The sequence below is a fragment of the Cherax quadricarinatus genome, chromosome 90 (genome assembly GCF_038502225.1).
Source record: "Cherax quadricarinatus isolate ZL_2023a chromosome 90, ASM3850222v1, whole genome shotgun sequence".
NCBI classification, from domain to species: domain Eukaryota; kingdom Metazoa; phylum Arthropoda; class Malacostraca; order Decapoda; family Parastacidae; genus Cherax; species Cherax quadricarinatus.
Genome location: NC_091381.1, coordinates 2,509,991 through 2,582,079, shown reverse-complemented (window position 1 = coordinate 2,582,079; position 72,089 = coordinate 2,509,991). Strand labels below are relative to the sequence as shown.

The window sequence follows — 72,089 nt, the reverse complement described above, 5'->3', positions numbered from 1 at the left end:
TGATGCTGAGAAGTGTATGGAGTGAATGATGCTGAGAAGTGTATGGAGTGGATGATGCTGAGAAGTGTATGGAGTGGATGATGCTGAGAAGTGTATGGAGTGGATGATGCTGAGAAGTGGATGGAGTGGATGATGCTGAGAAGTGTATGGAGTGGATGATGCTGAGAAGTGTATGGAGTGGATGATGCTGAGAAGTGTATGGAGTGGATGATGGTGAGAGGGTGGATGGAGTGGATGATGGTGAGAAGTGGATGGAGTGGATGATGGTGAGAAGTGGATGGAGTGGATGATGGTGAGAAGTGGATGGAGTGGATGATGGTGAGAAGTGGATGGAGTGGATGATGCTGAGAAGTGGATGATGGTGAGAAGTTTATTGAGTGGATGATGCTGAGAAGTGGATGGAGTGGATGATGGTGAGAAGTGTATGGAGTGGATGATGGTGAGAAGTGGATGCTGACTGCTGCTTCTACTCGACTATTGCTGCCCAAAGAACCTGTGTCCCAATACCACCTTATCCTCTCTCACATTTTAGCAATATATATAATTCACTATTATGCTTCTTATTGAGCTGTTCTCGAGAGGCACAGCTCCTGGTCTACGCCCTTTATTTAAGTATCAAGTACCAGGTTGCTGGCAGCATTCAAGAACCCTTAGACTCTTAAACTTTTACTCTATTCACTCTGTTAAAATTTTTATCATTAAACCTAATGGCGGATGTAGGCTGGGTGATGTATTTCAAATGTTTCTTCTCTCTAGGCTGGAATACTGCTGTACACTAACTGCCTCCTTCAAGGCAGGCGATATTGCTGACCTGGACAGTGTACAAAGAACTTTCACGGCACACATAAGTACGATAAGGTACCTAAATTACTGGGAACGGTTGAAGGTCCTTGATTTGTATTCCCTGGAGCGCAGGCGAAAGAGATACATGATAATATACACTTGGGAAATCCTAGAGGGATTGGTACCAGATTTGTGTACGAATATCACTCTCAATGAAAGCAAAAGACTCGGCAGGAGATGCAAGTAGGGGCGCCACGAGTACAGTGAGAGACAACGCAATAAGTGTCAGGGGCCCAAGACTGTTCAACTGCCTCCCAGCATGCATAAGGGAGATTGCTAATAGACCCTTGGCTGTCTTCCAAAAGGCGCTGGACAAGCACTTAAAGTCAGTACCTGGCCAGCCGGGCTGTGGTTCATACATCAGTTTACGTGCGGCCAGCAGTAACAACCTGGATGATCAGACCCTGATCCACCACAAGGCCTGGTCTCAGACCAAGCCGCGGGGGCATTGTCCCCTGAAACCCTCTCCAGGTAAACTCCAGGTAAACCCATAGTCCAGTTATTAATAATACATTCCCAGTCGAACTTCGTCACGCTAGTGGCAGAGTCGAGATATCCATTGTCTTATCTTCTTATACGTACATGGGTCTTAAAACTTATTTATGTAAATATTGTCCATTCACCTATATATTTGTTTAAAAGACTGATTTTTTTCTTTGGTCCCGCTATAATGCATAAAATATACGATGTGACTCTCGTAATGAAAAATATGGCGACCTGGGTTGTAAAATGGACAACGAGTTTAGCTTGGTGACAGTAACTACAGCTGATAAATAACTCTAACAATACAATATCTAACCAAACATTTATATCATATGTAAAGTTTGATACTGAAGCATCGTAAAGGTAATTAATATATGTTGTAGTAACACAGGACAACACTGGAGATCTGAACCATTAAGAGGAAGAACCATTCAACATTTAATAAACAAAAGTCAAGTCGTGTATACACAACTTGACACAGTTTATTCCCTACAAGCTTCTTTATCCTCTAAGAGTGAAAAAAAAGTCTACAAAAGACTTAAAAAAAAGTTGTCTAATGTTTAAAACAATTACCCCTGAGGTTCAATAGAGATGTAATTTAAGAAAATTATCTTACAAAATATTCCAGGAATATTCTTTAATAAATTATATGAATTTTAAACGCAGGTGTGAGCACAGTCTGGAGTGTAATAAGTTGGTTAAGATATAATTTATTATAACGACGGGAACATGAAGATAAAAGCTATGCAGATTATACCTATATTCCATCAGTGATTAATGTAAATTTTCTCCGGAGATGAAATTGGAATGGTGAAAGTAGAACCTAGTGTGTAACTGGTGCACTCTCCCCCCCCCCCCCCCGGCCTGTCCAATGGTGCACTCTTCCGTCCCCAGCCTGTACACTGGTACACTCCTATCCCCCTCGGACTGTATTCTGGTGCACTCTCCCCCCTGACCTGTACACTGGTGCAGTCGATCGACCTGTACACTGGTGCACTCGTTCGACCTGTACACTGGTTCACTCCTTCGGCCTGTACACTCGTGCACTCTTTCCACCCGGATTGTACACTGGTGCACTCTTTCCCTCGGCCTGTACATTGAAGCATTTTCCCCAGACCTGTACACTGGTGCACTCTTTTTTCTGGCCTGTACGCTGGTGCACCCTTTCTTACTGCCTGTACACTGGTGAACTCTCCTTCCCCCGTACTGTACACTGGTGCGCTCTTTACTCTGGACTGTACATTGGTGCACTCTTTCTCCCGGACTATACACTGGTGCACTCTCCCTCCCCCCGGACTGCACACTGGTGCACTTTCCCTCCCTCGGACTGTATACTGGTGCACTCTTTACTCTGGACTGTACACTGGTGCACTCTTTCCCCCGGACTGCACACTGGTGCACTCTTTACTCTGAACTGTACATTGGTGCACTCTTTACTCTGGACTATATACTGGTGCACTCTTTCCTACTGCCGCCTGTACACCGGTGCACTCTCCCCGGACTGTACACTGGTGCACTCTCTCTCCCTCGGACTGTACACTGGTGCACTCTTTCTCCCGGACTGTACACTGGTGCACTCTTTCCCCCTGGCTGTACACTGGTGCACTCTCCCCCGGACTGTACACTGGTGCACTCTTTGGACTGTACACTGGCGCCCTCTTTACTCTGGAGTGTACATTGATGCACTCTACTCTGGACTGTACACTGGTGCACTCTTTCCTACTGCCTGTACACTGGTGCACTCTTTCCTACTGCCTGTACACTGGTGCACTCTCCCCGGACTGTACACTGGTGCACTCTTTCTCCCGGACTGTACACTGGTGCACTCTTTCCCCCGGGCTGTACACTGGTGCACTCTTTCCCCCGGACTGTACACTGGTGCACTCTTTACTCTGGACTGTACACTGGTGCACTCTTTACTCTGGACTGTACACTGGTGCACTCTTTACTCTGGACTGTACACTGGTGCACTCTTTACTCTGGACTGTACACTGGTGCACTCTTTACTCTGGACTGTACACTGGTGCACTCTTTACTCTGGACTGTACACTGGTGCACTCTTTACTCTGGACTGTACACTGGTGCACTCTATTAACCCGGTCAGTAGTGGACTTTTCGTCTCTCCAAACAACACGAGTCTCATACTTATGTTCTAAAGGTTTTTGCTGAAGTAGATATTTAAGGTGACCCTGAAAGCCTTCAGGAAGACCTGTATTGCTTAAGAACATGAATTAAAACATCGGGTGATGAATTATCAACGTGGAAAAAGTGTCGTGTGGATGAGATTGGTGAAAGTGGAAAGAAGATCTGATGCTATAAGCTGAATTATGAAATTATAAAACGCCAGGAGAGAGAAAGATCTTTGAGAGGCCATAATAAGTATGTCATTGTTAGTAGTTCACTTAAATGAACTTATTATAGAGTCACCTGCAACATAAGCAATTTTTTTTAGAGCGTCTCTAAGTATACGGAGGAGGTTATGTGATTACAGAGTCACTCTTAAATCTATGTTGAGTTTCGTCAAGTCTTGATAAAAGTATACGTGTTGGACCGTCTCTATTTACCCGAGTCCCAGGTACCATTCTGCAGCCAAACGACGTTAAAAACATTTTTGAGGACGTATGTTAGACCCAAACTGGTGTTGCAGCACTCGTATGAATCACATTCTTAAGAACACTCATAAACAAAATAGATAAAACAAAAGATACATACAAAAAGAGTGTTTTCCAGAAATAAGAAATCTCAGTAATGAAGAAAGATAATACGCGAGGGGAACGTGATAACCATTTATATGTTGGGAACAGACAACGAGAAGGTAGAAAGTGCAAATATCTTGGAATTAGAACGAAGGGGACAAGAAGATACAACGAGAAGGTAGAAAGTGCAAATATCTTGGAATTAGAACGAAGGGGACAACAAGATACAACGAGAAGGTAGAAAGTGCAAATATCTTGGAATTAGAACGATGGAGACAACAAGATACAACGAGAAGGTAGAAAGTGCAAATATCTTGGAATTAGAACGATGGAGACAACAAGATACAACGAGAAGGTAGAAAGTGCAAATATCTTGGAATTAGAACGAAGGAGACAACGAGATACAACGAGAAGGTAGAAAGTGCAAATATCTTGGAATTAGAACGAAGGAGACAACGAGATACAACGAGAAGGTAGAAAGTGCAAATATCTTGGAATTAGAACGAAGGGAACAAGAAGATACAGCTTCAGGTTGAGAAAGAAATAATACATAAAAGATTGCAGGAAATAATTCATTTATAATAGGGTGATTGACCAATAAACTTCTCTAGAAAGACTGCAACATTAGTAACAATAGCAAAATGGAGCAAATAAAAAGTTATAATGCATTAGTGCGAATAATTTAATTCTCAATGTTGTTATTCAGTAATTAATTAGGGGTGTTCCGTAGCTCGATTGTTAGCGCACAGCTCACACATTGAGGTCCGGGGTTCGATCCCCAATACGGGTGGGAAACATTAGGACGTGTTTCCTTAAGACACCTGCTGCCCCTCTTCACCTAGCAGTAAAATAGATACCTGGGTGCTAGTCGACTGGTGTGGGTCACATTCTGGGAACAAAACTGACCTAATTTGCCAGATATGTTCTGCAAAACAAGAAACTTTCTATATACTATGTAACTGATGTTAACTATGGTCTGTACACCTAATATATATACTTGTAGAAATTAAGATTTATTTATCCCCAAGAGGTACCTTTAAGAGGTTACCATATTTGTGTTTTCTTCAGAGAGAAGCTATAAGAAGGCTGACAAGTGGCCAGACAAGTGGCCAGACAAGTAGCTACCGGTGTTTACTCCAGGCAAGTACAAGGCCATTCAAATCACAGAGAGAGAGTGATGGAATACCTATCACATCGCCAGAGGCGCGAATAAATCGCATACCATCAGCAACTTCAATAAGGAAACCTTTAGGACTTTCTATGTGCTATATGTTAAACTTATCCTAGAATGGGTAGCACCACCAACGAACTAGGAATTCGAGGAAGACCAATCAGAAGCTGGAGAGTGTGGAGAAGTCTGCAGCTAAGTTGGTTTCAGAAGTGAAGGGGGTTGAACTGAGAAGACTGGCTTAAATTATTCAATCTAACAACCTTGAACAGGACGAGGGAAGACGTGAGACACTAGCGACCCACAAGGTACTCGGAAGATTTGATAGAGAAGACTTAGACCGATATGAGAGTCTCTTAGGCAAGAAGACGTAGATGGAATCTGAGATATAATAATAATAATAATAAATATTATTATTATTATTATTATTATTATTATTAATTCTAATAGCAACAACAGCAACATCAGCAACAACAATAGTAATAATAATATTATTATAACCAATTTAAGCGCTAAACCGGTATGGGTCATAAAGAGAAGAGTCATAGAGACGACTGGTAATGCTTCTTCATTGATTAGAAGTTTCTGGAAGCACACACCATACACACTTTTAGCAGAAGATGTACTAGGTAAGAGGACACACACATTTACACACACACACACACACACACACACACACACACACACACACACACACACACACACACACACACACACACACACACACACACACACACAGGGAGAGTGACCTAGTAGCGATCAGTGAAGAGGCGGGGCCAGGAGCTCGGACTCGACCCCCGCAACCTCAACTAGGTGAGTACAACTAGGTGAGTACACACACGCACACGCACACGCACACGCACACGCACAGTTGACAAGATGAACAGAGAGGGACAGAATATTCCTGAGATGGAAAACAGGAACATGAAGACACAACTTGAAGTTGAACATTCAGATGAGTCAGAGGGATGTCAGAAGTATTTTTTCAGCCTTAGGGCTGTCAGGAAGTGAAATACTCTGAAGAGTGAAGTCGTAGAGGCGGGATTCATACATAGCTTTAAGAAGAGGCACGGCAAGGGTCTTTTAGCCGGGAGAGAGTGGACTTAGTAATGACCAGTCTAAGGCAGGACTAGGAGTTTCTATTCGACCCCTGCAACCCCTTACAGGTGACTACATATAGGCAAATACACACCCACCCACACACACACACACACACACGCGCACAGACACACACACACACACACACACACACACACTATATTTTTGGACTGAAGAAAAGGCATTAGATGCAATATAAGTCTGGAAAAAAGCTAGAGTAGCAGGCGGGAATAACAGAGAAAGCACAACAGTGGATTAAGGAATACTTAACAGGGAGGATACATCGCGTTACTGTCCAGAAGATTTCGGAATGGGCAAGTGTGACGAGTGGGGTTCCTCAAGGGTCGGTACTTGGGCCAGTATTTTTTTGTGTATAAACAATATGACAGAAGAAATCGAGTTGGAGGTGTTCCTGTTTGCAGATAACATGTAAGTAATGAGAAAAGTGTTCAGAGGAGCAGACCAGGAAATACTACTATCGAATCAGGACATGTTGCAGGATTATTAAACCATACCACGGACGGGGATAGAACCCGCGATCAGAGAGTCTCAAAACTCCAGACCGTCGCATTCTATCCCCGTCCGTGGTATGGTTTGTTTGCAATCGTGTCATTACGATTTCGCGAGTCTTGCAGGATTATTGTCATTAGTTGCTATTAGAATTAAACCCCAGAAAATGAAAAGTTATGAAGATCGAGAAATGGCAAAGAAGGTCGGAAACAGAGTATAGGCCTGGCTGCAAACCTTCCTCAAAGAAAAGGCCTATTTTGGAGTACGCTGCGCCGGTATGGAACTCGTATCTGACATAGTTTACAAAGAAGTTGGAAAATGTGCAGAGGTTTGCAACAAGACTAGTCCCAGAACTGAGAGAAATTAGCTGAGAAGAGGTTAGAGGAGCTAAACCTGACTACATCTGAGGACGGAAGAAGCATGGCTGACATGATGGCGATGTACAAAGTAATGAGAGGAACTGACAGGGTGGACATGGTGAGCCTGTTTGAGAGGCGGAACTCAGGTACACAAGGGCATAGGTGGAAGTTAAAAATACAAATGAGCTAGGAAATACTTCTTTAGCCTTTGAGTGGTCAGGAAGTTCAACGACCTCGATAGCAAAGTAGTAGTGGCAAGTTTCATACATAGCTTTAAGAAGGGGTATGATAAGGCTCACGGAGCCAGGAGAAAGTGAAACTGGAGAGGCGAAGCTAGGATCAAATAATCAACTCCTGCAACCACAAATAGGTGAGTAGCAATAGGTGAATACACCCCCATCCACACTCCAAGACAACCAACCACGCACTCACCCACCCACCATACACACACACACACACACACACACACACACACACACACACACACACACACACACACACACACACACACACTCACACACACGGGACGGGACACCAAAACCATACCTCTGCACCTATAGCTACAAACAGGTAATTACACACAAATCTGGCAATAATCAAGTTGAGAAGCGGGACCATGAGCTTAGATTCGACTCTACAAAAATATATAAATGAGCACATACACACACAAAGATGAAAGTTAAAAACACAGATGAGTAACAGGGAAGTTAGGAATTATTTCTTTATCCTCAAGTCAGAAAATGGAGAGACCTAGACAGCCAAGTGGTAGAAGCCGCATCCATACATTGTTTTATGAACTGATGTGAAATGGCTCAGTCAGTCACGGGAGGGGAAACCCAACAGCGGCCAACGGAGAAGCGGGATCAGGAGCCGAGACTCGGCCCCTGGAACAACAAATAGGTGAGAACACAGGCGCACATACATGCTAACACTCAAGAGGCAAAGCGTCTGTCGACAAGTACTCCTCAAAGATTAGTGTCTTACAAACACACACACACACACACACACACCGCTACCCACTCATTGCATCAGGAAGGTGAGTTAGTGCCCTAGAACGCTACTATCTTGCCCTCTTGCTCAAGACTGCTCCAACAATCTCTCTTCACCGCTTTCTTTCCTGCACTTAGGCTCGCTAGCTTCCTGGTTCTGTTTTACGTAGTCCTCACCTAGTGCTCCGCACCATAAAAATAAGCTCGCTAATATAACGCTTCATGTTAAGTTTACGGTCCTGATAGGTTGCTTATCATGCGTAATCAAACTCAAGACATTGAGGTTTTAACATTGCTGATAATGTATTTCCTGGAACTTCGTTCTAAAACATTCACAATGGTGGGGCCACACTTTCACACTACAGTTTATTAGACGGTAAAAGCTAAGCACTGCTAATCTACGCTATAGCTTTCTTAGTTTCTTTCCTCTCACAATAGAGCGCAACGCACCTGCCCAATATTTGAAGCAATTTTATATGGGTTTTTCTGGCTACGTTGAATTCTACACAGTAAGAACTATTGTCTTCCCTCAGTTGCCAAGAATGCAATCACTCACCGGAATCCCAGCCACAAGAGTTGTAATACCCAGTTGTAATACCCCAATGGAAATATAAAGGACCCCAATGGAAATAAGTCACTCTGTCTGACTTTTTTGGGTTATCCTAGGTTCTCTACACATATGCTGCTATGTATGATAATTCTATGTAACTGTATTGTGTATACCTGAATAAATTTACTTACTTACTTACTTATATGGTGAAGACCTGGTCAATGATACTGACAAGTTCAGTCCTACGACCGAAACGTTACCACGATAAAATGGCCTTAGGGTCTGGTCACGTGAATTTGTACTCGATTGTGAACCAAAAAAAAAAAATACCGTGGTGCTATGATCCGCCTATTTCTGAGTTATTTCTGACCACAAAAATAAAAACAACTAACCGAACAGAAAATTGAACTTACGTCAGATAGTGTGTGGGCGTTGCTAGTGAGAATATCACCTGGCCTTGCAGAAGGTGCCTTGAGAGTTTGGTTAAGTTGTTCATTAGTTGTGGTCCCCTGGCGCCCACTTCACGAACCCCTTCGTGAACCCATCCGTAAAACTAGCCACACTTCATCACACACCACCATGCGTCACCACGCACCACCATACACCACCACACGTCACAATATACCATCCATCAAACAATACCTCACACGCTCAAACACCACCACCTTGCTCACACCACCTTGGTCACACCACCTTGCTCACACTCTTCACACCACCTAACCATTACACACCACCACACACCACCACGCACCTCCGGTGATTAGTGACTAGGTCCTAGGACTAACATACAAGCTAAATTTGCTGACACGGCCAATCACTCTGAACAAATTGTGGATATAGACTCCGGAATGAGAATTTTTTCTTTTACGGTTTTAATAGCTATATGATTATGATTTAAGTAATAGTGAACTGGTCAAGACAGTTGCAAATTGATAATTATGGTTTTAATTTGATGACGCTAAGACACGGAAATCGTTTAAGGCACCGAACTACCAAACGATTCTAGCGTCTTGTAAATACAGTAATACAAACACACAGTCACACACTCTCAAACACCATCTCACATCAAAATACATCCAAACACACATCGTCTGACTTTTGTTTTTTTGTCGAGTGCGTACATGGAATATTATGAAGCTATTCAGGAAATCCAGGTAGCCGCGTACTGGGGTTATGGAGATGGAAAGTACTGTACAGTGTCTGCCATTTGAAAGTGAGGTCAGGTAATTGTGGTGTTGTGGGCCAGCAGCATAACATGATGTATGTGCCCTTCTAGAAAGCAGCTAAGGAGAGAGTGATGGTGAAAGTGTTTTCTTTATAGGCTTAAGCTGCGGGCTAGACACTTGCTTTTACACAGTAACCACTGGTTAACCCCTTAACTGTCCAAACGTTGATCTACGTTCTCTCGCCCAGTGATACGAATATTTAAAAAAAAAAAAAAACTTATTAATTAGGCTGACCAGAGACTTAACAGGACTCAGTGTACAGTACTAAAAAAAAAAAACCAGTATATACGGTATTAACATCTGTCTGATAATGACAAATACCTCCTCTTGAATAGCTGCATTCCTAACAATAAATCTTAATAATATAATTAAACACTAAACCAGCAGACTAGCACCAAATAATGTGGTGTCACATACCATGTAGCGCTATGCTACTCACACCTGAGAATACTGAGTCGGAATATTTACATTAACTACTAAACCAGAGAACGTTTTTCCTCGTTTTAGCACTAGAGGAGACATCCTGTTATTGCCATCTCGTTATTGACATCCTCTTATTGACATCTTCGTTACTTGCATGTTGAAAATGGTATAAAATGGCGACAAGTTTCGCCTGCACAGTAGGCTTCATCAGTCAAATACAGAGGCAGCAGGTGTAGTAGTGAAATGAAAATGATGTAATCAGTCCATCAACCTTGGAGATACGAGGTGGTCAGTCCCTCAGCCTGGAGAAGAGTTCAGCTTCATGGTCTGGAGCGAAATGAAGCTGAAGCATGAGAATGAAGTCTTAAATACTGTCGAGGGTGAGGTGGAAGATCCCGAAGACGTTGTAAGGGACGGGATTCACTAGTGGAAGCAAGAGGACAGGTCCCTCTAAAATCCAACACTTCTCACTCACAACTTGTAGTTACGCGATGAAGTGTGTATGATGTCCTCTACCCAGATACCGTTGTATCTGGGAGTTATGGTATAAAACACGGACAAGTTGATGATTAAGACACATGTACAACACTTACTGGTATCCTCATTACCACTTAAGTGTCTGTGTAATACTAGTTTTTCAGTAGGTACACCGATAACTACAGAGAGACTGAGTCCTACTATAACGATGACGGACACTATGAATGTTTTTGCTGCATTTCAAGGCAATGTAGATTTCCCCTAAGTAATATTTTTTTTAAGACTGAAGCGTGAGACGAGGTGTAACAGAGTGAAATACTGTGTCTGTGTACTTACCCATTTGTGGTTGCAGGGGTTGATTCACAGCTCCTGGCCCCGCCACTTCGCAAGTCACTACTGGGTCCACTCTGTCCCTGCTCTGTGAGTTATATCGTACCTCTTCTTAAAGCTTTGTATAGATCCTGCCTTCACTATGTCACTCTCCAGATTGTTCCACTTCCTGCCAACTCTATGACTCAAGAAATACTTCCTAACATCCCTGTGACTCATCTGAGTTTCCAAATTCCAGTTGTGTTCCCTTGTTGCCATGTCACATCTCTGAAACATTCTGTCCCTATCCACCTTGTCAATTCCTCTCAGTATCTTATGTCATTATCATGTTCTCCCTATATCTCCTGCCCTCCAATGTCGTCAGGTTGAGTTCTCTTGACCTTTCCTCGTTGGCCATACTCCTTAGCTCCGGGACTAGTCTTGTTACAAAATTTTGCACTTTCTCTAATTTCTTTACCTGCTTGACCAGGTGAGTTGCATTCTGGTGCTGCATACTCCAATATGGGCCTGACGTACACGGTGTGCAGAGTCTTGAATGACTTCTTACTTAGGTGTCGAAACGCTGTTCTTCGGTTTGCCAGGCGTCCATGTGCTTTAGCAGTTATTTGGTTGATGTGCGCCTCAGGAGATGTGCTTGGTATGATACACCAAGATCATTTTCCTTGAATGTGGTTTGTAGCCTCTGGCTCCCTATCCTGTACTATTTCTGCGGTCTTCTTTGACCTTCCCCAGTCTTCATGACTTTGCACTTGGTTGGGTTAAACTCCAGGAACCAGTTGTTGGACCAGGCCTGCAGCCTGTCCAGATCCCTACGAAGTTCAACCTGATCTTTATCCGCTTGACTTCTTCGCATTAGCTTCACATTGTCTGCAAAAAGGAACACCTCTGAGTCAGTCCCTTCCGTCATGTCATTCACACATACTAGAAACAGCACCGGCCCCGGGACTGACCCTGTGGAACCCCGCTCGACACAGACGCCCATCCTGACACCTCGTCATGTACCATCACTCGTTGTTTCCTTCCTGTCAGGTATTCTCTGATCCATTGCAGTGCCTTTCCTGTTATTCTTGCCGGCTCCTCTAGCTTTCGTACTAATCTCCTGTGTGGAACTGTGTCGAGAGCCTTCTTACAGTCCAAGAAAATGCAGTCTACCCACCCCTTTCCCTCTCTCTCTCTCTCTCTCTCTCTCTCTCTCTCTCTCTCTCTCTCTCTTGACTCACTTCTAACTTCTGTGACTTTGTCATGAAACTCCAGTAGGTTTGTGACACAGGATTTTCCTTCCCTGGTTATCGTGTATCAGCTCATTCCTTTGTAGGTGTTCTACCACTCTTCCGATAATCTTCTCCAAGACTTTGCGTACTATACACATAGGTGATACTGATCTGTGGTTTAATACTGTCTGTCTGTCTCCTTTCTTAAAAACTGGAACATTTGCTGTCTTCCACACCTCAGGTAGTTGCCTGTTTCGATAGATATATTAAAGATTGTTGTTAGTGGTACACAGTGCCTCTGCTTTCTCTCTCAGTATGCAGGGAGAGATGTCTCCTACCGCCTTCGAGGTAACTAGTTCACTTAACAGCCTCTTCGCCTCCTCCTCGGTTGTGTATATTGTGTCCAGCACTGGTTGGTGTACCCTGCCATTTTGACTTTCTGGAGTTTAGTCTGTCTTCACTGAAAATACTTCTTTAAACCTCGTGTTGACCTCTTCTCATACTTCTTGGTCATTTTCTGTGATCTCTTCTCCTTCCTTCCTCAACCTCAGTTCTTGACTATTGTTTTCCTCCTGATGTAGCTGTACATCAGCTTTGGATCAGGTTTGACTTTTGCTGCTTTGTCATTCTGGTATTGCAGCTGGGCCTCCTTCTTCATCTTTGTATATTCTGGCTCTTTGACAGATCTCCTTACTTTCCTGCATCCTTTGTCTTCTATACTTTTTCCATTCTCTAGCACACTTTTTGACATACATGCTGAACACTGAGTCTAACACCTCAGAACCATCAGGTATCTCACCAGCTTCACTTACTTCTTTACATGGACGATTATGTAAATCACGTTGAATGTCCCAAGTTATACATTTGCAGAATCCTTCGTTAAGGATTTGTTAAAACGATGCATAGAAGTTATTTGACATTTGCTTCACTCTCACAAAATAACAACATGACTGCCCAGACAGACAATTTAGCTTACGAAAGAACTGCTGCGTTTAGCAATGACAAGTTCGTATACATCTACTGCAGCAGACTTTACTTCCTTATAGCCAACATTGGATAACAAAGTAGTACGTATCTGTGCTCGGTGTAATGTAGTGTCATCAGTGAATTTCCTTCATTCTATTTCTTCGTCAAGGTAATTCATGAATATCAAGAACCAAAACAGCTTCTCGTGGAATACCAGATGCATTTCACCTCATTTCTGCAAACTCTTTGCTTCCTATTAGTCAGCCATGTTTTCATCCTTGCTAGAAATTTTCCCTCCAGTACTATGTGCTGCCACTTTCTTTAATAATCTTCAGTGTAGGACTCTACCGAAAGCCTTACTGAATTCCTTATATAAAACACCAGCCACTGGCACAAACACTTTACCAAACACAATCAGTAAATTTATTTTGTGAATCTGGGTTATCCCTCATTAATTATGTTCACTAAGATGTCTTCTAATTCTTTCCGCAATTCTTGCTTCATTATTAAGATCAGGATAATTGTGTAGCATTTCAATGATAGAGATTTATTCCATATTTTGTAGATAGGAATCATATTTACCATCCACTGCTCATATGTGTCGAGCCTAAAAGGGAGGAACTTGCCGAATAGGCTGAGTTCAGTTAAATCAGACTTCCCCAAAAATTATTTTTTAGAAAGGCAGATAATTATCTTTTCATGGTATAAAGATTTAAATTTCTGAGCTAAATCCAACCTAGAAACCTCTTTCTATCTAACCTAAACTAATGCATTTTTTAATTAAATTCTGCTATATGTATCATAGGTTAGTTTAAATTTGTTTATAATTACTTAAAATTAATGACATCATTTTTTTTCTCATGACGTTCACATTGATTTTTGCAGATTTATGGGAAAAATAAATTTTCATTTCGTTTATTCGGCATAAAACGCTCTTGCGAAATAAACCGAACCGGCGAATTTGTTCTATTCGGTATTTTCTGTAGAATAAGATGGAAATTTATTTTTGCCATAAATCTTCAAAAATCAGTCTGAGCATCACGTCTGGTTTCCATTGTGAGATGTCAAAATTTGGGGTGGTAGCTATGAAGGTAAATTTTATGATTTCGCGTTTGTAGCTGCAGTTTTTCAGCATATTAGCCCTCATAACATCTCTCAGGGACAATGGAAACCAGACGTCATTTCAAAATTCGCCCACAAGAAGTACATACCAGCAGCCAACCTAATGCAGAACGTCAGCACCAGATAAGGAATTACATATGATAAAGTAACTTCCTTCTCAGATTTTAAGCTTTGCTTCAAGACCTGTCATCACAATCACTCCTTGACCTGTCTTCCCAAGCATCGACCTGACGTTTCATGCTCACATGCGCGTTTGAGACGCGCAACCTTCCCATAAATTAATGTTCTCTTTTTATTTATGTATCTGTTGAAGAGGACCCCAGTAGGGGATCGAAATATACAGATCAATAAATTTTCTGAGTTTCTGTCCCCATGTGGGTTATTACTGAGCACTGACCATTGTTCGTTACACTTTATTTAGTTATTCATAGCTGAATCAACCTTATCACTAGGTTTACTGTTATTTGGGTTTAAGTTCTATGTCAGACTTCTTAAAACTAAAACCTAGAGTAAGTTCATGAGGATATTTATTACTTACTGGATCGTGGAAAAAAAAATAAGGAGGGCTTACCAAAAGGATGTAAGCTCGACGAGGCTGGACGAACGGTCAAGTCTCCAGAACTCGTGCTGTTTCTGTTACTCAGCAGTGAATGTATACATAGAAGTTAGCTGACTGCTGTGGGTCTAATTCTAGGTAAAGACCTACAAGGGACTTCACTGTTAGTAAGCCACTATGACTGTCTGTACCCAACTCCGTAGCCTAGTGGTGAGAGTCGCACCTCTCACTACTTGGGTCAGGAGTTCGAAACCCGGACGAACTACAATAAAAAGATTGTAGGCTAGTAGTCAGGGAGGTGCGACTCTCACTACTGGTGTCCGGGGGTACAAGAATCAGAGGCCCTACTAAAAAAAAAAAATGACTGTCTTGCTTGGATAATACTGACTTGCGGAAGCTGATGACGACAATACATAACTGCAGAAAGGGAACCATTACTGAAGCAACGTTTTGGTCTCCGAGCGAAACTTTCTCATTAATGGTTTCCATTTCTGCCAGTGACTTATTCTCATCTTTATACAGAGTAATCAGCCCTACTGGGTTAATATTTCAAATAAAATCTTCTTGAATCCTTAGTTAGTTCAAGAGAATAATTTCTGATCAGTGAGTTACCTAAGACATTTAGTTTGGTGGAGCCTTTTATATTTTCATCTCTTGCGTCACTGCTGATGATGTGAACCAGATAGGTAAAGTGTGAGACAAAGGTGAGAGAACAGTCAGTGAGCGTGACAAATTTCGTATAATTAACTGGAGAGATCATAGGTGAGGTGACCATGCACTCCGTCTTGAGTGTGCTGTGTACGACGTCACAAAAAGTACCATGTCATCGGCGTAGCTTACTGTACATTGTTCCCTGGCTACAAGTATATTTTTCTCGACTCACGATTGCATTTAATTCATCATTTTTACACAGTGAGCAAATATAGTGAAAGTATTTCTCAAAGTTTTATCAAATCCTGGTTGAGCTTACCAAATTACTCAAAAGTTTATAACACGGGTTACTCTCCCATTTTTATTTAGCTTGGCAAACAATTCACAGTAATTTATCCATCTAACTTTTATTCTTATGATTTAATAAGTGTAGTTGCAGGTAAGTTCCTCCTGTATATAAATATTTGGCTTCTCTTAGGGCAAGGACACATAACAGTCACACATTAACATCACATTATAGAGAAACGGCTGATGGTAAGGACTAGGTTGTCATGGGACTCAAGAAACAGCACATCGGTTGTCATGGGACTCAAGAAACAGCACATCGGTTGTCATGGGACTCAAGAAACAGCACATCGGTTGTCATGGGACTCAAGAAACTGCACATCCTACATTAAGAGTTTCTTCAGTCTCTGCAGCTCTATAATCTTAGCAGTTCTACAATATTTGCAATTGTACAGTCTTTGTAATTCTACATGCATGTACTCGTATGTTCCTAAACTACCGTAGTCATCAATACGTAATCGTAATTTCGATTGTATAGTTCAAATATTGGTTATAAAAACATCCATACAAACGTTGGTATTGTATTGTATTCTATGTTATACACACACATACAATTTAAATATATATATATATATATATATATATATATATATATATATATATATATATATATATATATATATATATATATATGTCGTGCCGAATAGGCAGAACTTGCGATCTTGGCTTAAATAGCAACGCTCATCTTGCCATATAGGACAAGTGAAAATTTGTGTATGCAATAATTTCGCCAAAATCATTCTGAACCTAACGAAAAAAAATATATTTCACTGTGTTTGTTTAGTATTAAATTATTGAAAACAAATCTAAAATATATATAGTTGGGTTAGGCTAAAATAAATTGTTCTTGTTATAATAAGGTTAGGTAAGTTTTCTAAGATTCTTTAGGAGCAAAATTAAAATTTTTTACATTAACATTAATGAAAAATAAATATCTGTAAACGTATTAGAGAAAATTTAAAAAAGGACTTAATTTAAAATGAGTTCTTGCTAATTGACCAGTTTTACATATTCGGCACGACATATATATACATATATATATATACACATATATATATATATATATATATATATATATATATATATATATATATATATATATATATATATATATATATATATAGACTGTGTACATCCATAGGTTTCTTAAATTTGTCCCTTTTACTTTAGCTGCAGTTTGCCAACTTTCAATAAAATATACTCCCACCAGGGTGACTGACTAAATTTCTTTGACTGTGGAGACTTCATTATTTTTCTACCTTTATACCCAGTGAGAATATGGGCAGCAAAGCAAAGAGCTACTGTACCAGGTTAGGAGCAGTGGAACACAAATTGTCTGTGAATGAAGATGTTTGCCAGTCTCAGAGATAGGAACTGAGAAAAGAAAATCCCCAGAATGAAGTATCTTCACTGGTGAGAGGCGAGCCATCAACTGCTCACATCTAGTATCCTGGAAAACAGTTGCAAGTTCTTCCACGTTGGTACAGTCCCGACTCACTACCTTCGTTGATACATATGTCTTTAGTGAAACTGAGGTAGTAATTGCTTCAAGAATTGCTTCAACAGTGACCACATTCACGACTCCTGTCTTAAGGGATACTGCTTCAATCTTCAGATATAAGGTCAAGCCTCAAACGTTTCGTTTCACGCGTACTCATTCAAAATATAATTAATGTTCTGGAAGATAAAGAAGATAAGCAATGCGTTTAATGCAGAAATATGTATAATTTTTTTATTCTTAACTTTCTAGACGGAATTAGAGGAAGGTAACATTGTTTCTTAGGAATATAGCCTCGGTATGGGTCGAGGGGTTTTCTGGTCTCTTCCTTTCCCATGTGCTCTTGAGCTGATATGACTGATGAAGTAATATGTTATACTATCAGCTGGAGGCCGGAGGGAGGCAGAGAGAGGATGACTATTTCGTCTACAAGATAACATCAGGAGGGAGACATTATGTTAGGAATATTTTACCATGAGGTCGTTCTGTCAAAGAGCTGGAAATATATATTACAGATGGAGACTAAGTTTGTCCAGGATTTGTCCTAAAGTTGAAGACATTGTGTTGCTGTAAAAATAGGAAAATTTGTGAATATATTTTATTTACCTCATCTAAACAGGGAAGGTCAACGTCAGTTGAAGATAAACATCGAGGCTTCCGAAATGAGTGAGAAAATAATTACACTTCTCATTGAGTGTAATGACAAGGTCGGGTGTCTTCTTTGCTTGACGTGTATGTCTCATTCCACAACATCACACTTGCGATGTAATCAAAACTTCCCACAGGGTTCGGAATAACGCACTTGCAGGGCAAAAACTCTGTAAAAACTCTGTACAAGCGCAGGTTTTGGCTAGTTTTGCCTTCCCATCGTAGACGGTAACCTTAACCTCCTGTCCACTAGCCTGGAACATGGCCCATACTCAGAAACCTTACTGGGAAGCAGAGTTTATAAAGACAGACACACTTTGCCTGTTTATTTCCTGCTGCCATCAGCTCTCTAGGGAGGTACCAAAATCCTGTAATGTGAGTGTGAAACGGAAGCTTCTTAAATGTTTTGTACTCTGGCAGGATTGCTGGGGTTTTCTTTTTGTTTCGTGAACGTATAAGATAGCAGGTTAATGTTACATGTACCATGTACTTTTACTGCCCAGCGACTTTCTTAATAGTTCTTTCAGTAACTCTTCCTTCACAGTTTACAAGTCCTGGTCTAAAACCGGGACGCAGGGGCGATAATAGATAACAGAACAATACAGAATAGAATTCTGCTGTGCAACAGTTAGGACTTTGCTCGAACCCAGAATCTTCGACATGAACCGATAATAAATCAGAACAAAGTATAAAACTTCATCAACGCGAACGGTGAGTTAATAAATTGTAGGAGTCGTTGAACACTGAGTAAAGCGTTCACAACTCCAGCAGTGTTAACACTGACTCACAACACTCACACAACTTCAGCAGTGTTAACACTGACTCACAACACTCACACAACTTCAGCAGTGTTAACACTGACTCACAACACTCACAACTCCAGCAGTGTTAACACTGACTCACAACACTCACACAACTTCAGCAGTGTTAACTCTGACTCACAACACTCACACAACTCCAGCAGTGTCAACACTGACTCACAACACTCACACAACTCTAGCAGTGTCAACACTGACTCACAACACTCACAACTTCAGCAGTGTCAACACTGACTCACAACACTCACACAACTTCAGCAGTGTTAACACTGACTCACAACACTCACACAACTTCAGCAGTGTCAACACTGACTCACAACACTCACACAACTTCAGCAGTGTTAACACTGACTCACAACACTCACACAACTTCAGCAGTGTTAACACTGACTCACAACACTCACACAACTTCAGCAGTGTCAACACTGACTCACAACACTCACACAACTTCAGCAGTGGTAACACTGACTCACAACACTCACACAACTTCAGCAGTGTTAACACTGACTCACAACACTCACACAACTTCAGCAGTGTCAACACTGACTCACAACACTCACACAACTTCATCAGTGTTAACACTGACTCACAACACTCACACAACTTCAGCAGTGTCAACACTGACTCACAACACTCACACAACTTCAGCAGTGGTAACACTGACTCACAACACTCACACAACTTCAGCAGTGTCAACACTGACTCACAACACTCACACAACTTCAGCAGTGGTAACACTGACTCACAACACTCACACAACTTCAGCAGTGTTAACACTGACTCACAACACTCACACAACTTCAGCAGTGTCAACACTGACTCACAAAAACACCCACACAACTTCAGCAGTGTTAACACTGACAACAGCATCCACACAACTTCAGCAATGACAACACTGACTCACAACAACAACGACACAACTTAAACAGTTTGCACATTTGAGAATCGCCGTAACTGACGTACGACTGGATCCCAGTTTTCGGTATTTCTTCGAAATGTATGTAAAGACTTCGTTGTAAGAGAAGATTTCTTCGCTACCGTGTAGCTACCTGATGGAACTCCTTGACTACAATATTGTCATTTACACTATGTGTTCCAAAACCACAAAATCCTTCAAAGAAAGTTGCAGTCACAGAAAGACAAACTCTCAGTCCCTGTGTACCTCTGTCAGCCACTTTAACTGGACGTGGCTGTATTATGAGTGCTCTCCAGAACTTCGGATACCTAACTGGTGTAAAAAAAAAAAAATGTTATCTCAAATCACATCACGGAAACCTCTCTTCGACAGTGTTCTGAAACATAAAAATTTAAAAACATGTGGAAAGCTTTGAAAGAATGAACTCTGCCGACTCAATTGCCAACTTCCAGCATCACAGGAGACATACATTCTGATATGTATTCTCAGTGTGTATATATATATATATATATATATATATATATATATATATATATATATATATATATATATATATATATATATATATATATATCACAGACCCATTGCAGTTGGAAACACTCTTCGCCGTCTCGTTGCCAAAGCAGCAGTGAGAAACATTCGCCTAGAAGCTGCCACTTTACTCCAGCCACACCAACTGGGCTTTGGGGTCTCTCAAGGCAGTGAAGCTGCAGCTCATGCGGCAAGGGCCTACATCAGGGACCTACCAGAAGACAAGGCCATAGTCAAACTTGATTTTAGAAATGCCTTTAATATGGTGAGGAGAGATGCTGTTTTGCCAGCTGTTCGGGTTCGGTTCCCCAGTCTCTTTCCCTTCATTTCAGCCGGCTACAGCAAACCCTCAATTCTTTTGTTTGGAGAACATGAAATTCAATCATCAGAGGGTGTTCAGCAGGGTGACCCACTTGCTCCACTTCTCTTCTGCTTGGCAGTAAGAGAACTAACTTCCAGCCTACGCAGTGAGCTCAATATCTGGTACCTGGATGACGGCACTCTGGCAGGTACTGAAGAGTCCCTCGTGGGGGACCTACAACTGGTGAAAACACAGGGAGAAGGCTTGGGACTCATCCTCAATCCCTCTAAGTGTGAAATCATCACAGCGAACCAGGAAATAATCAATGCTGTGCGAAGAATCCTCCCGGAAATCTCAACTACAACTCCGTCCAACAGTACCCTCTTGGGGGCACCGCTGGGTCACCAGGCCATCGATACTGTCCTCAGGGACAAATTGAATGACCTTATGAGAATGGAGGAGAGAATAAGCGATCTTGATGCCCATGATGCTTTGTATCTCCTCACAAGGTGTCTTACTATGCCAAGACTCACTTACTTCTTGAGGTGTGCACCCTCTTTTGACAACGAACACTCGATGAATATGACGCACACCTGAGATCAACTTTTAAGAAGGCACTGAACCTGTCACTAGAGGATGAGCAATGGGATCAGGCAACCCTCCCAGTGCGACTGGGAGGTATAGGAGTGCGTAAAGCAACGCATGTTGCTTTACCTGCTTTTCTGTCTTCGTGTTTGGCGTCCAGTGCATTAGTCAAGAAGATAGTGCCCGAACGCTTGAGAGACTTGGTAGGAGCTCAAGACCCCAGGTTTACTGAAGCAGCAATTCGGTGGGACACCCTTACAGACTCCTCCAGTAGACCAGCTCCTCCCAAACAGCACAAACAGTCCCACTGGGACAAACCGATCATGGAAAAAATCGCCAACACAATGCTCTCCAATGCTTCAGGAAAGAACAAAGCTCGTCTCCTGGCAGTGAAGGCACCACACTCAGGAGATTTCCTGTTAGCTGTTCCCAATTCCTCCCTGGGCACCCGTCTCGACCCACAGGCCATTCGGATTGGTGTTGCTCTTCGCCTAGCTGCCCCCATCCTCACCGAACATAGGTGTATTTGCGGCAGGGCGACAACTGATCAATTCGGACTCCATGGTCTCGTGTGCCACACAGCAGAAGGGAAGTATGCCAGACATGAGGAGATCAATGACATAATAAAGAGAAGCCTCGCCACAGCCCGTTGCCCAGCTCAACGGGAACCCCAAGTACAGAGGTCTGATGGAAGTCAAAAGCGTCCTGATGGAGCCACTATGCTACCCTGGAAGGATGGAAAGCAGATTGCCTGGGACTACACCTGTGCTGCCACATTGGCAGACACCTACTTGCCATACTCTGTAGTGGAAGGGGGTGGAGCTGCCAGCCACAGGGAGACCAAGAAGATCCGAAAATATGAAGACCTTCCCCCTTGCTATAACTTCATTCCAATAGGGTCGGAGACCCTTGGAGCATGGGGCAAGTGTGCTCTAAAGTTCCTCAAAGAGCTGGGTGAAAAGCTCATCATAGAAACCAAGGACCACAGGGCGACCAGCTTCCTCTTTCAGAGACTCAGTGTTGCGATCCAGAGAGGAAATGCCTGCAGCATTCTGGGCACGCGGCCCACCGCAGGGGAGCTGGACGAAGTATTTGAGATGTAGCTCTGAGTTACCTATGTTGTTTTACTTTGTATCATATTTTTGTGAATGTTTTGTCAATGTATTTTGTCTTTAAATAAAATATATATACATAATATAGGGGGTGGTAGGAGAAAATTCTCAAACAGCTTCAGGGAGAATCTTGAGCTTTCCCTGAAGCAAGTTTATTCTTTTCTCTGAGGATGAGGGTCCCTATAACAGTTCTAGAGGTGGTACCTCCCTATATTTATATATATATAATATATATATATATATATATATATATATATATATATATATATATATATATATATATAAATTGCATTAAAAATTTGCCAGCATATAAACTGAACTGAAGGGGCACTATCCTGGCCATTAAATATTGCAGCTGTTGAGAAGAGCTGGACTCTTATATTTTGATCGTTGCGTTTAAACGACAATCAAAATTTCACACAATTTTATACATACAACAGTCGATGTTGCATCTAGCTCTCTAGGATGGTCAAGCTTGAAGCTCACTTTTACGAATGTTTGAAACAACGGAGCATCTGGAAGTTATCTGAGCCATTCCAGAATAGGATAAGATAACATTTGTTAGGATTTTTAACCAAGGGGAGGGTTAGCCACCAAGGATAACCCAGGGCAGGGTTATTCACCAAAGATAACCCAGGGGAGGGTTAGCCACCAAAGATAACCCAGGGGAGAGTTAGCCACCAAGGATAACCCAGGGGAGAGTTAGCCACCAAGGATAACCCAGGGGAGGGTTATTCACCAAAGATAACCCAGGGGAGGGTTAGCCACCAAAGATAACCCAGGGGAGAGTTAGCCACCAAGGATAACCCAGGGGAGAGTTAGCCACCAAGGATAACCCAGGGGAGAGTTAGCCACCAAGGATAACCCAGGGGAGAGTTAGCCACCAAGGATAACCCAGGGGAGAGTTAGCCACCAAGGATAACCCAGGGGAGAGTTAGCCACCAAGGATAACCCAGGGGAGAGTTAGCCACCAAGGATAACCCAGGGGAGAGTTATTCACCAAAAATAACCCAAGAAAATCAGTGCGTCATCAAGGACTGTCTGGTTTATTTTTACTGTGTCCTTTAATCTTGTCCCCCAGGATGCCACCCACAACAGTCGACTAACACCCAAGTACCTACTTACTGCTAGGTGAGCAGAGACAGCAGGTGCAAGAAATATGAAAATAAATTCAGGTAACAACTTAAAGTCTTCCTCGTGGATACTTAAATATAATGTAAGTGTATGAAAACTTTATAATGAGAACAGTCTGCCAGTATAATGACAACAGTCTGCCAGTATAATGACAACAGTCTGCCAGTATAATGACAACAGTCTGCCAGTATAATGACAACAGTCTGCCAGTATAATGACAACAGTCTGTCAGTATAATGACAACAGTCTGCCAGTATAATGACAACAGTCTGCCAGTATAATGACAACAGTCTGTCAGTATAATGACAACAGTCTGCCAGTATAATGACAACAGTCTGCCAGTATAATGACAACAGTCTGTCAGTATAATGACAACAGTCTGCCAGTATAATGACAACAGTCTGCCAGTATAATGACAACAGTCTGCCAGTATAATGACAACAGTCTGCCAGTATAATGACAACAGTCTGCCAGTATAATGACAACAGTCTGCCAGTATAATGACAACAGTCTGCCAGTATAATGACAACAGTCTGCCAGTATAATGACAACAGTCTGCCAGTATAATGACAACAGTCTGCCAGTATAATGACAACAGTCTGCCAGTATAATGACAACAGTCTGCCAGTATAATGACAACAGTCTGCCAGTATAATGACAACAGTCTGTCAGTATAGTGACAACAGTCTGTCAGTATAATGACAACAGTCTGCCAGTATAATGACAACAGTCTGCCAGTATAATGACAACAGTCTGTCAGTATAATGACAACAGTCTGCCAGTATAATGACAACAGTCTGCCAGTATAATGACAACAGTCTGTCAGTATAATGACAACAGTCTGCCAGTATAATGACAACAGTCTGCCAGTATAATGACAACAGTCTGCCAGTATAATGACAACAGTCTGCCAGTATAATGACAACAGTCTGCCAGTATAATGACAACAGTCTGCCAGTATAATGACAACAGTCTGCCAGTATAATGACAACAGTCTGCCAGTATAATGACAACAGTCTGCCAGTATAATGACAACAGTCTGCCAGTATAATGACAACAGTCTGCCAGTATAATGACAACAGTCTGCCAGTATAATGACAACAGTCTGTCAGTATAGTGACAACAGTCTGCCAGTATAATGACAACAGTCTGTCAGTATAATGACAACAGTCTGCCAGTATAATGACAACAGTCTGCCAGTATAATGACAACAGTCTGCCAGTATAATGACAACAGTCTGCCAGTATAATGAGAACAGTCTGCCAGTATAATGACAACAGTCTGCCAGTATAATGACAACAGTCTGTCAGTATAATGACAACAGTCTGCCAGTATAATGACAACAGTCTGCCAGTATAATGACAACAGTCTGCCAGTATAATGACAACAGTCTGCCAGTATAATGACAGCAGTCTGCCAGTATAATAACAACAGTCTGCAAGTATAATGACAACAGTCTGCCAGTATAATGACAACAGTCTGTCAGTATAATGACAACAGTCTGCCAGTAAAATGACAACAGTCTGCCAGTATAATGACAACAGTCTGCCAGTATAATGACAACAGTCTGCCAGTATAATGACAACAGTTTGTCAGTATAATGACAACAGTCTGCCAGTATAATGACAACAGTCTGCCAGTATAATGACAACAGTCTGCCAGTATAATGACAACAATCTGCCAGTATAAGGACAACAGTCTGCCAGTATAATGACAACAGTCTGCCAGTATAATGACAACAGTCTGCCAGTATAATGACAACAGTCTGCCAGTATAATGACAACAGTCTGCCAGTATAATGACAACAGTCTGCCAGTATAATGACAACAGTCTGCCAGTATAATGACAACAGTCTGCCAGTATAATGACAACAGTCTGCCAGTATAATGACAACAGTCTGCCAGTATAATGACAACAGTCTGCCAGTATAATGACAACAGTCTGCCAGTATAATGATAACAGTCTGCCAGTATAATGACAACAGTTTGTCAGTATAATGACAACAGTTTGTCAGTATAATGATAACAGTCTGCCAGTATAATGAGAACAATCTGCCAGTATAATGACAACAGTCTGCCAGTATAATGAGAACAGTCTGCCAGTATAATGATAACAGTTTGTCAGTATAATGATAACAGTCTGTCAGTATAATGATAACAGTCTGCCAGTATAATGACAACAGTTTGTCAGTATAATGATAACAGTTTGTCAGTATAATGATAACAGTCTGCCAGTATAATGACAACAGTTTGTCAGTATAATGACAACAATCTGCCAGTATAATGACAACAGTCTGCCAGTATAACGACAACAGTCTGCCAGTATAATGAAAACAGTCTGCCAGTATAATGACAACAGTCTGCCAGTATAATGACAACAGTCTGCCAGTATAATGACAACAGTCTGCCAGTATAATGACAACAGTCTGCCAGTATAATGACAACAGTCTGCCAGTATAATGACAACAGTCTGCCAGTATAATGACAACAGTCTGCCAGTATAATGACAACAGTCTGCCAGTATAATGAGAACAGTCTGCCAGTATAATGACAACAGTCTGCCAGTGTAATGAGAACAGTCTGCCAGTATAATGACAACAGTCTGCCAGTATAATGACAACAGTCTGCCAGTATAATGAGAACAGTCTGCCAGTATAATGACAACAGTCTGCCAGTATAATGACAACAGTCTGCCAGTATAACGACAACAGTCTGCCAGTATAATGACAACAGTCTGCCAGTATAATGACAACAGTCTGTCAGTATAATGACAACAGTCTGCCAGTATATGGATAACAGTCTGTCAGTATAGTGATAACAGTCTAAGTATAATGACCATACTTACAGCTTAATAACACTCGAGTAGTATAATGCCGAAAGTCTACCAGTAACATGACAATAGACTATCATAACAACTGTCTATCAGAATAATGACATCAGTGTATCAAGTATAACGACAACAGTCTAACAGGGGAAAAACAATTAAAACATATAGTGGCATCAATACTGACATCAAAACAGTCATCGAGACATCCTGACAACGTAGGTGCAGCACAGTGACAACATTACGTTCTCGGCCCCCGCGGCCCAGAACGAGACCAGGCCTCGTTTACATAACGTTACATAACGTAACATAACGTAACATAACGTAACATAACGTAACGATATTACATTTCCAGCCACCTTGATATCTTGGAGGGTTGTACTGCTGTTACGCTGTTTACTGTTGCTCCTGTTGTTCTGTTAAGTTACTGTCCCGTTAATGCTGTTAGAGGGAAATATTGGAGTGCAGACTAGCTGAACAACAGTCATGAACACTGACGTACTGAACAACAGTCATGAACACTGACGCACTGAACAACAGTCATGAACACTGACGTACTGAACAACAGTCATGAACACTGACACACTGAACAACAGGAACGCTGACTCACTGGAAAACAGCTATGAACACTTACCCTGTTAACAACAGTCATGAACACTGACTCAATGAACAAGTCATAACCACTGACTCAATGAACAACAATCATGGACATTGAATAACAATCATGAACACTGACTAATTGGACAAAAGTCATGAACCATGAACATTGACTCATTGAACAAGTAATGAACACTGACTCACTGAGCAACAGTCATGACAGACCCATTGAACAATACCTGTGAACATTGTCCCACTGAACAATAGTCATGAATACTGATCTCCACGAACAGCAGTCATGATAATTAACTCAGTAAACATCACTGAAGAACAATAACCCAGAGAGCAACAGTCATGAACGTTGAATCAGTAAACAGAAGTCATGAATTCTGCCACTGTGGACAAGAGTCATGAACACTGACCCAGCTCTCTTCCCCACGACACAGTTCCACATCCTCCTCCTCCTCATCCTCCCTCGTTTTCCTCATATGCGACACTAACGGGCTTATAATTCATACCACAGCTTCAGCTTTTGCAGATCTTTCGACATCAACAAGCTTTCCCTTTGGCGTCAGAAAACAATATGAAGTTCATTGAAGGCAAATTTCTGTTACTCAGTTATGGAAAGAGAAAATAAATATTAGAACGGTGTATACAACTATCCCAAACTAATTCATATAGAACGAGAAACTATCATGAAAACTTAGAAGAGATAATGCTATATAATCTAACTTCCAAGGATATCATCAGTGTCACTGTCATAACCGCGAGGAAAATGGGAGGATGGATAACAAGAACTTTCAAAACAAAAGATGACAAGGTAATGAAGGTCTTCTTTAAGTAACTTGTTCTTTTTAGATAAATGAAGACAAACACCCTCTTTAAAGGTGGGATAAACTGTGTATCTGGAGAATGTACAGAGAACCTCCACTACCTGGATTAATCAGTTAAACACCTTTATTAGTTTCAGTGTTTAAAGTCCCTCGATTTGTATTCCATGGAAAGCAGCCGAGAAAGATATATCATAATTTACACCTGGAAAATCCTAGAAGGGTTGGGGCCGAATCTGCACACGGAAATCCCTCCCTACGAAAGCAGAAGGCTCTGCTGCTGGTGCAAAATGCAACCAATAAAAAGCAGGCGTGTCGTGAGAACACGAAGAGATAACGAGAGTGTAAGGAGCTCAAGACTGTTCAACAGTCTCCCTTCATACACTAGGAGGATTATCAACAGACCTCTGGCTGGCTCTCCTTAAGAAGTAACTTAATAAGTTCCTCAAATCAGTTCATGATCAGCCTGACTATGGTTCTTACTGCGAGCAGCCAGCATTAGCAACCTAGTTGATCATGTCTTCATTCACCAGGAGGCATGGTCTGGAACCGGGTCTGGGGAGAGATAACCCCCGAAACCATCATTCAAGTATCCTTCTGGTATCAGTGAACAACAGCCACGTTCATTGGTCCAATGAACATGAGTCAAGCACTGTTCCATTGAACACTAGAAACAATGACATATATACCTCACAAAATTAATAAAAAATAAGAAAATACAATAAATAATAATTCGTTATAGCTACTCGGACAATATTCGATCGAATTCAAGGTGTATTTATTTTGTTCATCTATTTAATTACATATTCTCCATTTCTCAAGAATTTTTTAAAACCCTGAGTAAATTTTGGCAGAATATTCGCTTCCTTCAAAAGAAAAAAATAAATGAAAAATGCAGTTAAATTTTCCACAAAGGAGCATCCATAGTACAGGAAGAACTTGCACAATATCTCAGACATCCGGCAGCGACAGACATATAAATTAAAGCATGCATATACACGGAGGATAATGAACAGATGGGACTATGAATTACATAGCAGCTGACACTCTATTGTTATACCTGTGGCGAAAATGCTTAATTATGGATAGTTTGGATTAAAATTCGTATAATCTTGAGTGTGAATGAGATGTCTGCTGTTTTTATCTTTTTATGAAAGGAACATTTCTCATCTTCTTCAAATTGCATATCTTTATTGTCACGCATGCGCGGGCGTCTGGCGGTAAGTATATAAACAGTGAGAGCTCAGCTTCTCCACACACTCTCTTGCTGTACCTGCAACACAATGATGCTCAGGGTACCTCGACTTATTCCTAGTTTTGTTACACATGCATTTTTGAAATAACCTCCCATTGTGATTATTTCTGGCAGTGATATGTGGGAACAAATGTTCCCACTATAACAGAAACTGCACAATGTATGAATACATTTTACTGCTCCTGTGCAGAGTTGCCTGATAGCGTTGATGGTGGGCTCTTTGGCGGAGACAAAGAGGCTGGCTCCGACATCACGTGGCTATTACACCAGACCCTATCTCCAGTACCCTCCCCACCTAGCAGGGCACCGTTACTTGCATAGACCTCTACACCCTGCTGGACACGTATACCCTGGTGCTTATACACACCCTGGTGCACCCATCCACGGTGTTCGTCCTCTTCCCTACGGTAAGCTGGGCTACCCTGCTGGGTTACCTGGCTATCTGGACCCCTATCATAATGTGAGTATATTATTTATTGATTCTTTACTTTTTGTATTCATATTACAATTCCCTATACACCAGGAATATATATTTTTAGCAATAACTGTTAGTTACTTTGCGGCCAGACAAGGTAATTGTCAGTGACGAGATCCTTTATCAATATCTGGCCTTGAGAAATTTGTTAGTTGATAACTTTATTATGGACTCCATACCCATCCTGGTAGGGGGTAGTGAAAAGATTACAAAAGCATATAATAGGTCTAGTTGCAGGACCCAAACAATTATACTACCCAAACAAATTTCATCAGTAGTAAACTGTTCTGAAATTTACATAGAAACAATAGTAACGGGTTTTTACACACTCGTGAAATCCCTCACGTAACCTTTATTCTTTTTATATTATTATCACACTGGCCGATTCTCACCAAGGCAGGGTGGCCCGAAAAAGAAAAACTTTCACCATCATTCACTCCATCACTGTCTTGCCAGAAATTAATTGCAAATAAACTATATTGTAGTTTATTTGCAATTATTAATACTTACCCAAATTTTGTTTGCCAAGCAAGTTATTGTTGTTTTAAACTAAATTACAGCAAGTTATCAGCAATAGGCAAAGTTGTGGTCTCTTTCCAGAATTGCAAGTAATACTCAGCTGTTTACCTGGAGAGAGTTTCGGGGGTCAACGCCCCCGCGGCCCGGTCTGTGACCAGGCCTCCGTCGATAAAATGTTCACATTTCTTGAGTATTTGTGAATGAGTTCTTTCAAAATACCTTTTTTTTTTATCACATTGAAGTACATAATGACGCAGGATGCGACAGCAGTTCCGCTGGCAAACTAAATATTTTTTAACAGTAGGTATATCAGTAGGTAGTATAAGCTCCCAGAGAGTCTTGTAGCCGAGTCGATGGCTGGCAGCATAACAACCAACAGTGTAGTAAAATTTTATGAAACTCCTAGTAGCCCTGAGACTTGGTATTGTGTTTTCCATTGGCTTCAATTGCCTTTATAAGATAATTTCTCCATGGTTCATTAAGGGATCCAACACTTTGCGTACGCGACCGATCCTCTTCGTATACCTTTATGGCAATTGGTTCATTATGGTCAATAGCTGTGTGAAGAATTAAGTTTGTTGGTATATGCTCCACGATGTGCTTGTATCTTCTGTTGCTGATGTTATTGTAGAGTGCTTGCTTCCCAGTGTGCTTGTCTCATTTGTGTTTGTCTCTGCTGTAAGAAAAGTTGGTGTATTTTCTTAGGTATTACTAGCAGGGATAAGCAAGAAAACCTCCGAGGTTGGGATATCATCTGGGAAGTTCATCTAATGGAGACTGTGCTATTTTATTTTATTGATTTTTGTAATGATGGATGCTGGGCGTGTTGCGCATTAATGAGATAAGCTTGAATTATGCTCAAAAATGTTCTCACTAGTGTAGTTGGTTGGTCTACTGCTGCTGTGGTGGGTCATAAGGATGTTTGAAGAATGAGGCGCTTATGCAACATTTGGAAATCCTTATTGAGGAAACGTTTCGCCAGCTAGTGGCTTCTTCAGTCCAATACAGAGAAAAACGGTGAAAGATGAGGAGGAGAATTAAGTAATCAGTCCCTTAGCCTGGAGTCGATGTGTTCAATCCATCAATCTTTGGATTTTAAGGCTGTTGAGCAGCTTGGATACTCCATATGTGGCTGTTCCTGCCTGAGAGAATGATTGTAAATGTCTGGTGTCAGTCTCCCTGTCTCAATTCAAGGACCACCACATGAATTTAATTCCGAATTACTGACATATTGCAAAGAAACCACTTTTGGATGACCCAAAACTGTAATCAGCGCATAAGCCTTTGACAGTAAATCAGTTCTATCACGCATTTGAAAACGAAAGTGAGAGGGAACCAGCAAAAATTTTTCAAACTTCATTGTCTATAAATTTACTAGACTCGCGTCTGGTTCCTGACATGAACATGTCACAAAAGTGCCTCACAGGGTTAAGAGCATGTATGGATGATCATGAATCAGTTACATTTAAGGCGTCAACTTTGAATTCGTGAATACATAGGAGTGTAAGAAGTATACAAAGCGGAGAGTTCAGTTTTAAATGTGGAAATGTGCTTGTTGATGCGCTCTAATTATCGTACAGGGACCATCGTCCTGATAACATTGTCATTACCAACTGCACCAGTGGATTATTGGACGGATTCAGCGACGTAAATAATTTGGGGAAGAGAATGTTGTGTGACTAAAGAAACTGTATAACTTAGAGTTCATACGTGGCTTTAAAATTAAGCTGTGACTTTTTTTTCATCTAGAGGTGTTTAGAGAAAATAATGAAGGACAGTGATTTGGGAAGGAGTAATTTCCTATGATATAAGAAGAGATCTTTGTGAAAGAGGACTGAAACTTCTGTTTCAGCTCCTCTGTTTAAGTGATTTGGTATGAAAGACTTACCTCCTTAGTTTCACCTACAATAAATGTGTCTTGAGACCATGAATTTGTGATGACTAGTCAATTCTCAAAATAAGTCGGGAGCTTCAACTGTTACATGACTCTTCTGGGATTAGAGCATTGTATTATTATTATTATAATTATTGTATAGGAATGTGTTGCTATTTTCTTATTTGAGATAGGTCGTATATTTTATTAATTCGGTCAGTTCTAGTTTTGATAATCCATTCAGAGATGTGTTCACCTGTAGCGAAGAAAATCCTGAGAGCTGTGCAAGGGTTTCGATAGTTTCCTGAGCATATTAACATCAGAGAGGGCATTTGTTTTCTTTAGCACATTAACATAAGGGATGCACGTTGTTGTAATAGATGATTAGTTTGCTGATAGACAATCCATGAAAATTTTTAAAAGACGATACACGATAGTTTGTTCACAGGCAATACACGACTGTTAGCTCACAGATAATTCACGATTATTTTTTACAGAGGATAACTGCACTTTGTTCACGGATGATACTCGACAGTTTTCCCCATAGTATAATTAGATAAGGTGAAAAAAAAATATTGGCCTTTTGGTAGGTAAGAAGGTATAAACATTCGTTTGTAGGTTCTGAATGTTTCCTGGTGTGGAGTCGTCGTCAAAATCCAGCCAAGCGGCAATTTATCCAGCAATAATATCCTCTTTGGTGAAGAAATAATTTCTAGGGATACAGGTATTTTCAATAAATTTTCAGTATCATGATTGAAAGCTAACAGAATATCTCTCAATTGATCGTGTGAAAATAACGAAATTACTACTGGTATTTATTTTTTTTTAAAATTTAGTAGAGTTCATTGACAATATTTGGATACGTATCTCCTGCAGTTTCAGAGAATAAAGTTGATCCAAATTCAGCCATATTGAAAATAGAACTACTCATTTGAGTCCTGAAATACTTGTACTCTGTATATCAATGTTATTAACTACCGAGGAGATGACTTAGACACATGCGAAGCATCAGGGTAATTTTACAAGATACCCAGATGTTGCACATGTTTCTTATTAATTATACAAGTACAGATACACAGTTGCTGCCTCTGTGATTGTACTCACCATACTTACTCAGTTTAGCAAAAACTATCCCATCCTCGGGTTGAACATTTATATTATCACCGTCTTTGATAAATAATCTCGAAGACGAACCTTTATCTGGACGTCTAATGATAAACATTTTTCCTTCGAGGTTTTCGTTCATAACTTGAAAATTTAAACCTGATAACTAGGTTTATATCTTCAGTGTTGGTGTTCTGAAAGGATGGAACGTTTTAAACAACTATTGGCGTTTTTTTCGAATACCCTCTGGTCAGTTTTACATAAAGAATTCATGGTTTTTAGTTCCCGTGCAATAACTTGAGGAAGCTTCGTCTGATCGGCTATTGGAAAGCGTTGATACCTATTTCCTAATTTTATTTTACAATAGTTTGATATTTCTTCGATGATTTAACTCAAATATTTGTGTTTTGTGATCGGCTTGAATCGTAGTGGCGGCTGCATCTCATGAAAAAAGATGACACCCTGTTAACTTAATCTATATAGGTGAAAATTTATTAATTTTATAAGGTGGTTAATAATACCTTCTCATGGAACGGGCAGGATTTGAGCCCATAGTAAGCCTGTTTTTAAAGTAGATGAATTTTGGCTACTGCTCGTCCCGAGAAAGGTATCCCAGTGCCGCCTAACCCCATGTCTCCGTAGGTCAGTACGCAAGAAAAGCCCAGTGAAGAGTTCGGCGTAAGTTTCTAACGCACTTAAGTATTAACGATGAAGACTTAATGCGTGTCACATTTGGTAGTTACGAGTTATCACATAAACACTAATATCCTAATGTTTTTCAATAAAATGATAAAGTAATACATACACAGCACTAAACTAACTCAAATCTTCAGCTAAGAAGCACCAGCTTTGGGGCTGCTTAATTAAAAAGGAATTCTCTTGTTATCTGAGAGGGAACAATATCCTAAAATACACCAGCACATTAAGTTTGAATCCAGTAAGAACTGCATTATCAGGCAACTGGACGTGGCACTCAGAAATCGCAAGATTTATTAAATGATAACACAGTGAAGTCCCACACAGTGATTTAGCATTGATCAGAAGTGACATTCTTCAGTTCATTCTTCAGTTCATTCTTCATTCTTCTGTCCAGTTTTGGTGAGCCTGTGACAACTGTAGCCTCAGTTTCCTGATCTTAGCTGACAGGAGTGGAACCTGGTGTGGTCTTCTGATGCTGCTGTCATCCACTTCAGGGTTCGATATCTTGTGCATTTAGAGATGCTCTTCTCCATACATTTGTTGTAACGTGTGGTTATTTGAGTTACAGTCACCTTTCTGTCACCTTGAGCCAGTCTGGCAATTTTTCTCTGACCTTATTAAAAAGGCGTTTTCGCTTACAGAACTGTCGCTCACTGGTTGTTTTGTTCTTTCACATAATTCTCTGTAAATTCTACAGACAATTGCGCATGAAAATTCCAGATCAGTTGTGCCTGAGATACTTAAACCACCTCGTCTGGCACCAACAATGATTCCACAGTCCAAGTCATTTAGATCTGATAAACAACCGAACCTCTTGACCAGGTTTGAATGCTTTTAGGCATTGAAGTGCTGCCTCCTCGTTAATTTGCATTAACGAGGTGTACAGGCGTACCTAATAATGTGGCAACTGAGTGTAAATGAATATTACTGTATATTCAGTAAAATTAGCAAATTGGGACTTATGCCAGCCAGTAACAGCACACAAGTGATGAAAATTTGAAGCCGATCTAATGAATCATTCTCAAGTTTAATTAACTATTTTATTGTTCTGACAAATTAGTCACACACACTTAATGGGTATTATCCTGCCCATAAGATACATTAGCCATTAATACTGAAACCGTTCAGGATAGGTAAACTGCAATTTTTTTATTGTTATGTAATGGGAATAAAAAATGTCACGCAATTTTACACATACAATGGTTAAATATGCACTTATAAATTTGAATGTCATCTCCACTGTCGTCGATTTAGGAAGAATCTTCTGTTTAATGCCCGAAGATATGCCACTGAGGGTTTTAGAAGTTATCAGAACCATTCCAGGATGCTGGAAATAAGTACAGAAACTTTGGTCATGGGACAAGAGAGCCAGTTGTTCAAAGAATTTAGCTCTAGTTACCATGCAGATGCATCGAAAAACTTAAAACTGACTGAATGAGATTTTTTTCGAGGTATAAGAAAAATGAAAACGAAAAAGTTGGAGGAAGAAAAAAAAAAGAACAAATTTAAGCAATCACTTTAAGGAGTCTCCATCGAGGAACTGTCGGTCTCCTGGTGATAACTGGGAAAAACCTCTTCTGGTCGATTTCAAACTAGCTGACATCAATGACATACTACTATGTAGAAATCCGCTTGTTATGCAGAGCATTTCATGTCAGTTTTGTCCCAAGCTGTCCAACAGTTGATGGTGTACCCCACCTCTCTGTCTTTCTGGAGTCCCTTCTGTCTCCTCTGTGAACACTTCATTGAATCTCATGCTGAGTTCCTCACATACTTTACGGTCGTTTCTTGTGATCTCTCCTCCTTTCCTCAGCCTGATTACGTGGTCCCTGACTGTTGTTTTCCTCCTGATGTGGCTGTACAACAGCTTCTGGTCAGATTTGGCTTTCGCTACTATGTCATCTTCGTATTGTCGCGGGTCCTCCCTTCTTCTCCATCACTGTCTTGCCAGAAGGGTGCTTTACACTACAGTTTTTAAACTGCAACATTAACACCCCTCCTTCAGAGTGCAGGCACTGTACTTCCCATCTCCAGGACTCAAGTCCGGCCTGCCGGTTTCCCTGAATCCCTTCATAAATGTTACTTTGCTCACACTCCAACAGCACGTCAAGTATTAAAAACCATTTGTCTCCATTCACTCCTATCAAACACGCTCACGCATGCCTGCTGGAAGTCCAAGCCCCTCGCACACAAAACCTCCTTTACCCCCTCCCTCCAACCCTTCCTAGGCCGACCCCTACCCCGCCTTCCTTCCACTACAGACTGATACACTCTTGAAGTTATTCTGTTTCGCTCCATTCTCTCTACATGTCCGAACCACCTCAACAACCCTTCCTCAGCCCTCTGGACAACAGTTTTGGTAATCCCGCACCTCCTCCTAACTTCCAAACTACGAATTCTCTGCATTATATTCACACCACACATTGCCCTCAGACATGACATCTCCACTGCCTCCAGCCTTCTCCTCGCTGCAACATTCATCACCCATGCTTCACACCCATATAAGAGCGTTGGTAAAACTATACTCTCATACATTCCCCTCTTTGCCTCCAAGGACAAAGTTCTCTGTCTCCACAGACTCCTAAGTGCACCACTCACTCTTTTTCCCTCATCAATTCTATGATTCACCTCATCTTTCATAGACCCATCCGCTGACACGTCCACTCCCAAATATCTGAATACGTTCACCTCCTCCATACTCTCTCCCTCCAATCTGATATTCAATCTTTCATCACCTAATCTTTTTGTTATCCTCATAACCTTACTCTTTCCTGTATTCACCTTTAATTTTCTTCTTTTGCACACCCTACCAAATTCATCCACCAATCTCTGCAGCTTCTCTTCAGAATCTCCCAAGAGCACAGTGTCATCAGCAAAGAGCAGCTGTGACAACTCCCACCCTGTGTGTGATTCTTTATCTTTTAACTCCACGCCTCTTGCCAAGACCCTCGCATTTACTTCTCTTACAACCCCATCTATAAATATATTAAACAACCACGGTGACATCACACATCCTTGTCTAAGGCCTACTTTTACTGGGAAAAAATTTCCCTCTTTTCTACATACTCTAACTTGAGCCTCACTATCCTCGTAAAAACTCTTCACTGCTTTCAGTAACCTACCTCCTACACCATACACTTGCAACATCTGCCACATTGCCCCCCTATCCACCCTGTCATACGCCTTTTCCAAATCCATAAATGCCACAAAGACCTCTTTAGCCTTATCTAAATACTGTTCACTTATATGTTTCACTGTAAACACCTGGTCCACACACCCCCTACCTTTCCTAAAGCCTCCTTGTTCATCTGCTATCCTATTCTCCGTCTTACTCTTAATTCTTTCAATTATAACTCTACCATACACTTTACCAGGTACACTCAACAGACTTATCCCCCTATAATTTTTGCACTCTCTTTTATCCCCTTTGCCTTTATACAAAGGAACTATGCATGCTCTCTGCCAATCCCTAGGTACCTTACCCTCTTCCATACATTTATTAAATAATTGCACCAACCACTCCAAAACTATATCCCCACCTGCTTTTAACATTTCTATCTTTATCCCATCAATCCCGGCTGCCTTACCCCCTTTCATTTTACCTACTGCCTCACGAACTTCCCCCACACTCACAACTGGCTCTTCCTCACTCCTACAAGATGTTATTCCTCCTTGCCCTATACACGAAATCACAGCTTCCCTATCTTCATCAACATTTAACAATTCCTCAAAATATTCCCTCCATCTTCCCAATACCTCTAACTCTCCATTTAATAACTCTCCTCTCCTATTTTTAACTGACAAATCCATTTGTTCTCTAGGCTTCCTTAACTTGTTAATCTCACTCCAAAACTTTTTCTTATTTTCAACAAAATTTGTTGATAACAGCTCACCCACTCTCTCATTTGCTCTCTTTTTACATTGCTTCACCACTCTCTTAACCTCTCTCTTTTTCTCCATATACTCTTCCCTCCTTGCATCACTTCTACTTTGTAAAAACTTCTCATATGCTAACTTTTTCTCCCTTACTACTCTCTTTACATCATCATTCCACCAATCGCTCCTCTTCCCTCCTGCACCCACTTTCCTGTAACCACAAACTTCTGCTGAACACTCTAACACTACATTTTTAAACCTACCCCATTCCTCTTCGACCCCATTGCCTATGCTCTCATTAGCCCATCTATCCTCCAATAGCTGTTTATATCTTACCCTAACTGCCTCCTCTTTTAGTTTATAAACCTTCACCTCTCTCTTCCCTGATGCTTCTATTCTCCTTGTATCCCATCTACCTTTTACTCTCAGTGTAGCTACAACTAGAAAGTGATCTGATATATCTGTGGCCCCTCTATAAACATGTACATCCTGAAGTCTACTCAACAGTCTTTTATCTACTAATACATAATCCAACAAACTACTGTCATTTCGCCCTACAACCTGTGCATATTCATTTCTGGCTCTGTGACTGTTCTCCTTATTCTCCCGGGTCCTTTGCTTTCTATACTTCTTCCATTCTCCAGCACACTTGGTTTTGGTCTTTCTACACCTCTGGGTGAACCAAGGGCTCATTCTGGCTTTCTCGTTATTTCTGTTACCCTTGGGTACAAACCTCTCCTCGGCTTCCTTGTATATTGTTGTCACATATTCGTTTACTGACCTCCCTGCCAGTTCTCTGTCCCACTGAACCCCGTACAGGAAATTCTTCATGCCTCTGTAGTCCTCTCTCTTGTAGTTTGGTTTCATTCGTCCTGCACTTCCTGCTTTCCTCTCCACTTGTAACTTTACTATGTATTCGAAGCTTAACACCACGTGGTCACTGACCCCAAGAACTCTTTCATATGTGATGTCCTCAATATCTGCACTACTCAAGGTGAATACTAGGTCCAGTCTTGCTGGTTCATCCTCTTCTCTCTCTCTCTTGTAGTGTTCCTTACGTGTTGGTACATGACGTTTTCGAGTACCACCTCCAACATCTTAGCCCTCCACATTTCTGAGCGCCCACGTGGCTCCAGGTTCTCCCAGTCGATTTCCTCGTGAGTGAAGTCACCCACAATCAGTAGCCTTGCCCTGCTCATATGAGCCCTTCTGACCATCGCTCTATTACTCTCATCATGCTCTTGCCTTGGCCTCCTGCTGTTCTGTGGTGGGTTATACATCACTGCACTTACCACCTTAGGACCTCCAGACAGAAGTGTTCTTATTACGCAGTCTCTTGCTTCTCCTCTGTCTCCTCTCTCCAGTTCATCAAAATCCCATTGGTTTTTGATGAGCACTGACACTCCTCCATCCCCTCTGTTCCCTCTGTCTTTCCTCAGAATCTGATATCCCTTTGGAAAGATGGCATCTGTTATCATTCCTTTGAGCTTGGTTTCTGCGAGAGCTATAATGTCCGGCGATGCGTCTTTGACTCTTTCGAGACATTCCTCCCACTTATTCGTTATTCCATCAGCTTTGATGTACCATACCTTCAGTTTCCTCTCCAACACTGTATTCTCGGGGGTCTGTGAGGATGGGGGACCTGGCAGTGTGCTGTGGGATTCTACGGCGTAGTGTGGGGTGGGGGCTGTAAGTGTGAATTGTGGTTTGTGTTGGGATAGCGTGTTTGGTTGTGAGGTTCTGTGGATGGTTCTGTATGTGCTTTCGCTTGATACTCTGCTCTGCTCCGGTTGTACTCTGCTGACTCTGGCCTTGTCCTTGTCCTCTTCTCTGTGTCCTGCATGCAGTGTGTGTCCTGCAGGCAGTGTGTGTCCTGCAGGCAGTGCGTGTTCTGCAGGCAGTGTGTGTCCTGCATTCACTGAGAATCTTATTTAAAACATCTCTGCATACGTTTTAAGAAGCTTCAGTACCTTCGTAATCTAAGACACTTTGACTACCATACTGTTGGAATACGTTGTGTTGAGAAAACAAATTATATTTCTTGTACTCAAAAGTTGTGGTGTGTGTACAGTAACTAAACCATAAATTTAAGGTGAAACTAGACGTAGTTTCAACCCTTCTTGCGCCATTATCATGCCATTCGTGACTTGAAAATGATACAATGATCCAGGATCCATGTCATTTAATCTTATCTCTAATATGTGAAATAGTTTTTTTTTGCATTGTTTCAGCTACAAAATTGCAACTTTCATTTTGTATGTAGTGTTTGACATGTACAGTGAGACGGAGGATTTGTTAATGAATTTATTACATGGTGGCAGTAATCACCAGTTGACTCTTCCTAACGTCTCCCATCTCTGTGATTTCATCGGTTCCTCTAACTTCGTATGACAGGATAAATGCACTTTCCGGGTAACAGAAATTCTAACCTTGATAGAAGAGGAAAAGAACCCGTACAAGGTAAGAAACGTATGGTGACATTTCGATCCATTAACTAGACACACGCTGGTTAATGGTCCTAGTAGGACCGAAACGTCGTTATAAGTCTCTCCCATTTGTGTATTGCACCAGTCACGGTATTCTTAGTGAGATGGTATTTGTTAGTGGGATGGATTGTAAAGGACCTGCCTAGTATGGGCCAACAGGCCTGCTGCAGTGTTCCTCCTTTCTTATGTTCTTACTGTGCCTTTTTAATCTTCACTAAAAGAGTTTTAGCTACTGAACACATAATAGAATACATAATAGAAGGTCTTCCAGCTTATGCTGATACATTATACCACATCATGTATAATATCTGTCTTGTGGTATAGACCCTTACGACGAATAATAATAATAATAATAATAATAATAATAATAATAATAATAATAATAATAATAATAATAATATATTTTTATTTACTGCCAGTACATGTACAAGGTATACAGGTCTAGCTGAGGTTAATGACATACTACTATATAGAAAGTCGCTTGTTATGCTGAGCATTTCCCGCAAATTAGGTCAGTTTTGTCCCCAGGATGCGACCCACACCAGTCCACTAACACCCAGGTATCTATTTTAAGCTGATGGGTGAACATAGACAACCGGTGTAAGGAAATACGCCCGTTGTTTCCACCCCTTCACCGGGAATCGAACCCGGACCTTCAACGTTTGAAGCGAGAGCTTTAGCCACCAGGTTGTGATGGGTAAATATAGCTATCTCTTGCTCTAACCCAGTAAAATATCGTGTAGTTGAAGGTTACACTGCAGTTACGTCTAATTTTTTTTTGTCGTTAAGAGATCCTGCAAAAAATGAGACCAAATTATTAATTCAGATGGAGATTATAATTGATAATTGTTGCATTTTCTGTTGCGTATTGTTCAGAAAGGCATTTTATTGGATTAATCCTAATTATAGCTTTTAATCTCGAGGATTTAAAGAAATTCTAGGGGGGCCGAAAATGTTATCGGGGGTTTAGAGGGGCGACGCTCCCTATTCAATGGACGTAAAATATTTTCATTGGCTTCTGAACAAAATTCTTTTCACTGATTTTAAAAAGTTTGATATTTCACGTTACAGAAATCAAAGTATATTTCACTGCACATATTTGTTATTCACAGGTTATACTGTTGACCATCAATAACATAATAAATTCTTGATTTTATTAATGGTCACTAGAGTATGAGGATTAACATTTATATATGTAACAAAGGAAACAAATGTTGGGATGAGTACTGAACTCTCCTGCCTCACCTCGACAACGTGCACATTTTTCAGGGTGTGAAATAGGTCAGGCCTCCTCGTAACTTCTTCTGTTGTCTCGTAGTGGGTTCGTTGGTACCAGTGTCGGCATGTTTTTAGCGTCTGTGTATTTTTTAATCTAAAATATGTGAGATTTACATTTATTTCAGACCCCGGCATTCTATGATTTCGAGCACGCTGTCCATGACGATCTCACTGGCACTCACTTCGGTCACTCTGAGGTCCGTGACGGCTACTTGACGGAGGGACAGTACTTCGTGCACCTGCCTGACGGCCGCGTCCAGACGGTCACCTATTATGCTGACCAAACTGGGTATCATCCCACCATCAACTACGACAACGATCCATACCACAAGGTTGCCCCCGCCGCTGTACATCCCCCAGCTGCTGTACATGCACCGGGTACCCCACTGCCTAGGTACCATGCACCATAATTACCCTAGCTTGTCTTCCACTCCTAGAGCTATCATGCAGACCTAAACGATCACTCTACTGGATAGAGTTGCTATGCAAATTGCGCAAGCAGTAAATAACTATTTGTTGACTATTATAAATTAAACTTTCTTTAATCTTGTTGTTTTCTGTGCATCCTTCTCTCTCACCAAATATTTGCAGATATTTTATTTAGCGGAATATTACAAATATTTTCTACCCACCTGTTTTATTTCACGTCAGAAGAAGCGGAATCACTAAAAATTTCGTAAATCTTGTTTTAATTAATATTTCCAGGAATATAGTGAGGATTGTGCTATAAATTATTATATGTTATATGCACTGTTATTATTACAGATTTATTTAAATTAAATTAAAAAAACTGGAGTTAAATATTTATATTATTTATCAACAATATCCTCTGAATTTTATACACTTCAAATTAAATGTTTCTTACATAGATTAATATGAATCATTTGTTTTTCTGCACGCATAAAATAATTTTTCTCTCATTCAGCAATATGGAGACCATAACTGCACCTCATATCTGTTGTAATATTAAACTGGAGGTAACACACACATCTTTATTTGAAGGAAATATATTAATGTTATGACTGAAATGTGTTGCCTTGGCTTCAGATTTCTTATCAACAAGAATTCGGTGTCCTTTGGGTATATATTATTTAATAGCTGCCGCTGGTGTTTCTTACTAAAAGCGCCTTTATCTTGGACATTAAAATTAATTGTAAACGAGAAAGAATCCAACTCCGACCTCAGTGTAACACGATTTGTATTGTTTCTCATTCTGATTTCTTCTCATTTATGCCAACTCTGGGTTGTCTATCAGTCAGCAGAAATTATCTTTGCTTCCATGAGCATTCACTTTTCTATTATTCTCTTGTGTACCTCCCTGTTAAAAGCCTTACTGTCCATAATTCAGGTATATTCGCGAACAAAATTACAACGTTAAGTAAGAAAGACCGACTGTGGTGTCGTGCTGAGACTCCTTCATCAATATATGCGAGGGATTCAATTCGTTATGACACTGAGAAAAAATAAATTAATCCTAAGGCTGTGAATGATGGGAATAATTAACGTTATGAAACGTGGACTGAAAACTTTTTACAGTTATCGTAGAGCAAAGGTCTGGTAGTTTTAGGATTTTAGGACTGGTTCGTTGTAAGTTGTTGGAAACAGTGAGAGAATTAAATCCTATGTTTGTTATCTTGTCTATGTTCGAGCGTCTCTACATGTTGCGGTGTCGATTGTTTTGCGCTGCTGTTATCCGGGGGACTTCAAGAGAGTATGACTCACGAAATTTTAATGACACTATTGGAAACAAACCATACCATTACGATTTCGTGAGTCATGTTGACGTCTTTGAGGTTGACTTGAGCTAGAGTTCGTCACAGCCACGCTAGCGGGAGATTCGTCTGTAAAAACTTGCATTTGTGGTCACAGTGGTGCCTATGCTAACCTTCCTATGGTGTAGAAATATACTTAGATGGATAAATCTTATTGTAACTAGCTGGCCCAGTGGCTAACGCGTCGGTCTGGAGTTTTATGACTCTCTGATCGCGGGTTCTAGCCCCACCCGTGGTATTTTTTTTTCAAAATAGTACACTGTTGCTGTTACTCTTTCAGTACCCCCTACAATCATAACACTTACCAGGGCTTCAAGTACTGTCTGCACCAAAGAGTTTAAGTGACTTACAACATCTCTGGTGAATCTCAACTTTAGGGAAGGATCACTAACTCTGGTCAAGCTCCACTGTTTACTTTTCACATGGAAATATTAGTATTTTTCAAGAAGGCTCCATACCAAGATTACATTTACGGTAGTAAATATAATCTTGTTTAATGACTTGGAACCTTCTCAGTAAAGGTTCTGAGTAAATTTACCTTTTGTTAAGAAAAACCATCTTACTCAACTCAGCAGGATTACTTACTCTGCAGTCCTTTTCTAACAACTTAAATGTTTTAACAGTATGAGATTATTATAATAATAATAATAATTATTATTATTATTATTATTATTATTATTATTATTATTACTATTAGTTTCAATTTTATTAATTTTATTTTTATTATTATTAATTATTATTATTACCATTAGTTTCAACTTTATTAATTTTATTATTATTATTATTATCATTATTATTATTATTAATATTATTATTATTATTAATATTATTATTATTATTATTATTATTATTATTATTATTATTTTTATTATTATTATTATTATTATTATTATTATTATTATTATTATTATTATTATTATTATTATTATTATTATTACTATTATTATTTCAGGGTATTCTATGAGGAATTACTGCATTGTTTTAAAATGGTTGTGCATTTTGTTAAGAGACAATATAAAGTGTCGTGTTATGGTAACTGGTGTTATTAATTAAGGAGCAAAGTTGTGATGGATTATGAGACACGTTGTTAGGTGTGTCTCACAAGGTTTTGTCTCACGACCACCTCTCGTGTGTCGTACATCAGTGATGCGACCGATACCTTCTTTCTCACTTCCGTACGTATCGCAGGTGATGCTGAGTTGTATCGGGGACACAAATTAGTTGGTGCAAATAAAGAAACAAAATTTGATTAAGCTGTTTCCTATACAGTGAAGACAATTGCATTATAATGCGATCAAGACATCAACAATCAGTGCCTTGATGCTGGTACAAGGATCATGATTCAAGGAACTACCTAAGCACTCCCCTTTCTCTTCCTTGACCACACCTGGAAGTGCTATCGACTCACAACTGAAGAACCCATGTTCGATCGTAGGGCAGAGCAGTTACTCCTGTTCACCTATCAGTAAGTAGGTACCTGGGAGATGGCTGACTGAGTCTTGAGGGTCACATCCTGGGGAAGTGGATCAAAGGACCTGGATGGAAATAAGCCAAACTGACTGGCTTTCCTGGAGCACACTGTTACCAGCACTCCGAGTTAATAATGCAGTTTACCGTTTAGCGCTTTCCTATGACAAGCTATATAATACATAATAATAATAACCTCCAATAAGACCTTCAGAAATTCTTTAAACACCCTGAAAAAATTAAATATTCTCTTTAGGAACCAGCAACGAAAACCTCATATACAGTGTGTGAGAACTTTCAAGGGTAAACTGAGGTATCCACGACTCAGGAAATCAAGCTTTACCCCCATTTATCAATAAGAGCAAGGTGAGAGGCACAAGGTAGGTATCCGATAATTGCATCTAGAAGACAAATCCTCGTGATATACTTGAACTTCTTGGATGATTATTTTTTTTTTGTTAAGCTAGGGACCAGTACGTAACATGGCAAGTTATAAAGCAGAGAATTTGTGGAGAACTGTATACTTTGTGTTATATTAGAGCTCGGTCAGAAATTGAGGAAATCGGAATACCGTCTGTTTATTGAGTTGCTTGAGGCTGAGGCTGGTTGACGAGAGGCCAGTGATGATGAGACTGGTTGACGCGAGGCCAGTGATGATGAGGCTGGTTGTCGCGAGGCCAGTGATGATGAGACTGGTTGACGCAAGGCCAGTGATGATGAGACTGGTTGACGCGAGGCCAGTGATGCTGAGGCTGGTTGACGCGAGGCCAGTGATGATGAGACTGGTTGACGCGAGGCCAGTGATGCTGAGGCTGGTTGTCGCGAGGCCAGTGATGCTGAGGCTGGTTGACGAGAGGCCAGTGATGCTGAGGCTGGTTGTCGAGAGGCCAGTGATGCTGAGGCTGGTTGTCGCGAGGCCAGTGATGCTGAGGCTGGTTGTCGAGAGGCCAGTGATGCTGAGGCTGGCTGACGCGAGGCCAGTGATGATGAGACTGGTTGTCGAGAGGCCAGTGATGACGAGACTGGTTGACGCGAGGCCAGTGATGATGAGGCTGGTTGTCGCGAGGCCAGTGATGCTGAGGCTGGTTGACGCGAGGCCAGTGATGCTGAGGCTGGTTGACGCGAGGCCAGTGATGATGAGGCTGGTTGTCGCGAGGCCAGTGATGCTGAGGCTGGTTGTCACGAGGACAGTACAAGTTCAAGCGTACTGTGTTGTTATACTGTGTCGAGACCCTATTACGTTAATGAATATGAATTGTTTCTATATTGATGTATGTATATATTTACATATAAAAATATAGTCCCTCCCCTTCTATATATATATATATATATATATATATATATATATATATATATATATATATATATATATATATATATATATATATATATATATATATTCCACGATATAAGTGGTAGACATCCAGAAACATGGTAATTCCCTTATAAAAGTTTTTCCAGCGCTGCAGAAACAAAATCTTTAAATAGCTACGTAGTAGCTGACTCATCTAAGACTGACTTATCTCAATATAATGTATAAGGCCCATCCTGCGTGATGGAATATACCAAGTATATATAGCAAGATTTTGTTCCCACAGAGAATGGAGCAGCAGCAGTGAATCAAATTTTGTTATATATAAAAAAAACCACTTAGAAGTACGCAGGAGTCGGAGTTCCATATTTTCCTACAGGGGCTTTATAGGCAGGCTTGACGTAAGGAGCCGCTCCGTATGAGGGGTAATGGGCCTTGCCCTCATAGGTAATGGTAGGGTGGTAGCCAGTCTTGTCAGCGTAGTAGGTGACGGTCTGAATGCGACCATCGGGGAGGTGCACGAAGTACTTTCCTTTGGTAACGTAGCCGTCTCTCTCCTCAGCGTGGCCGAAGTGGGAGCCGGTGTAGTCATCGCTCACAGCGTAGTCGAATTTGTATTGAGGTTTCTGAAAAGTTTACAGAAAATATCCTGCTCAACGTAGACCTCACTTTTTTTAACACACCAGCCATCTCCCACTGAAACGAAAGCTTTAATTCCTCTTATGTTCAGTAAATTGTATCTTAGAAGGGGTTACTTGTGGGTTGCTCCCGGCATTTTAGTAACCTCTTACGACACGCATGGCTTACACAGGAAGGATTCTTCTCCACTTCCCCATGGAGAATCTTATATGTAGTGCTACTAATGCTTAAATCTAAAAATAAGATGGTCAGAGCATAGCACAAATGACGCAGGGAGTCATTGGAATTAGGTGAATGATAATTATACTTGTGCATTAAGCTGGTAATAACTTACACTGTATTCAATAGGTTTTCCAGAATAACCAATAGGTCCGTGGGGCAGCAGTCCGTTGAGATGCGAAGATTTGACGCCTGTGAACGGTCCAGGGTGGACTGCCGTTGAGTATGGTAACAGTTCCCGAACGAGACGCAAGCGGCCTGGAGCCGCAACCAACCCTGTAGCCGAGACAACTCCCATCAACAACGCTATCATCTGCAACAAACAGATTACAGATAAAGCTTACGATTTCACATCTGCATATACACAGGTTTAATTATGTGATACAATTCCACTGGAAATATTGCAACTGGAGTAGAGGAACTTATTACAATCTTGATTGCCATCCTGGAGGGTTATGTGGTCCAGTCCAGACTAGACGTGCGTTATATACCCTGAGTCACACCACTGCGCATGCGCGGCGGGTCTTAAATTTTGAACTCTTGTGGTAACAAACACAATTTACTTGGTGCTCCATTTTTGCTCAAGGCTATAACGCTACATATGCACTTGCATCGGATATCAAAGCAGACATTCACTTGCCAGGTATATGACTCCAGACATTCACTTCTTGCCAGGTATGTGACTGCAGACATTCACCTGCAGTGTATATAACTGCAGATATTCACCTGCAGTGTATATAACTGCAGATATTCACTTGTGATATATTTGGCTGCAAACATTTACTTGCCAGATATATATCACTAATAACATTCCATATCTTCCATTTCCATTTGGTCTACTTCCTATTATATCTACTACTCGAAAAAGCTTTTCACAGTATGGTCTCCTACAGATTTTAAACCCTAATTAATTAGATTACTCACTGTCAAGGAGTTAGACATCTTAAAATCAATGACTACTTGCGTCACTTACATATTATAGTGCATAAAATAACGTTCAGAGAGCAGTAATTGTTATTAGGTGTTCTGAAATTATGCAACAATATCAGAGTAGACTAAATGGGACTAGATGAAATTGATATAAATCAGACATTAATTTGCGCTAATATAAATATATAAATATTCCCTCAGTCTAACTGGAATTATTGCTTGACCCCATTGGTGCTGGTCCAGAATGATTTAGGCGTTCCACAAGGATCATTTTTAGGCCAACTGTAGTTCATAATATACATTAGTACCTGAGGTACTGAAGTTATTTCTTGGGTGTCTTGGAAGGTAGAACGAGTAGGGTGTGGGAATAGTTGGTTTAGAGAAGGACTTGCCCAGTATGGGCCAGCAGGCCTACTGCAGTTTTCCTACATTCTTATGTTCTTTCCCGATAATCGATTTCATTGACTCTGTTGCTTCCAGTTTGCTTTTTATATAGGATATAGAAAATATAATTCCTCAATGAAACACATTTAATAAAAAAATGTCAAGAAACTAAAGAAATTGAGGAGTTTCACAGTGAAACTATAAACTGTAAGTAGATTCCAGAAAAAAACTGACATTAGAAGTTAAAAGTATCAGAGGGGGCATGATTCCGATCTTCAAAATACTCATAGGTCTTGGTAAGGTGGACAAGGAAAGAGTGTTAGAGAGGCAAATGTGTACACGGGTGCTCAACATTAAGCTATTCAGAGTGAGGAAGGAGGAGGAGGGGTAAAAGTGCAATTATTTCCTGTTTAGTGGCAACCTGGACTACCAGACTCTCACGAGCCTCTAGCTGGTTAACTGTACCAGAATCCGTCCTCTGCATGGGTGTTGAATAGCCATAGTAGCGAGAGTTCTCATACTTACAATCTTTCTCCAAACACTATTAATGTTTTGGCTCATTAACTCATACCCATATAGCGTAAATATCTGTAAATACGTTCTGCTGATGTACTAAAATATAACTTCTGGTGTATACGTTATTCCTCATCTTCGACTGCTCTATTTACTGCGGTCTAAGCTGGTAGCAAGAGCAGGTACTGCAGGCTTCTTGCAAGTTTCAGTGTTCTTGATAGTGTTCAGGAACTAGAATGACCTATAAACAAAGAAACAGAGGAAGCAGAGTCAATACAAAATTTCAAGAATATTAACGGAGTGAGTTCGGTACACTCTCGTTAAGAGGCAGAAACAGCAACTGAGACACGTCGCTTGCAAATGTGCGAGTAAAGATATGGAAGTACTCTCTTGCAGTTGCCGACATTATTATCATTCCCTTGGGAAGGTAAAGTACAGTATTGTGGGAAGGAACACGCACTGTTTTTATGATAAATGTTTGTGTCCGCTCCTTTGTGTGTGTGAGTGTCACGGTCTGAGTAACAGCCTTGCCGTCTGTTGACCCCTCTGACACCTAGCCGTCCCTGACCACTGGGTGAAGGATACTGGATGCAACACCTGGGGAGGAATTTTTTTTTTAATGTGTAATAAAATTTGACACACCAGCATTGTGTAGCTACCCTGTTCTGAGCGAGTTATACGGTGGGGAGCATCGCGGTGTGCGGCTATCCTATTTTGTGTGAGTTACATGGGGGGGAGCACCCATAGTGTGAGGTTACCCTGTTCTAAATGAGTTGCAAAGAAAGAACACCCTATGTGTGCTGCGACGTTATTCTGTTTGGGCCACATAATGGGAACACTCAGCCTAGAAGGCGCATCCACACTTTACAATATTTTAGCCATTACTGGCGGTCACTGTCACACCTTTTAGAGGGCGCTCTGTGTTTCTCATCCATACAAATACCTCATCTAATATGTTTTAAAGACTGTTGGATCATAGTGTCACATGCCCGAAATACCCAGTTTGATTCAACTAACTGTCCGTCACATGTAAATCTGTCCTCCGTGTTAGTGTCATCCTGGTGGCTAATGCTTACAAGAGCAAGTATCCGAACGAAGGAAATTAGAAAGCTGTGCTATGTGCAGCAATTCGACTGTTTTTAGTGGCCAGCTTAGAGCTCTTAAGGCATATTTTACAAAGTGGACACCCAAGTACTTGGAGAGGTGACGTGAAGTCACAACTAATCACATTGACTACGTGTATTTTAATATTTTAGTTGGTATAAACCTTGGTAATAAATACCGACAAGTTGGTTTAGAAAGACACGTAAGCAAACACTATGACATTTATTAGAAAACGTTTCGGTCCTGGGACCTTGATCACTTCTAACATACAGAGGTAGAAAGACATTATATATATAGGCGGAGAGTGAGGTGTGACGCACGTGACCTGAGGAATGTCATAAGAACAATGTCCCTCTTGATGATGTCCTTGATTTCCTTAGAGAGAAGGCCCATGAAGGGTTTCTTCATCTCCCTATCCCCACTGATGTCTTTCTTGATCTGATCCGCCTCTGTGTGGACTCCTTTTCCTTCCAAGGGAAATATTATTCTCAAACCTTCGGTGTCGCTATGGGCTCTCCTCTCTCTCCTGTCCTTGCTAATCTTTACATGGAATACTTCGAGACTGTTCTTCCTACCATCGATGTGCAACCTTCACTCTGGCTCCGCTATGTGGATGACATCTTTGCTCTGTGGCCTCATGACTCCAGTCTCTTCCAACCTTTTCTTGAAGCTCTTAATAATCTTGCCCCTTCCATTAAGTTTAAAGCTGAATGGGAATCTAATTCCTTGCTTCCTTTCCTTGATGTCCATGTCCACCGCTCAGTTACAGGTTTTTCCTTTTCCGTTTACCGTAAACTTATGCACAGTGACATGTACATTCACTACTTTTCCTGTCATGCTTCCCCTGTCAAGAAAAGTGTTCTTATCTCCCTCTTTCTCCGTGCCCTCCGCATCTGTGATCCTCAGTTCCTTCCAGCAGAAATTTCCACTCTTCATAATTCGTTCTCCCGTCTTGGCTACCCTTCCCATTTCATAGACTCTGCCCTCTCACGTGCTAAACGCAATTTCTTCTCTCCCAAACTCTCTACTCATGAGAACTCTTCTATCCTCTGCCTTCCCTACATTTCCGGTCTTTCTAATCTCAACAATTCTCTCCGTCCCTTAGACATCAAGCTTACCTTCCGCCAGACTAACACTCTTCGCACTAATCTCGTTCATACCTCTCCTCCCTCTACAGATGTTCCTGGTGTCTACTCTATTTCTTGCTCCTCCTGTCCTCTTCAATACTTCGGAGAAACTGGTCGATCTCTTTCTGACAGACTTAGGGAGCACAAAAATAGTGTTAGGCTTGCCGACACTAACAATGCTCTTTTCTGTCACGTCAGAGTTCATAGCCATCCTATTGACTGGTCTTCTGCTAAAACTGTCTTCCCTACTTCCAACTCGAACAGTCGCCGTCTAGTTGAATCCTCTCTAATACACAACTTTCCTTGTATGAACCTTAGCCCTGGCTTCGTCTCTGTAGATGCCTTCCTCTCCCACTACATTGTAAAATGCTCCAATCTTCAGAACACCCGTGACTTAACCTGAATCTTCATTTTCTCTTTTTCTTTTTCTTCTTCTTCCTCTTCCCCTTTCCTCTTTCCTTTTCTCCTCTGGGTTGTCTTTCTCTCTCCTGTCTCGTGTTTCTGTTCCTTCTTCATTTATTTCACCACTTCCCTTTCACGCACCTCTGTGCGCTTGCTCTCCCTCTGTGGGCACTAGCTCTGTGCGTATTTGACTGGCTCTCCCTCTGTGGGCATCTAGCTCTCTTGCAGTGCTCCCCTTCCTTTGTATTTGACTGGCTCGTCCTTTTTATTTCCCACTTCTACCACTACCACTACTACTACCTCTTCTTCTTCTACTACTACTACAACTACTGATGAAATTAAGACACATGTGCGGCGTCTGGTTGTCTTTGTTGTGGACGTCTATGATGGGGATGCCCGGGTGTTGTGCATGTGTCTTAATTTCATCTTGTCGGTATTATATACAACTCTTGTACTACTACTACTACTACTATTACTACTACTACTACTACTACTACTACTACTACTACTACTACTACTACTACTACTACTACTACTACTACTACTACTACTACTACTACTACTACTATTACTACCACCACCTCTTCCTGCCTATATAGCCGTCCTGCTCCACCTCTGGTTAGTGTGACTTTGTCAATGGTCCAAGTCGGACCGAAACGTCGTCGTAAGCTTCTCTCTTTTATGTGTGGGTTATTTGTGTATCGTTCCAGTCACGGTATTGTGCCTTTTTTGTTATTTATAAGAACATAAGAATGGAGGAACACTGTAGAAGGCCTACTGGCCCATGCGAGGCAGGTCCTTATCAAATGAGGACGGGTAGACGATGAAATCATGTGACTCCTGTGTTGTTGGGTTGGTGAGTCACATGATTTCATCGTCTACCCGTCCTCATCATAGGTAGAGGTTGTTTTGATAAGGACCTGCCTCGCATGGGCCAGTAGGCCTTCTACAGTGTTCCTCCATTCTTGTGTTCTTATGTTCTTATGGCATTCCTCAGGTCACGTGCGTCACACCTCACTCTCCGCCTATATATATAATGTCTTTCTACCTCTGTATGTTAGAAGTGATCAAGGTCCCAGGACCGAAACGTTTTCTAATAAATATGTCCTAGTGTTTGCTTACGTGTCTTTCTAAACCAATATTTTAGTTGCCTGGCTCAACACAGCCAGCTCCCTTTCCTTGAGTAAAGCCAGTTACTTAGTCTTTGCAGCGATGCTGGATGCGTTAGTAAGATCTGCTGCTTGCTGGACGGAGTCATCAGCGTGTACCGGGATGGTCACGGTGTCTTAATTAAGATGTGTACCGGGATGGTCACGGTGTCTTAATTAAGATGTGTACCGGGATGGTCATTGTGTCTTAAGATGTCTATTTATCAGAAGTGTTTCTATTACTACATTTCTGAAAAGAACTCGACTTCCAAATATCATCTGAATGACAGATGCGTATACATATATGAATATGCTTAATAATTCGCAAACCGGCGAAATTATTTACAAAAATTATCTCTCAATCCACAGCAGGATTCGAACCTGTACACTCCGCATCAAGGTGCCCGGTAGTTTATGCACGCATCAAGACTCCAGGTGTGCAGGTTCGAATCCTGCTGTGAATTGAGAGATAATGTTTGTAAACATGTGAATACATGTGACAGATGTGCAAATATTGGAACAGAGCAATCTGACATAATTAATATTGTTACCAATATTCTTTATTGCAGATATTTTATTGGTTGTAGTCATTCATTAAGTCCACAAGGCAGCGGCATTAGTACTGTTTAACTTACTCCTGGATATTAGTAGCCATAAAAAAAAATCACTGATTTAGACATGATTCAGAGAAGCAGTAATTTGCTTTCAGTGATATTCGGAGGTAAATTTTGGTAACTGCTTAAATATAATGCGAAGGAATACAATATTTCTATTTGAAAATAAGTCTAGCAGAGTTAGTGACCCATTAAAGTTCTAACAATAATGTAAATATCTACTTAGTAAATAAGCTCATCAGCGTCTGGTGATGAGTAACTAAACCTGCTTCAGTGTATTAGTGTATGGCTAGGTACTGTACTCTGGCATATACCTAAATGAAAGATTTCATAATCGTTTTTTTTTTTTCAGATTGCTGGAATTACAGGCATACTATGTATGCATACTATGTATGTATACTATGTAAGCATACTATGTATGCATACTATGTATGCTAACACGTCAGCTAAAAGCTGCTGTCCTACCTAACTCATCTGCAAGTCCAGCCCTGTCTAAAGTGTGGTTGTGGCCTGGTTGTGGACCGGGTCGCGGGGCCGTTGATCCCCGGATCCCTCCAGGTAGACCAAGATGCTACCCACACGAGCCTACTAAAAACTCGGGTATTTACTTGCTGCTTATTTTACCCTGTCAACAGGTGTTAAGAGACTTCTCCACTTCTCCACCAGCCCAAAATTGAGCACCAGTTCTTTGATTGTGAGCCCTAGGCACTAACACAGTTATGATGTAGTTCTGACACTTAGATATCCGTCGATCCAAGCCAAGATTTCAAAGACATCAAAGTGGGGCGTCACTAATTACGAGCACAATAAAGAATGACATCATATTTTCTCCTGATACAAAGCAAGATTGTGTTCCAGCATGATGAAGAATACAGGAGTAGCAGGAGAGACGAAGGTCGTGCGTTACAGCAGCAGGAAGGATGCAGGATGTGGAGTATAACAGCAGGTAGGGCGCAGGATATGGAGTATAACAGCAGGTAGGGTGCAGGATGTGGAGTATAACAGCAGGTAGGGCGCAAGATGTGGAGTATAACAGCAGGTAGGGCGCAAGATGTGGAGTATAACAGCAGGTAGGGCGCAGGATGTGGAGTATAACAGCAGGTAGGGCGCAGGATGTGAGTATAACAACAGGTAGGGCGCAAGATGTGAGTATAACAGCAGGTAGGGCGCAAGATGTGAGTATAACAGCAGGTAGGGCGCAAGATGTGAATATAACAGCAGGTAGGGCGCAGGATGTGGAGTATAACAGCAGGTAGGGCGCAGGATGTGGAGAACAACAGCAGGTAGGTCGCAAGATGTGGAGTATAACAGCAGGTAGGGCGCAGGATGTGGAGTATAACAGCAGGTAGGGCGCAGGATGTGGAGAACAACAGCAGGTAGGTCGCAAGATGTGAGTATAACAGCAGGTAGGGCGCAAGATGTGAGTATAACAGCAGGTAGGGCGCAGGATGTGGAGTATAACAGCAGGTAGGGCGCAGGATGTGGAGTATAACAGCAGGTAGGGCGCAGGATGTGGAGAACAACAGCAGGTAGGTCGCAAGATGTGGAGTATAACAGCAGGTAGTAACCAGTTACCAGTAACCAGGGTACCGTTGACTCAACGACCAACCGTCTCTGCCTGAGTCACTATCTGAATTCATATTGTGCTGACCTCAGCAGTATCAAAGGCCCCCTCACACTGGGTACTGGGCAGCCGGCTAGTCAGTGTTACGAGTGTGAGCAGTGAGATAGGCCACGGCTGTCAGGGCTCTCTCCACATATCGCAATTATACGTAATAACAGCCTACGTGAGTATTTCTTACCTAATCCACGAGTCGAACTCCCACATGATAGGTCGCAAGATGTGGAGTATAACAGCAGGTAGGGCGCAGGATGTGGAGTATAACAGCAGGTAGGGCGCAGGATGTGGAGTATAACAGCAGTTAGGGCGCAGGATGTGGAGAACAACAGCAGGTAGGTCGCAAGATGTGGAGTATAACAGCAGGTAGGGCGCAGGATGTGGAGTATAACAGCAGGTAGGGCGCAGGATGTGGAGTATAACAGCAGGTAGGGCGCAGGATGTGGAGTATAACAGCAGGTAGGGCGCAGGATGTGGAGTATAACAGCAGGTAGGGCGCAGGATGTGGAGTATAACAGCAGGTAGGGCGCAGGATGTGGAGTATAACAGCAGGTAGGGCGCAAGATGTGGAGTATAACAGCAGGTAGGGCGCAGGATGTGGAGTATAACAGCAGGTAGGGCGCAAGATGTGAGTATAACAGCAGGTAGGGCGCAGGATGTGGAGTATAACAGCAGGTAGGGCGCAGGATGTGGAGTATAACAGCAGGTAGGGCGCAAGATGTGGAGTATAACAGCAGGTAGGGCGCAGGATGTGGAGAACAACAGCAGGTAGGTCGCAGGATGTGGAGTACAACAACAGCAACGTTGCAGGATGCGGGGTACAACAGCAGGAAGGATAAAAAGTTACAGTAGCAACAAAGATAAAGGATGCGGGGTACAGCAGCAACAAGGGGGCAGGATACAGCAGCAGGAACGATGCAGGATATGGGATACAGCAGTAAAAAGGATGCAGAATAAGGGGCACAGCAGCAGCAGGAGGGGTGCAGAATGTAGGGTACAGCAAGAGAGGTGCAGATTTTGTTTCGAACGTGAACAATTGAAGAACATGAGGATAGACGGGACATAAACGTGTCCAGAAATTGCCAAATACGCTAAACTTTCTTAAAAATTGAAATTTTCCAAAATAAATATTTAGTTTTTATAGATTTATTCAAATATTTTTTTTAAATTGACAGCGATAAAAACATTTGTATTATTCGCCTAACGTAATTTTTTCTTCTTCTAAATTTCACTGAATATATCATATATCAGTTTAAATTAATTTAATATTACCTATAATCAATGATATATTTCTTCTTTACGTTCGGATTCATTTTCGAAGATTTGTGGCACAGAGTGAAACCTATGTTTTATTGAACCTTTCTCGTGTATCAGGCAGTTAGTTAGTTTAGTTTAATATGTTTATTATGCACCACATACCCATCCTGTGGGCGGTAGTCACCCCATACCCATCCTGTGGGCGGTAGTCACCACATACCCATCCTGTGGGTGGTAGTCAAAAGATTACAGAGGTACATAATTGGTCCAGGGACTGGACTCCAAAGTTTTGATAGCTGAGCAAGTTACAGAGGTAATGAACTCACAATTTACAAAGGTAATGAACTCACAATTTACAAAGGTAATGAACTCACAATTTACAAAGGTAATGAACTCACAATTTACAAAGGTAATGAACTCACAATTTACAAAGGTAATGAACTCACAATTTACAAAGGTAATGAACTCACAATTTACAAAGGTAATGAACTCACAATTTACAAAGGTAATGAACTCACAATTTACAAAGGTAATGAACTCACAATTTACAAAGGTAATGAACTCCAGGTAAGTCTGGTCACAATCATGACAAGTTACAAAGGTATTTACAGATTACAGAGGTACGTAATGGGTCCAGGGACTGGGCCCCCAAAGTTTTGATAGCTGAACTAGGTACAAAGGTAATGAGCTCACAAGTTACAAAGGTAATGAATCAGGCAGGTCGGCTAGATTTTCACTGCAGGATATAACTAACACAGTTTTCCTGGCTGAACCTTTCTTAGGTTCAGCCCTGTGGAAAGTTTCCTGGCTGATACGAAGACTTGTCAACAAATTTCCTGGGATATCCTAATTTTTGTGGCTATGTTGAATATCTTACAATTCCATCATCTAAATATTCAGGATTGTTTGTAAGTAAATCTCTCAAGAAGACTGTGAGGAAAACACTTCTCTTAACGCTAGTTTCATGCTCGGAATAATAGCGAATACGACTAGACATTAATTAACTTCCTATACAATGTAACCTTAAATCTGTCAACACGATGGACTGGAACATCTAATGATGGTTGTTGGCTTTCAGTTTCATGCTTAATCATGAGCTTAATCGAGGGTGCTAAACCAGTGAGTCTAGGTAAGAAATCATCAATATTTTGATCTTTCGGTCACAGACAGAGAACATCATTTACATAGCCATGTATTTTAGTATAATATTTATCTTCAAATACAGACCTGCAGTCCCTAGCACACATTTTAATCCCTACCCCTGGAATGTATTAACCATTCCAGGGGTAGAGATTGAAAGAGCCAGGAAACCTCTTCATGCCCAACTGGAGTCTACCTGGAGGGTATTCCGGGGATCAACGCCCCCGCGGCCCGGTCCACGACCAGGCCTCTTAGTGGATCAGGGCATGATCAACCAGGCTGTTACTGCGGGCCACACGTAGTCCAACGTACGAACCACAGCCCGGCTGATCCGGCAGCGACTTTAAGTATCTGTCCAGCTCCCTCTTGAAGGCAGTCAGAGGCCTATTGGTAATTCCCCTTATGCATGGTGGGAGACTGTTGAACAGTCTTGGGCCCTACCCGACATGTAACTCAGTTGGTGAGGGACTATACTTGTGCATCTAACCTAACCAACACCTACACCCCTTAATTTTAAATGAGTTCTTGGTAATTGACCCATTTTACCTATTCGGCACGACATATATATTATTTTTAAAATTACCTAGTCATTTAAGAGAATATATTCTCATCATATACCTATTAAATGCCTAGTCGAATTATTATTATTATAATCATAAAGAAGCGCTAAGCCACAAGGACTATACAGCGCTGCCTAGTCGAAGCATCATGGCCACATATTGTCGTTGTTTAGACTGTCACCCTGAAGTCAATTTATATAGCTGGGGAAACCACAAGGACAATCTCAGAATTTAAAATATTTACTGTAGGTGATTCGTGTCTAATTATCTTCCAGTAGCTGAATGTCTAGTTAGTCCAAGGTAGAATATTCGAATCTGTGGCTTTGTCTTTGTTCACACTGCATCAGTTCGTGGCTCTGTCTCTCTTCACATATGTTACATTTCAGATTACTCAGCTCTCCTAACAAGATTAATTACAAAAGGAGTAGCTTGAAAAAGCTCTATCATGAGCGAAAATTTGTCCCAATGAAAGCTTATTGTGTATTTTGTGTCGGAAGTCTGAAGATCTTGTTACGTTCATCATACAAAATATTTTACACGACTCATCTTATTCTCATGGACAATGGATCTGCTAGTTCATATCTGCATTCTTAAACTTTCTAAAAATTTACTTGTTCCTGTCTTTCACTGTGTCTAGACTATCGTAACACCTCGTCTCCTGCTCCTGCCATCACGACTTTTAATAATTTCTTCACTCTTTATTATCTCTTAATACTCCCACCGGCCCGGTGGCCTGGTGGCTAAAGCTCCCGCTTCACACACGGAGGGCCCGGGTTCGATTCCCGGCGGGTGGAAACATTTCGGCACGTTTCCTTACACCTGTTGTCCTGTTCACCTAGCAGCAAATAGGTACCTGGGTGTTAGTCGACTGGTGTGGGTCGCATCCTGGGGGACAAGATTAAGGACCCCAATGGAAATAAGTTAGACAGTCCTCGATGACGCACTGACTTTCTTGGGTTATCCTGGGTGGCTAACCCTCCGGGGTTAAAAATCCGAACGATATCTTATCTTATCTTATCTTACCTGTCTCAGACGTGAAATTTCTTGTCTGCAACAAATAACATGCCTCATGATTGAGACACTTATGCAACATATGGGAATCTTTATTGAGGAAACGTTTCGCCACACAGTGGCTTCATCAGTCGAATACTAAGCAGAAAGGTGTAAGAGGAGGAGTAGTTTGAGGTAATCAGTCCCTCAGCCTGGAGTCGATGTGTTCAGTCCATCAATCTTGTAGAATGTACAGCATAGGGCCGTAGATGTGGCTTATATACTGTAGTCAGGTGAGGCGAAGCAGGAGGAGGCGGGGTCATAGTGGTACCATCCACTAGTCGAAGTAGGTCTTCGTCCTAATGTTGGACAAGTTTTGAAGAATTCTTTGTATCAAGATCCCATGATGCTACAGTATATAAGCCACATCTACAGCCCTGTGCTGTAAATTCTACAAGACTGATAAACTGAACACATCGATTCCAGGCTGAGGGACTGATTACCTCAAACTCCTCCTCCCCTTACATCTTTCTGCTTAGTATTGGACTGATGAAGCCACTGAGTGGCGAAGCGTTTCCTGAATAAAGATTCCCATATGTTGCATAAGTGTCTCAGCCTTCAACTACCTGGAGTACCTGGAGTACCTTGTCGGTTTTTTAAATAATTTTTCACAACATGCCTTGGATTATTATTATTATTATTATTATTATTATTATTATTATTATTATTATTATTATTATTATTATTATTATTATTATTATTTTTATAATTATTATAATCATGGGGAAGCGCTAAACCCGTAGGAGTATACAGCGCCTGTGGGGGTGGGGGGGATGGAAAATGTTCAGGCTTAATTCAGGGAGCTGGAGCACAGATACATTTTCCTAGATCAAAAGCCTCTCACCAGCGTCAAGGAACCTCTCCTGAGGGGTAAACCTGCCGCCGGAGCTTTTGGTCATCTGTCCAAGGCCTTCCTCTGGCTAACTGGTCCACCCCTTCAAAAATTAATGGTCATTATTACAACCATTTTTGATCGTTTATGATCTTTTTATGGGTGTGTTGGTGCTACTATTGTCAGTCTGATCATTCCTCTTTTTTTTTGCATTCCACTGATAAACTTGTCGCTTTCCACGTGTTCCTTGTTACTTTCACTAAGACAACTCGTGGCGTGTAATGGTAAGTGTAGACTATTGTCGAAAAATGAAAGTACTTATTATACTTTCCTTTTTTCGCTGCGGGTCGATTACTGGGGAAAATGTTGAAAATGCAAATAATGACAATAGCGGAAATGTATCACAAAGAGAGTTCTTCTGCTTCTTTAAGTACGAGTAAGTAATGTTTTATATCACACACACACACACACACACACACACACACACACACACACACACACACACACACACACACACACACACACACACACACACACACGCGCACACACACACACACACACACTGACACACACTGACACACACACACACACACACACACACACACACATATTAACACCTCACAGACACTAACACTCCACAAACACAAGCTATTACCCAATCCTTCCCACATACAAATGACAAGACGAAGAAGCAAGTGTACCGGGGTTGGCAGGGCTAAAAAGGAAGCATTGGTAGAAATGATCAAGAGCACAATTGAACAGGAGTGAGAAAAAATGCCAAACAAGTTTTGCAAGAAGCGGGAGTTACGAGCTCCTGCTGCTGAGGCAAGGATGGAGAGACTGGCAGAGAAACTGGAAGTGCTGAAGTGGAATATTGAGACGAGGACCGATAGGAACTAGGAGCTGGGAGAAGGAACAACAGCAGACAGTGAGGGGGTTGAAGGAGGGGAATGAACAAAGAAGCTCCTTGAGGAAATAATATCAGGCCACTGCGACGTCTGGGAGATGATAAGGCGGACAACCAAGGAGATACTTAAAACAGACCCAGAGATACGGAAGGAAACGAAATGAGAGGAGATAAGGGAAAGGGCACTCATTAACCATTGGCTCCATGAGACAGAAGGGAAGACATGACGAAAGAAGACATGGGAAGGTAAAAGAGATTGAGCGCATCATTGTGGTAATAGGAGAGGACACGACTCAACTGACAAATTTTCAGAGACTTGGGTGGCATTTGAGAGAAAGGAACCACCCAATCAAATTTATATTCAAGACAAAAATGGTATGAAACAAAATCCTGCATGTAACACCACTATTAAAAGATCCCAGAAAATAACAGCGAGTGTACCTTGACTGCGACAGAGTAAGAAAGCGCCAGAGGCTGGAAGGGGGGGAGGGGGGCAGGTACCGACAGAGAGGGAAGCACCGCCTCGAGGAAAACAACAAACGCAACTACCCACAGAACCACCCACAGCATCTCAATCTCTACTACCTCACACCAGCCAAAAACAATAACCAGAACCGAGCCATATTCCACACCCACAGTCCCCACTCACCCCAGCACTAATATCCCCACAATAGTCTACCATAATATCCAGACCTTCCTACCACCACCACAGCCAGCAATACCCCCTCCCACTCCAGAATACAGTTCTAGAAAGGAAGCTGAAGATATGGAACACCAACGCAGATGGAATTACAAATAAGAGCGAGGAGTGTTAGGAAAGAATCGCTGAGGCATCCCTGGACATCATAGCAATGACAGACAGAGCTCATGGGGATAATAATAGATGCGATCTCCCCATTTGGAAATCAGATCCTGAGGAAAGACATGAGGAACAGAGGGGAAGGAGGAGTTTTGAGAAAATGGGAGGACTAGTCAAAGGCATAGAGGATGTCTATACAGTAGGAACACTTCAAACTGGGGTCCAAAAATGATGATAACAGTGACGTACAATCTTTCACTGAACTGCAGGAGGCCACAAGAATATGAGGAGAGCAACAGAGTGATGGTTGACACACTAGCCGAGGTTGCCAGAAGGGCCCATATGAGCGAGGCAAAATTACTCATCACAAGGAGATTGTCTGGGAGAATCTGGAACCACATGGGTGACCAGAGAAGTGGAGAGCTAAGATACCGGAAGCAATAGTGGAAACCTTCATGTACCAACATGTTAGGGACACAATCAGAGAGAGAGAATATGATGAACCAGCAAAGCTGGACCTTGTATTCACCTTGAGCATCTCAGAAAAATGAAGCACTATGAGAAGGACAGGTGAAGATAAACTTTCAAAAAGGGGACTACACAAATATGAGGCAATCCCTACATGAGGTACAGTGGGTGAGTTAGAGGAAAAAAACAGTAAGTGAAATGATGGAACACATGACTACAAAGGTGCAGGGAGGTAGTAGAGAGGTTCTACTAAGGACCAACACAAAAAAACCGGGAAGATCAGAGTGAGCCCATAGTTTACCAGGATGTGTGTAGAGACCACAGAAAAGTGTGCTAGAGTATGAAAAAAAAGTGTAGAAGGTGAAGGACCCAAAACAGGGAGATGAGCCGAACAGGCAGAAATGAATATGCATGGATGAGGAGAGAAGCCCTGCGTTAATACAAGAATGGCAAAGCATCAAAAGCTAAATCTTACCCAAGTTATTATGCAGCCACACAAGAAGGAAAACAACAGTCAAGGACCAGGTAGTCAGGCTGAAGAAGGAAGGAGGGGAGCTCACAGAGAACCACCAGGAAATATATGAGGAGCTCAGCTCGCGATTCAGGGAGGTATTCACAGAGAGGCTTCCAGCAAACCGAAGTGGTAGGGTGCACCAGCAAGTGCTGGACACACTACACGCAACTGAGGAGAAAGTGAAGAAACTACTAGAGTTACTAGATACCTCGAAGGCAGTGGGCCCAGGTAATATCTCTACTTCGTACCAGAGACAGGGAGCAGATGCACTGTGTGTGCTACTAACAATAATCTCCAATAAATCTAATGAAACAGGTCAACTGCCTGAGGTGTGGAATGCAGCAAATGTAGTCCCAGTTTTTAAGAAAGGAGACAGGTAGGTGGCATTAAACTATAGACCAGTGTCACTGACATGTATTATATGCAAAGTTATGGAAATGATTATCTGGAGAAAGGAATGAACATATACATGATAACCAGCACAGTTTCAGGGAAGGTAAATCCTGTCACAAACCTACTGGAGTTTTACGACACGTTGACAGAAGTAAGACAAGAGAGAGAGGGGATGGTAAGATGCATTTTCTTGGACTGTAAGAAGGCTTTCGAAAGAGATCCACCCAAGAGATTAGTGCAAAAGCTAGAGGAACAGACAAGAATAACAGGAAAGGCACTGCAATGGATCAGAGAATACCTGACAGGAAGGAAATAACGAGTCATAGTACGTGACGAGTTGTCAGAATGGGCACCTGTTACGAGCAGGGTTCCACATGGGTCAGTCCTAGGGCAGGTGCTATTTCTGGTATATGTGAATGGCATGACGGGAGGGATGGATTCAGAGTTGTCCCTGTATGCAAACGATGTAAAGCTAATACCAAGAATTAAATCGGATAAAGAATAGATAGGACTACAAAGGGATCTGGACAGGTTGGAAGTCTGGTCTAACAACTGGCTCCTGGAGTTTAGCCACACCAAGTGAAAAGTCATGAAGATTAGGGAAGGTCAAAGAGCACCGCAGACAGAGTACAGGCTAGGTGGCCAAAGGCTGCAAACCTAACTCGAGGAAAAGGATCTTTGGGTGAGTATAATACCAAACATATCTCCTGAGGCACACATCAACCAAATAACTGCTGCAGCATATGGGCGCCTGGAAAACCTAAGAATAGTGTTGCGCCACCTTAGTGAGGAATCGTTCAAGACTGTACACCGTGTACGTCAGGTCCATATTAGAGTATGCAGCACCAGTATGGAACCCGCATCTGATCAAACACTTCAAGAAATTAGACAAAGTGCAAAGGTTTGCAGCAAGACTAGTCCCGGAGTTAAGGGGTATGTCCTACGAGGAGAAGTTAAGGAAAATCGACCTTACGACAATGGAGGACAGGAGGGATAGGGAGGGCATCATAATGACATAAAATATTGATAGGAATTGACAAGGTGGACTGGGACAGGATGTTTCAGAGAAGGGACACAGCAACAAGCGGTCACAATTGGAAGTTAAAGACTCAGATGAGCCAAAGGGATGTTATGAAGTATTGCTTGAGTCATAGAGTTGTCAGGAAATTTCAACAATCTTGTGTGACGTAGTGGAAACAGGATCCATGCATAGCTTTAAGAAGAGACACGATAAATCTCATGGAGCCGGAAGAGAGTGGACCTAGTAGTGACCAGCGAAGAGACGGGGCCAGGAGCTGTGAATCGATACCTGCAACCACAAATAGGTAAGTACACACACACACGACCTCGATGCGTACGAGAGAAAATAATCATTCCTCTGGACAAGGCAACGCCCAGGTGTATACGAGATAAAAAACGGTACTAAAAATAATTACATCTCAACTTAAGAATTAACGTCCTTGACTAGTTTTAACACTCGTAAGTCCGGCTGTGTAGAGAACATAACAATGCACATTAATGTGAATAGTAATAATACTTTTAATATTATTATCAAGGTCACGCATAGGGGAGGTAATACCGGAGCTGTATGGGCCGCTTCTTCATTGTTTTTTAATGAATAAGCACAAAAAAAAATCTATTGCGGAATAATTGGAGCCTTTTTTTTTAATTCACGAAAAACATGAATACTGTTGTATGGTAGAACTGGAGATTTTATTGAATTAAAACAGGTATACCGTTGTGTGACGAGAGTAGTTTCGTAATAAAGGAAAATATAAATATTGTTGTGTGAGGACCGGAGTTTCTTAATTGAGGAAAACAGAACTACCGTTGTTCATGAAGTGGTAACAATGAAGGTCCTTCAGTGTCCTCACTATTTCTGCACCAGGTACATAGCTCTTATCTCATTTCTTATCCCTCTTCTCCCAGGATGCGACCCACGAAAATCTACTAACTTCTTTACTCCCAGGTAAACAAGGGTAAAGGTTATTATTATTATTATTATTATTATTATTATTATTATTATTATTATTATTATTATTATTATTATTATTATCATTATTATTATTATTATTATTATTATTATTATTATTATTATTATTATTATTATGGGAACGCTAAGCCCGTAGGGATTATACAGCACCTGTAGGGGGAAAAGGAAGGCATTCAGTCTTAATTCATGGAACTGGAACACAGATCCAGTTCCCTAGATCAAGAGCCTTTGACCAGCATCAAGAAACCTCCCTTGAAAGGGACAAGAGTAAAGAGGTTTACCTCAAAGTCTCTAATCGACCAGAAATGAAACCGCGATCTTCGGTTTCGTGTCCAGAGCACTGCCGCCGACCAGCGACCCTAATAACTAGCAGCAGATAATCCAGAGGAAGAACAAAATAGCAGACAACAAGAGGCTAGTATAAATCCAAGTCCTGAAAATGCTGAAGGGAAAGGCATCGTATTTTTTTTTAAGCTGACAGCTTTGTCAGCTTCCTGTAGGTAGTCGAGAATTCCCTTCCACTTGTTTGATTTTCTGACGTAATTAAATTGAGCCTTGGCTACTTTATTATGCAAGTTTGTGCATAGTTTCTTACTGTCTCCAGTCATGCTGACGGTTGTTCCAGTCATGCTGATGGTTGTTCCAGTCATGCTGACGGTTGCTCCAGTCGTGCTGATGGTTGTTACAGTCATGCTGATGGTTGTTACAGTCATGCTGATGGTTGTTCCAGTCATGCTGACGGTTGCTCCAGTCGTGCTGATGGTTGTTACAGTCATGCTGATGGTTCTTACAGTCATGCTGATGGTTGTTACAGTCATGCTGACGGTTGTTACAGTCATGCTGATGGTTGTTCCAGTCATGCTGACGGTTGCTCCAGTCGTGCTGATGGTTGTTACAGTCATGCTGATGGTTGTTACAGTCATGCTGATGGTTGTTACAGTCATGCTGATGGTTGTTCCAGTCATGCTGACAGTTGTTCCAGTCGTGCTGATGGTTGTTACAGTCATGCTGATGGTTGTTACAGTCATGCTGATGATTGTTCCAGTCATGCTGATGGTTGTTCCAGTCATGCTGACGGTTGCTCCAGTCGTGCTGACGGTTGTTCCAGTCATGCTGATGGTTGTTCCAGTCATGCTGACGGTTGCTCCAGTCGTGCTGATGGTTGTTACAGTCATGCTGATGATTGTTCCAGTCATGCTGATGGGTGTTCCAGTCATGCTGACGGTTGCTCCAGTCGTGCTGACGGTTGTTCCAGTCATGCTGATGGTTGTTCCAGTCATGCTGACGGTTGCTCCAGTCGTGCTGATGGTTGTTACAGTCATGCTGATGGTTGTTACAGTCATGCTGATGGTTGTTCCAGTCATGCTGATGGTTGTTCCAGTCATGCTGATGGTTGTTCCAGTCGTGCTGATGGTTGTTCCAGTCGTGCTGATGGTTGTTACAGTCATGCTGATGGTTGTTCCAGTCGTGCTGATGGTCGCTCCATTCACCAGTCATGCTGACAGTTGTTCCATTATCCATTCATGCTGATGGTTGTTCCATTCTCCAGTCATGCTGATAGTTGCCCCAATCTCCAGTCATGCTGATAGTTATTCCAGTCTCCAGTCACGCTGATGCTTGTTACAATCTCCAGTCATGCTGATGGATGTTCCAGCATTAACATCAACATCATAGCTGTTGCACCCAGGGGATGCTGGCAGCATTAACATCAACAGTACAATTTGGTACACCAAAAGCATAGTGTCAACATTTACCAGAAATCTGTAGCTTCTCAAAATTTTGGTTTTAACAAAGTAAGTTTTTTTAATACACAGTTAGTCTTCCGCCGAGATAGGGTCACCAAAAAAAATAAATAACAGAAAAGAAAAAAAAATGCTTTCACCATCATTTACTCCATCACCGCATTGCCAGAGGCGCCAACATTATAACTCAGATGCCCCTCCAGACCGCAATATCCCCACCCATCCTTCAGAGTGCAGACACTGTACTTCCCACCTTCACCCATCCTTCAGAGTGCAGACACTGTACTTCCCACCTTCACCCTTCCTTCAGAGTGCAGACACTGTACTTCCCACCTTCACCCTTCCTTCAGAGTGCAGACACTGTACTTCCCACCTTCACCCTTCCTTCAGAGTGCAGGCACTGTACTTCCCACCTCCAACCCTCCTTCAGAGTGCAGACACTGTACTTCCCACCTTCACCCTTCCTTCAGAGTGCAGGCACTGTACTTCCCACCTTCACCCTTCCTTCAGAGTGCAGGCACTGTACTTCCCACCTTCACCCTTCCTTCAGAGTGCAGGCACTGTACTTCCCACCTTCACCCTTCCTTCAGAGTGCAGGCACTGTACTTCCCACCTTCACCCTTCCTTCAGAGTGCAGGCACTGTACTTCCCACCTTCACCCTTCCTTCAGAGTGCAGACACTGTACTTCCCACCTTCACCCTTCCTTCAGAGTGCAGGCACTGTACTTCCCACCTTCACCCTTCCTTCAGAGCGCAGACACTGTACTTCCCACCTTCACCCTTCCTTCAGAGTGTAGGCACTGTACTTACCACCTCCACCCCTCCTTCAGAGTGCAGGCACTGTACTTCCCACCTCCACCCTTCCTTCAGAGTGTAGGCACTGTATTTCCCACCTCCACCCTTCCTTCAGAGTGCAGGCACTGTACTTTCCACCTCCACCCTTCCTTCAGAGTGCAGGGCACTGTACTTCCCACCTCCACCCTTCCTTCAGAGTGCAGGCACTGTACTTTCCACCTCCACCCTTCCTTCAGAGTGTAGGCACTGTACTTACCACCTCCACCCCTCCTTCAGAGTGCAGACACTGTACTTTCCACCTCCACCCTTCCTTCAGAGCGCAGACACTGTACTTCCCACCTTCACCCTTCCTTCAGAGTGCAGACACTGTACTTCCCACCTTCACCCTTCCTTCAGAGTGCAGACACTGTACTTCCCACCTTCACCCTTCCTTCAGAGCGCAGGCACTGTACTTCCCACCTCCACCCTTCCTTCAGAGTGTAGGCACTGTACTTACCACCTCCACCCCTCATTCAGAGTGCAGGCACTGTACTTCATACCTCCACCCTTCCTTCAGAGTGCAGACACTGTACTTCCCACCTCCACCCTTCCTTCAGAGTGCAGGCACTGTACTTTCCACCTCCACCCTTCCTTCAGAGTGCAGGGCACTGTACTTCCCACCTCCACCCTTCCTTCAGAGTGCAGGCACTGTACTTTCCACCTCCACCCTTCCTTCAGAGTGCAGGCACTGTACTTCCCACCTCCACCCTTCCTTCAGAGTGCAGGCACTGTACTTCCCACCTCCACCCTTCCTTCAGAGTGCAGGCACTGTACTTTCCACCTCCACCCTTCCTTCAGAGTGCAGGCACTGTACTTCCCACCTCCACCCTTCCTTCAGAGCGCAGGCACTGTACTTCCCACCTCCACCCTTCCTTCAGAGTGTAGGCACTGTACTTCCCACCTCCACCCTTCCTTCAGAGTGCAGGCACTGTACTTTCCACCTCCACCCTTCCTTCAGAGTGTAGGCACTGTACTTCCCACCTCCACCCTTCCTTCAGAGTGCAGGCACTGTACTTCCCACCTCCACCCTTTCTTCAGAGTGTAGGCACTGTACTTCCCATCTCCACCCTTCCTTCAGAGTGCAGGCACTGTACTTCCCACCACCACCCTTCCTTCAGAGTGCAGGCACTGTACTTCCCACCTCCACCCTTCCTTCAGAGTGCAGGCACTGTACTTTCCACCTCCACCCTTCCTTCAGAGTGTAGGCACTGCACTTCCCACCTCCACCCTTCCTTCAGTGTGCAGGCACTGTACTTCCCACCTCCACTCTTCCTTCAGAGTGCAGGCACTGTACTTCCCACCTCCACCCTTCCTTCAGAGTGTAGGCACTGTACTTCCCATCTCCACCCTTCCTTCAGAGTGCAGGCACTGTACTTTCCACCTCCACCCTTCCTTCAGAGTGTAGGCACTGTACTTCCCACCTCCACCCTTTCTTCAGAGTGCAGGTTCTGTACTTCCCACCTCCACCCTTCCTTCAGAGAGTAGGCACTGTACTTCCCACCTCCACCCTTCCTTCAGAGTGCAAGCACTGTACTTTCCACCTCCACCCTTCCTTCAGAGTGTAGGCACTGTACTTCCCACCTCCACCCTTCCTTCAGAGTGTAGGCACTGTACTTCCCACCTCCACCCTTCCTTCAGAGTGCAGGCACTGTACTTCCCACCTCCACCCTTCCTTCAGAGTGTAGGCACTGTACTTCCCACCTCCACCCTTCCTTCAGAGTGCAGGCACTGTACTTCCCACCTCCACCCTTCCTTCAGAGTGTAGGCACTGTACTTCCCACCTCCACCCTTCCTTCAGAGTGTAGGCACTGTACTTCCCACCTCCACCCTTCCTTCAGAGTGTAGGCACTGTACTTCCCATCTCCACCCTTCCTTCAGAGTGCAGGCACTGTACTTCCCACCACCACCCTTCCTTCAGAGTGCAGGCACTGTACTTCCCACCTCCACCCTTCCTTCAGAGTGCAGGTACTGTACTTTCCACCTCCACCCTTCCTTCAGAGTGTAGGCACTGCACTTCCCACCTCCACCCTTCCTTCAGTGTGCAGGCACTGTACTTCCCACCTCCACTCATCCTTCAGAGTGCAGGCACTGTACTTCCCACCTCCACCCTTCCTTCAGAGTGTAGGCACTGTACTTCCCACCTCCACCCTTCCTTCAGAGTGCAGGCACTGTACTTTCCACCTCCACCCTTCCTTCAGAGTGTAGGCACTGTACTTCCCACCTCCACCCTTCCTTCAGAGTGCAGGCTCTGTACTTCCCACCTCCACCCTTCCTTCAGAGAGTAGGCACTGTACTTCCCACCTCCACCCTTCCTTCAGAGTGCAAGCACTGTACTTCCCACCTCCACCCTTCCTTCAGAGTGTAGGCACTGTACTTCCCACCTCCACCCTTCCTTCAGAGTGCAGGCACTGTACTTCCCACCTCCACCCTTCCTTCAGAGTGTAGGCACTGTACTTCCCACCTCCACCCTTCCTTCAGAGTGCAGGCACTGTACTTCCCACCTCCACCCTTCCTTCAGAGTGTAGGCACTGTACTTCCCACCTCCACCCTTCCTTCAGAGTGTAGGCACTGTACTTCCCACCTCCACCCTTCCTTCAGAGTGTAGGCACTGTACTTCCCATCTCCACCCTTCCTTCAGAGTGCAGGCACTGTACTTCCCACCACCACCCTTCCTTCAGAGTGCAGGCACTGTACTTCCCACCTCCACCCTTCCTTCAGAGTGTAGGCACTGTACTTCCCACCTCCACCCTTCCTTCAGAGTGTAGGCACTGTACTTCCCATCTCCACCCTTCCTTCAGAGTGCAGGCACTGTACTTCCCACCTCCACCCTTCCTTCAGAGTGTAGGCACTGTACTTCCCACCTCCACCCTTCCTTCAGAGTGCAGGCACTGTACTTTCCACCTCCACCCTTCCTTCAGAGTGTAGGCACTGTACTTCCCACCTCCACCCTTCCTTCAGAGTGCAGGCTCTGTACTTCCCACCTCCACCCTTCCTTCAGAGAGTAGGCACTGTACTTCCCACCTCCACCCTTCCTTCAGAGTGCAAGCACTGTACTTCCCACCTCCACCCTTCCTTCAGAGTGTAGGCACTGTACTTCCCACCTCCACCCTTCCTTCAGAGTGCAGGCACTGTACTTCCCACCTCCACCCTTCCTTCAGAGTGTAGGCACTGTACTTCCCACCTCCACCCTTCCTTCAGAGTGTAGGCACTGTACTTCCCACCTCCACCCTTCCTTCAGAGTGTAGGCACTGTACTTCCCACCTCCACCCTTCCTTCAGAGTGTAGGCACTGTACTTTCCACCTCCACCCTTCCTTCAGAGTGTAGGCACTGTACTTCCCACCTCCACCCTTCCTTCAGAGTGTAGGCACTGTACTTTCCACCTCCACCCTTCCTTCAGAGTGTAGGCACTGTACTTCCCACCTCCACCCTTCCTTCAGAGTGCAGGCACTGTACTTTCCACCTCCACCCTTCCTTCAGAGTGCAGGCACTGTACTTCCCACCTCCACTCTTCCTTCAGAGTGCAGGCACTGTACTTCCCACCTCCAACCTTCCTTCAGAGTGCAGGCACTGTACTTCCCACCTCCAACCTTCCTTCAGAGTGCAGGCACCACGTACCTGTACCTAGGCCAGCTTACCGCTAGAGACAAATAAATGTACTCCAGTTTCAGTACCTATTTCCTGATTGTTTTTACACGAAAGAATGGAATCGAAGTCCCAGAAAAATCAGTAATTATACTGGCCAGGACGAAATTAAAATAATGCAATATGGTAGTCACTAGTGACACAGTCCTCAGAAAACTAGACAGATGGAGACCAAGCAAGTCACTGTACCCTCATAAACTGTGTTCGTGGGATCTAAAGTAATGAAAGAAAGAACTCTTCAAACCATTATCCAGTTTCTTCAATAGATTTTTACTAATGTGTATTGTACTGGATAAATGAAAAATGTGATATTTATTTAAAAATTGGGAGCTTTGTCCTTAAAATTAAATTATAGATGAGTTAGCATAGCCTCAATCGTGGGAAATTTGATCGAATTACTAATTGCTAGTGCAATTCTAAGCTACCTTCAAATATATAATTTGATCAACGAATCTCAGCACGGTTTTACAAAGTGGCGTTCTTGCTCTAAGAATTTACTAACCCTTTTTCAATAAGGTATTCAAGATGGTGGGTCAAAATGGTGAATATGGTGAATGTGGAACTCTGTCTGTAAGATCACTGACAGAGTTCCACATAGGCTGATGAAAAAAGTAACGGAGGCTGATGAAAAAAGTAGCGGAACATCGTATAGTAGGAGACATTTTCTCCAGGATCGAGGTATAGCTACCCAATAGGTAACAGAGTTTGAATAAACTGGGTAAAATTAGAATGCTGACCCGTTCGTTTCACGTGTTTTGCCTCAGGGATTAGTGTTGGAACTTTCGTTGTTCACACGATTAATGTTTTGGTCAGAGAAGTGGTAAATACAGTTCAATTTGTAAGCCAAATTCACTCTGGTCTGACTTTTTTTGGGGGTTATTCTAGTTCTCTACACATATGCTGCTACGTATGATAATGTATGTAATCGTATTTGTTTATACCTGAATACACTTACTTACTAGATCTTATTCAAGATAAATGTGAAAAAGATTTAGGACTTGAGTAACAGGACTTTAAAAGCCATGACAGTATTGGCTAAATGTTCGTAATAAAGCTAAAAGACTTTTTAGTTTTATATCAAGAAGTATAAATAATAAAAGTCGTAATGTTATACTTCAACCTCACATCTCTCTGGCAAGGCCTCACTGAAATTAATAAAATGATACTGCAATTTCAGACTTGGAGAAGGCCAGTACTGCAGTGTGCGCGGAGAGGACTGTCCAACTGGAGAAGAGGCTATTGAAGGCTGCATATTTCCGCACTACGACTGATAAACGTACAGATCTGATTTTTTTTTGTGGGGGGGGGGGGAATTTACTTCTGCCACTTCGTTGTCAGACGTATCAC

At 42.2% G+C, this 72,089-nt stretch overlaps 2 protein-coding genes across 2 annotated transcripts; one reads left to right on the top strand and one right to left on the bottom strand.

The window, feature by feature from the left end:
* Positions 1-29,068: 29,068 nt before the first annotated feature.
* On the top strand, positions 29,069-43,562 carry LOC128693979 (pro-resilin-like). The gene is made up of 3 exons (XM_053783939.2): positions 29,069-29,091; positions 29,242-29,511; positions 41,487-43,562. Exons 1-3 carry the CDS (start codon positions 29,080-29,082, stop codon positions 41,769-41,771), a joined length of 567 nt encoding a protein of 188 aa, XP_053639914.2. The 5' UTR covers positions 29,069-29,079; the 3' UTR covers positions 41,772-43,562.
* Positions 43,563-46,003: 2,441 nt separating this feature from the next.
* Positions 46,004-47,223, bottom strand: LOC128693974 (cuticle protein 7). Its single transcript, XM_053783926.2, has 3 exons — positions 47,200-47,223; positions 46,886-47,083; positions 46,004-46,538 (listed from the first exon to the last, which is right to left on the bottom strand). Exons 1-3 carry the CDS (start codon positions 47,212-47,214, stop codon positions 46,251-46,253), a joined length of 501 nt encoding a protein of 166 aa, XP_053639901.2. The 5' UTR covers positions 47,215-47,223; the 3' UTR covers positions 46,004-46,250.
* Positions 47,224-72,089: the final 24,866 nt, after the last annotated feature.

Excerpts from the sequence above, each read along its gene's own strand:
- LOC128693974 (XM_053783926.2), bottom strand. Across the intron at positions 46,539-46,885 it reads GAAAACCTATTGAATACAGT|AAACCTCAATACAAATTCGA; the intron begins GTAAGTTATTAC and ends TAAACTTTTCAG.
- LOC128693979 (XM_053783939.2), top strand. Across the intron at positions 29,512-41,486 it reads ATCTGGACCCCTATCATAAT|ACCCCGGCATTCTATGATTT; the intron begins GTGAGTATATTA and ends CATTTATTTCAG.